The sequence below is a fragment of the Alnus glutinosa genome, chromosome 4 (genome assembly GCF_958979055.1).
Source record: "Alnus glutinosa chromosome 4, dhAlnGlut1.1, whole genome shotgun sequence".
NCBI classification, from domain to species: Eukaryota; Viridiplantae; Streptophyta; class Magnoliopsida; order Fagales; family Betulaceae; genus Alnus; species Alnus glutinosa.
The window spans coordinates 21,172,358-21,244,446 of NC_084889.1; the positions used below are offsets into that span (position 1 = coordinate 21,172,358).

Genomic DNA, 72,089 nt, shown 5'->3' on the forward strand with positions numbered 1-72,089 from the left:
CCGATATTTGAGTAAACCTTTATGACCAAAATACAGGAAGGTGTCCAGACGGCTTGACTGAGCGTCCAGACGGTGTTGCCCTAGCGTCCGGACGGTTACACTTCGGCTGCACGAAATTACCATAATAAGGCTTGGAGCGTCCGGACCTTGAAGGCTAACGTCCGGACGGTTGAACTAGTGCACACAATTTCCATATATGAAGCTTGATCGTCCGGACCATGAAGGCTGACGTCCGGACGGTTGAACTTGGTATGCGCGCTCTTGCCTTATAGAGGACATCGTCCGGACGGTAGCAGTTGTCTTCCCATAACTGTGTCTTGAGGCAGAAACCCTAATTCTTGTCAAACACTGAATGGCGTCCGGACGGTATAACCACGTCGTTCAGACAGATGCACTAAACCACTGGGATTTTCTCCAACTCTGAAAAGCGTCCGGACGATTTGCCATTACGTCCGGACGGATGCAATCTTGAACTGTTCGAAGCTTCTACACACTGATAGGCATCCAGACGGAAAGATCTCGTCGTCCGGACGGATGTTGCTGACTGATAAGCGTCCGGACGGAATACCACGTCATCCGAACGGCTGACAGGGAACCGAAATAAATCCTTGAAAACTTTCACAGAATCTTCTCGAAGAACATAGCAAAAGATCAGACTCTGGATAAAGCAGCATCCTTGTGAAAGCAGAAATATTACATAAAAGTGATTTTGCCCACCAGAATCCAGCCAACACAAAAACTAACAAACTCCCCCTTTGGCCATTCTGGGACAAAAATCACTTGACCGGTTAAAATACAATCCCGGTCCAAATCAAAAATTACTCCCCCTTTTTGTCACAAAGGGACAAAGGGTAAAACAGAGTAATGAGAAAAACCACACAACAATTACTCCCCCTCAATGTCTCAGAAGTACAGGGGTAAACAGAGTAATAATATCCACAGACAAAAACTTTCTAAAATCCAAAGCAATAGAGAATAGAGAAAAGTCTGCAAGTGGCCCAAAAAGGCCAAAAGAAAGGAACAAAAATCCTCCAAGTATCAAATCCCAAGACTTTTGGAAATTGAACATCCGACTTCAACAATAGTCAGTTTTCCAAAGGATGCATCTATCAAACATTGTGCTGGGTGCCGTTGGATGTCATATTCCTGAATCAAAACCAAACAGAAATACTTCCAAAAATACCATTAGATCCTGTTAGTTCCAAAAATAATGTGATTTAAGACGGCTATCAAATGGATGCCACAGAGAAATATAAGCAATGCAACTATTCATAAGGCATAAAAGATCAGCCCAGCACACAGACAGAAAAGGATTTTCATGCACAATATCTCAAGAAAATATCCCAACAAATATTCCAATATTCTAAAAGCACAAAGACTTAAAAGAATAACGGAAGACACAATGAAGATCATGGGATGAGAAGAGATGTGCACAGAAATCCACGAGAAAAACACACAACATGCCATGATAAATCAATAAAAATGCAAAGATGTGCGTATGGAAGAAAAAGAGACGCAAGTCTTGAACCTGTAGAGATCCCATCCGGATGTGTCACTTAACCATTCGGACGGCTACTGGATGATGTGGTATTCTGTCCGGACGCTAATCTATCAAGCATCATCCATCCGGATGATGATAACTTTCCTTCCAGACTCCCTTCTATGTCTATAAGCTTTGAACTGTTCCAGGTTGCATCCGTTCGGACGTCTCAACAACATGTCCGGATGCCCTTCAGTGTTCAACAAGTAAAATGATTTCCTTTCCAAACACAGATATGGGAAGACAGCTGCAACCATCCAGACGACGTGGCTATTCTCTTCGGACACAATCCTTGATAAGGCAAGTCATGCAGAAGACGTTCAACCGTCTGGACGTTAGTCTACGCTGTCTGGACGCTTAGACCTTATTATGGAAATTGTGTGCAGTATAAGTGCAACCGTCCGAACGCTAGGGCAATACCGTCCGGACGCGGCCCTATTCAGGAAAGAATCTCAGCGCTATTTTGGAAAGCTGGTTGCACTGTTGTCCATCTGGATGCCCTCAGCTACCATCCAGACACCACCTAGAGAAAACCGAATCAGTGTCGATTTAGGTCTTCTGTAGCCGATAAATAGAGGGCTTCTAGGCATGTAATTTGTAAGAATTCAATTGTGAATTCCATAGTGCTTAGAGAGAATATTTTAGGAGTCGTCGTACTAATCCGCTTACTCTCTAGTCGTTGCCAAGTGCCGTTGCTGTGTTCATGTGAAGTTTATCTTAGGGAGGAGCCCTAAGATAAAGGATTCCATTGAAGACCCCTTCAAGTAGGTGACTTGTTTGGGAAGCGTTCGTGTTGGGTTACATGTCAGAGTTCAAGGTACGACCACTGCATAAGGTTATGTGAGTGTTACTACTTTGTAACTGGCTTTGTCTTCTTAATAGTGGAATTCCTCAATTTGGCTGCCCCGGAGTGGTTTTTCTCTTAATTGAGTTTCCACTTCGTCAACAAAATATTGGTCTCTTTTAAATTCCACAATTTAAATATTTTGTTGCACACTATCACACACTTGGTAAATTAGAAGTCAATTTCATTTTTCAACATGCAATTAATTCCAATGATTTTGGGCTTAAAGCACACTTTGAGAATATAGAGAAGATGTCGTTAAGTTTAATCAAACCAAGGAAATGATTAAATTGAAATTTCCCCATTAAGAGTCAAAATCGGATTCGATTCAAATTTGGATTCTACACATGTCTCAGTGTTTTGATCTTAACTTTCTACTCAGATCTTGGATTGCAATTAAAATTGTGGCGTTGGAAAACTAATAAAAAATGAAACAAATATGTCAGAAATAAATTTTTCCTAATTCGAACGTTTTCTGTGCCAAATTGCTCCGCAATGAAAGACCACAAAATCTGGACGAATTTGGAATACATTTCCTACTTGGATTGAATTTTCAATCTGCTACATTGACTAAGAGACTAAGTTCCAATTTTTTCTTGGATTCCTAGGTCTTTTAAGCCTCTCCAAGTCTCTATAAATAGACCCCTAAGCAGGGGCGAAGCTACCCCTGGCCTTGGGGGGGGGTAGCTAATTACAAGTAAGAGAGATTTTAGTTCTGTTAGAGCTGAAAAGTAGTTAATTAGTCAAATTAGTTAGGATTTAAATTAAAATTAGAAGAGATAAAAGATATTTAGAAAAGACTAATGATGATTTTCTGTCCTTTGAAGCCTTTATCGGAACAGTTGAATTCTCCCTGTCCATGGATGATTATATTTGTGTTAATCTAAACCATTCAAGTTATCTATAACAATGAAGGTAAGCTTCCACTATTTTTTCGGAAAAACCAGAAACCAAAGCTCTCTTTCTTGTGAAAGAATTTCTGCAACACTCCATTTCTCTTTGTCAATACAGAAAATAAGAGAAGCAATCTTCCTTCTCTTATCTCACCGTCAAATAGAATTCGGAGATAACCCAGAAAAGCCACTCTCTTCACTTCACTATGTCTGACGGTTTACAATAGAAAAACAGGACATGAAGTTCAGTTTTAGTTTCCTTCCTTACTCATTCGGTCAGTAACTCTTAAAGACAGAAAAAGAACTCAATTTGAACTCTCTTCATCCAGCCTCTAAGTTTTGGACAGCAACACTTCACCAAAGAGAGAACAGCCCTGCTTTACACAATCTACAGTAAGTCTTCTCCTTGCTCAGTAGAACAGAGAAATTTTCTTCTTTTTTGCATCATAGAATCTTACTCTCATTCTCAGTAAACCACAGTTCATTTGATGCTCTTTGGTTTGAAAATGATAAACTCTCAATTTTTCTCTTTGATTCGGTCACTAGAATCTCTCAAATTCGTTGACAACAACAGTTATTCCATTCTAGAAGAAACCGGTAAGCTTCCTAAAGCAAAAAATTCAATATGATATATATATATATATATATATATATATATATATATATATATATGTAGATAAAAGTCTAGATGAAAGTGATATGTATGTTAGTTATAAATATATATATATATATATATATAGCAGATTTGGAAAAGATGTGATTGTGTGTGTTGTGCTTGATAGCAATGTGTAAGTGTGTGTGAGTTGGAAAGTGTTTTAGAGTGAAAGGTGTGTGTTGTGTTCAATGGACGTGTGTGCCGTGCTCAAATAGAAACGTGTGTGTGCTGTGATAAAAATAGGAACATGTGTGCTACACTAAAGCAGGAACGTGTGTGTGTGTATGACTTGAAAAGTGTGTGCTGTGTGATAAAAATAGACGTGCGTGTGTACATGTAAAGTGAACAAGTCGATCTGTTTTTAGGGGTGAACGTGTACTATTGGTGTTTGACATAATGATATGTGTGTGTGTTTGGTGTTTGACATAGAAACATGTGTGTGCTGTGAGTGTTTGGTAAAACATGTAAGTGTATAATAGTGTTGTGCACTTTGAAGTGGGAAACCGTGAGTGTGTGTGGGGTTATTGGTGCGGTGAACATATGTGTGTAGTGCTGCATGTGGGTTGAGAGATTAATGGGCTTTTGTAATAAAGACAAGTGTCTGTGTGTTGTAAAAACCGTGAGAGTAGTTGTGTAATACCAATGATGCCTAATTGTGTGTGTGCGCGGGTGAGGGGCAGTGATTGAGTGAGTGAGATTGTACAAAAAATGAGAGAGAATACAAAAAAGAAAGGGACGGTAAAGATTACTAAATATAGTAATTAAATGGGTAAGTTCAAATGTTATATGTTTAGGCACTAAAAATTGTATGTAGTTATATATGTATATATGCTACTGTTATGTATGTATCTAAATATATAAATATAATTGCTGCTGTTATAAATATATATGTATGAATATAGGTATGGTGAACTACATGAAATATATATATATGTACTTATTCATAGTAGTTCCGAATACAAGAAATGTAAAGGTCCAAAATGTAATGTTAGAAAGAAATGTATTTAGATAGAAAAGGTGTATATTATCTTATCTATTAGTGTAAAATATAAGGATGAAATTGTAATGATAAAATAAAGCTATTATAATATCCAAACAAATAATGATTCTATTTAACAAAGAACTAGAAGACATAGTACTAAATAATAATTTTCTTAGCACTATTTGCTAATCTAGTATTTCATGAATATAATCTTGTAGTTAATATTTCTGTGGACCCTGTTGAAGCAAAGGACTGTAAGTATAAATTGTTTACTGAGGAGTACTGGATTTCAATAGTGTTGTGTTTATGTTTTATTTTAATTGGATGCGTGTGAATGATTATTGCATACTGAAATAATAAATCTTTTAATATTGAGAAAGAACGACTCCCAAGGGTTCATGATAGAGATGTGCTTGAACTGGAAACCATAATAATCATATTGTTTGGAATGGCATTCAAAGTACTAGAGGAGGGAGGTCTCTGATAGTATGAAAATATATTAATAAAAAGTAATGAACGGGGGAACGTGCCTCGTGGATAGCCTCTAATCAGAGAACGGTCCATGTGAATGGAGTGAAAGAACTAAATTGAACTGTTTAAGACTCTGCATATAAAACTGTCATCCCATCATTATGTTATCTCTGTCCTTAAATAATGCATAATACATGATATTGTTGAATGTCAGTTAGCTCACTTATGTAAATATGGAGTTGTGATTATAACCACCGTCTCATAGATGATTGTGCAGGAACCGACACAGACGAGTATCTGGATTATTAGGATCCTTGTGATGATCTTGATTTCATAGATGAGACTGTCTAGTGTCCCCTATTTTGTGATGGACTTATTGAATAGTCTATCTTTTTATGTTTATGTCAGGACTACTTTATGCACTTTCTAGACTACCTATGTTTTATTTCATGGTTTGTAATATGGCAATAGTTATGTAGGATTTGTGCTGTATGTGGCACTTGTAATATCGTTTTTTGTATATTTATCTGTAAGACTCTTTTATAATGTTTAATGCATTTCGAGGTATTTCAGTCAAAGATCTAAACGTGTTAAAAGGGAACTGTCCCTGTTGGTAAAAAAAAAGATATTCATATTTTCTGCTGCAAGATTTATCATCTCTGAAGTAGTATTAACACGTAATTATCCAAATATAATTACTTACGCCTTTTTGTAAAAAGCGGGTCGTTACACAAGTAATAATGGTTTAATTGTATTTTAATTTGAGATTTTCTATATGCATGATGGTTGCATAACTGTGAGAATTGATCTTAATGTTTATATTCAATCATTATGAATTTTTTATCTTGTCTTAGAAGGTCATTTATATTGATTGAACTCAATCCTTCATATTTTCTCTGATTATGTGAATAATTGTTATATAACAGTTTTAATTAATATATGATAAAGAGGTGTTAGTTTGTAATTGGCCTTATTCTGCTGGACAAAATCACTTATTTGTAAAGATGTTTTATAACAGGGATTCCACTATTCAGAAGTGTTTCAGAAGATTCTGCACTGCGTGCAAGTCAGAAGATTTCCGGCTCCCTGTCAGCCGTTCGGACGACCGTGCCATCCCGTCCGGACGCTTATCTGTCCATACCTCCAGCCGTCCAGACGACGTGCCCTTCCGTCCGGACTCCAGATGTACGACCACTGCATCAGGGGTATGTGAGTGTTACTGCTTTGTATCTAGCTTTGTCTTCTGAATAGTGGATATCCTGAGTTTGGCTGCCCTGACGTGGTTTTTCTCATCTTGAGTTTCCACTTCGTTAATAAAAATTCTTGTGTTGTTTATTTTCCGCATTGTTATTTTTGTTAACACTTTAAGCACACACTTGCCTTTTATTTTTAGAAGTCAATTTCGTTTTTCAATTGGTATCAGAGCTTGGTACACTCTAAGAAGATTTATCTCTTAAGTGTTATTATTTTGACTTCTTTCTATTAAAATGTCTCAAACTCTTAATTCTGTTCCTGCCTTTGATGGTACGAACTATGGCTATTGGAAGGCACGTATGCGGTTCTTTCTGAAATCTATTGACTGTTGGAGTTTTGTTGAAACTGGTTGGACTAAACCAGAGGATCCAACACTCGAACTAGTCCCTCAGAAAACCGCTCGTCTTTCAAATGATAAAGCCCTCCTTGCTCTGTGCCAAGCACTTTGTCCATCGGAATTCGCAAAAATTTCAAATTGCAAATCAGCCAAAGAAGCATGGAAAATTTTGGAAACAACATATGAAGGCACGAAACTTGTAAAATCTGCCAAACTCCAAATGTTGATTTCAAAATTTGAAGAAATTAAGATGTTGGAAGATGAGACATTTGGAGAGTTTTACTCCAAGATGAGTGACCTGAGAAACTCCATGGTGAGTCCTGGGAAGCCTATCTCGGATGTAAAACTCATCCGAAAAATTCTCAGATCTTTGCCTGAGCATTTTAGGATCAAGGTAACGACAATTGAGGAAAGCAAGGATCTTGAAGAGATGAAGATTGAAGAGCTGGTGGGATCTCTTCAAACATATGAGCTGTCTCTGCCCCCGATCAAGAAGTTAAAGACCATTGCCCTAAAGGTTTCCAAGAAGAAGGTAGAAGCTTCATCTGAAGATGACTCTGAGGAGGAAGAAAAAGTTGTGGCTATGTTAGCCATGAATTTCAGAAGACTAATGAGAGATGATCGTTTTAAAAAGAAGTTTCCTAAAAAGGTGAAGAAAGCTCCCAGAGAAGCTGAACCTGAGGAAGAAGAAAAGAAGGATCCCAGAGGGCCTAGATGTTTTGAATGCTCAAGTTTTGGGCATATCCGAGCCGATTGCGGGAATCTTAAGAAGGGCAAAGGGAAAGCTTACAATGTGACTCTGAGTACCGAGTCAGAAGAAGAAGCTCTAGAGTCTGAGAAATTTCTAGCCTTTGTGGCTCCGCTAGTTGAAGAAGAGGACTCTTATTACTCTTAGCATAGTGACAATGGGGAAGGGCTTAAGGAGGCTTACAAGACACTTTACATAGAGTATGAGAAACTGAGGGAAGGTCGTAAGCAGCATCTTTATGATTTAAACAGTTTGCAGACTGAGAAGAATTCATTGCTGCTCAAAATACAGGAGCTCGAGGAAAAGCTACTAGAGACGCAACTCCAGTTAGAAAGAGTCACTGATGAGAAGCTGACTCGAATGCTGTCTATCCAGAAGAGCCCTGACAAGACCAGTCTCGGGCATGTAGCTCCCTCTTCTGATGCTCCCTCTACTTCAAAGACTATATTCGTGAAACCTACAGTCCCAGAGCCTTCTCCCACTATTGAAGATAAAGGGAAGGACAAGGTCAGCGATGATGTTCCAGGCACTCAGAAGCCCATTTCATCAGAAGACCTCCCATATGCCATCACTGCGGTCTAAGTGGGCATGTTCGTCCTTAGTGTTCCCTCCTGAAAGCTCAGAAAGCCAAGGCCAAGAAAGAAGTTCCCCGACAGGCTGATCATGGCACTAAACCTGGGGCCCAGTTCCAGACTCCATGGTATTAGGCCCCATACCATCAAGCACCAAGATATCAAGCTCCTTGGTCTCATGCACCACAATACTTGGCATCTCAGCATCAACGGCCTCAGCAACGATTTGTACCTGCCAAGCACAGTGGCAACTCCAAGAACAAATCCAAGCAATTTAGGAGGCCTCAGAAGCTGAAAAGAAGAGTAGTACCGCAGTGAGCCACCTATCTGGATGCAGAGTATGATGGAGTAGATGATGCAGTCCTGCCAGCAACCACCTACAGGAAGGCAGGCTTGGGTCAAGAAGGACAATCACCCCATGAGGGGGAACAGATGCACCTAGCAGGTTCAGGTGTTCATGCCTAGGATTTGGTTCCTAATCCTACGACATCAGGTTTGATTGCTTGCACTTCTACTTGTTATATTTGTGTGCTTACTATGCAATCTAGGAACCAGTTTGTTTTGCCCCCTATGTCTCGTGAGAGATCTTTCCAGGTACTTATTGGGGAAGACAAAAAAAGCAGGTCGAGCGACTGTTTTTCTGTATTGGCATCATCATGTTTGATCTTTCCTTGCATATGAGGTTAATTCCATATTGCTTTTTTTTTAATAAAAAAAAAAAAATTGGGGAGAATTTGCAGGATTTCTCTTTCTTGGCATATCAGATATTGCATGTGTTTTCACCTAATAACTCAATTCTGTGTGCATTAATCTACTCTGCTTAGATATAATTGAGAGTTTTATGATTATATTTGCCAAGTATTTTCCTGTTTATGTAAAAGTAGCATAGTTTCTTTCCTCATGCGATGAAAATGTGCACTATCCAAGACTCCCTTAAAGGTACATATTTCCATCTCTGACTTTTTGTTTCTAGAAATTTTGGATAAGAGAAGAGGTTTTGATAAGATGGCCAAACTGACCACATGCTAGTTGAACCTAGAACCTAAAAACTCTGGCATTCCCTTTAGATTACAGCACCATAAGAATGAAGCAGTTAATCATATGAATTCTGTGCTTTAAATTGTATATTCACTCCTTATGTGCTAAATTTTCCATATGCCTTGCCATCTATGTGCAAGTAAAATTTTTACTTTGTTCTTCATGGTAAGTAAAACAATTAGGTGCTGCATCACAGGGGGAGTGTATCAGATGAGGGTGGCTAGGCCCAAGTAAGTTATAAGGTTTGACTTTTGACTAATCTTTCACAGATTTTCTCTCTTGTCTAGGAAATCTAGTTGTCATTTGTCATGTCATTGAAAGCCATACCTTGTGGGTTAAGTGATGAGTGCCAAATATTGTATATTTGGACCCCTTAATTTGCATTAGTTAGACCTTTAGTTTTGTTATTTTCTAATATTTTTGGTTAGTTTTTGTATTTTGGTATTTTTCAGATCATGTTGAGAAAATGGTAGTTCTAAAGTGAAAAAAATGCAAATGTTGGGAGTCAAAATCGGATTGGATTAAATTTCAAGTTCTGCACAAGTCATAGTATTTTGATCATAACTTTCAGTTCAAGTATCGGATTGAAGTAAAATAAGTGGCGTTGGAAAGATAATTCAAAATACTACAAATAATTGTGAAATAAAATTTTCCTAATTCAAAAGTTTGCTATGTCATAAATGCCCCGCAATATAAGAGCGCAAATTTCCTTGTTCCTGGCGGCTGCAGACACTCCAAACCCTAGCATTCTTTTCTCTTATTAGGGTTTTTTAGGGGTAGAGGTGCCATTTTGAAAATATGGCCCTAAACCCTAGCATTCTTTTCTCCTATTAGGGTTTAAAGGGGTAGAGGTGCCATTTTGTAAAAGATTGGTTTAACCTAATCTTCTACTATAAATACCCCCTGCTAGGTACCACTTAGAGCATCAAATTTTCTTCAGAGCATTGTTTTAGCTCTCGTCTTATTCCTTCTTTTGTAAGTGTTACTTTCTTCTTATTTATTTTAATTAAAATTTATTTGTTTATTTTAGTTCTCCTTTTCTTTTATCACTTTATTTTTATGATATTTGAATTTTCAGTTCTTTTTCTTCTTCCTTATCATTTTAATTCATAGCACTTATATTTTATTGTTATTTAATTTTTTGATCTTTCTTTCTTTTCCATTATTTAGTTTGTTGTTGTCTGTTATTTCTATTCTTTTGTTCTTCCTTTTTCTTTTCGTTTTTTTTTTTATTATGATTTCATTTCAAGATCGCTCAGTGTTTTTAGTCATGAGAGGCTACAATCTTCAACTAAGGTTGAGGATGAAACCTCATCAATGATAACACCTCCGCTCTTGTCATGATATTCATAAATTCAATATTTATTCATATTCAAATTCCATATCAATCTCTTTAGATTGATGATTTTTTTTTTTATATGTATTTGTGTAACTCAATCGATGGATACGTTGGTTGATTTCTTTAAAATTGGGGTATCTATTATGATTTCCGGATACAATAGATGATTTCAATTAAAAAAAAATGGATAATCGTTGTGATTTGTTGAGTTGAGTTATTCAAATATTTTTCATGTTTTGAATTTGAATATCGGGCCTATTAAATTGAATTTATGAATAAAATGCAAGAGTAGGGTGTTTGATTTGGTTTGGTGAATTCCGATACCTTAGTGTTTATTTTATAAATTGTTCTTATTTTTTTTTTGTTTATCATTTTTTTTTCTTCTTTTTTTTACCAAAATTCCAAATCTTTGGCTCTAGGTTGAAATAGAATTAATCTAAATAGAAATTGATTTTCTCTTCTTTGCACACACCTCCCTGTGGATTCGACCTCGCATTTGCATGTACTATGCTACATACAATTCGTGCGCTTGCGAGTTATAAAGTTTTCACATCAAGTTTTTGGCGCCGTTGCCGGGTAAGTGTTGATTTGTAAGAAAGAAATCAAGTTTTGTTTATTTTAATTTTGTTTTTCTACTAGATTTTTTTTTCTCAATCTTTTTACTTTTATTTATAACAAAAAAAAAAACACAAAAGAAAAGAGCAAGGGTTTCTGTTCTGTGGTTGTTTCAGGTTGTGCGGAATTTTGCAAAGTCAATCGATCGAACCAACACAAGAGGCATAACCTAGAAAAGTTCAGTTGCAGAAAAGTTTTGCCAATTTTTTTTTTTTTGGTCCAAACTTGTAAGTTTCAATTCTTGCCTTTTCAGTGTCTTTGTTTGGTTATATGCATTTGTGTTAAGTCTTGATTTTTTTTCTTATTTATTTTGTTTGTGCTATTTTTCTTTTAATCTTCAAAAAAATAAATAAAAGAATAAAAAATAATAAAAGAAAAGAGAAGACTTTGCTAGTGTGGATCTACAGAACTATCTAAGGGCAAAAATCAAGGCAAATTCTGGCAAGGAAGGTCTTGGGATTTAAGTGTGTCCGGTGTGACCCCCCTCACCTTCCTGGGAACTAACCTAGGTTGCACCTTGGAGAATTTTGTTTACCCTACTTTCAATTTCTTTTCTTTATCTTGTTTATTTTTTTATTTGTTTCTATCTTGTTTGTTTTGTGATTAAATTTTGTTTGGAATTCTGTGTATGCTTGGTCGGAGATCTTTGAACTTCGAATTGTTACCCTTAGATCCTGATATAGATAGGGTGTTTAGGAAAAAGAGCATAACACCTGTCCGAGCAAAAGTTGAGCGGAGAACAACTTCTGAGATGGGAGACAACACGGAAGGAAATCCCAATATAAATGTGGAGCAGCCTGAGCAGCCAAGAGTGGAAAATGTGGACTACACTAGATCACTCAGGGATTTATTCTCACCCGTTGCGACGAACTCTGCATCATGTATAGTTTTGCCACCAACCAATGCCACCCACTTCGATCTAAAACCGCATGTCATCCAACTCTTGCCCTCATTCCATGGCTTGGACCTCGAAAATCCTTACAGCCATGTAAAGAAGTTCAAAGATATCTGTGCTACTTTCAAATTTCAGAACTTTTCTGAGGAATCTGTTCATTTTAGACTCTTTCCATTCTCTCTTCACGATAGAGCCAAGGCATGGCTAGATTCAAATATGCCTGGTTCTATCACATCTTGGGATAACTTGCTAAATAAGTTTTACAACAAATTTTTCCCAATGTCCAAGGTGAATGAATGTAGAAAGGAAATAAACTCTTTTACTCAGGAGGAGGATGAAAAATTTTCGGAGAGTTGGGAAAGATTTAATGAAATGTTGATCAAGTGCCCTCCTCATGGATACGAGAAATGGAGACTCGTGCAGTTCTTTTACCAAGGATTGACTCAATCCAGCCGCAGCATGATTGAGAGTCAATGAATGGAGGCGAATTTCTGAGTTTGACGGGAGAAGAAGCATATCGGACCTTGGATCAGTTGTTCGACAACTCCCAACAGTGGGATTTTTCAAGCTATCGGGATAGATCAGCTCGCATCCAAAAGAAGAGAGGCATCTACGAGGTGAAGGAAGATATGGAGCTAAAGATGAAGTTAGATGCCCTTACTAAGAAGGTCGATGCCCACGTCATAGGAATATCCATCAATGCAGCGAACCCATTCCACATGGATTGCTGTTCCATCTGTGCTAGCCCCATTCACTCAGCACAAACTTGTCCTTCTTTGCCAACCTTTGTCGAGTCATCAATGGAACAAGTTAATGCTTTCAATGACTTTAGGAAGCAATCCAATGGACCCTTCTCCGAGACTTACAATCCTGGGTGGCGAAACCATCCTAATTTTTCGTGGAAGTAGAGCCCACCAATGAATCAAGGGGGAGGACCTCATCAAGCCCATAATCAATATCCCCCTGGATTTCATCATCCTGTTCATCATCATAGTTGCCAAGCACCGCCAGCACTAGCATACCAACCCCCTACTCAAGCCCAAGCCTCTTCTTCACAATCCACGTTAGAGGACACTCTCAAGGCCTTCATGCAGCTTACAGGCCAGTCCATCAATGAAGTGAAGAATGCTACCATGGTGAACACCCAAGCGATTGCCAAGATAGAGGTTCAAATTGTTCAAATCGTAAATCACTTGGATGAGAGAGAGAAGGGAAAGCTTCCTAGCCAGCCCGTGCCCAATCCAAAGTTACAATGTACTAGTGAAAGTTCTTATGCACACAGGCAGGAGCATGTACAAGCTATTGTCACACTAAGGTCTGGGAGACAAGTGGACAACCAAGTGGTTCTTCATGAAGAGAACCCTGCTAAGCCTCATGGGCGAGATAGTGGCAACAATGAGGAGACAGAAGAGGAGCCATCTAAAGCCACACCCATTGTTGATGATCCTCCTAGGTCATTATTGCCTCAAGCGCCATACCCAGAAAGATTACTAGCGCCAAAGAAGGGAGGGAAGTTTGAGGACATTCTGGAGGTGTTCAAGCAATTTCAGATTAATATCCCATTTTTGGATGCCATCCAACAAGTGCCATCTTATGCCAAGTTCTTGAAGGACTTGATTAAGGTTAAGAGGATAACCAATGTCCCGAAGAGAGTTTGTCTGACCGAGCAGGTTAGCTCAATCCTTCAATGCAAGATGCCATTAAAGTACAAGGACCCTGGGTGTCCTACTATCTCTTGCATGATAGGACTCAGCCAAATTGAAAGGGCTTTATTAGATCTTGGAGCAAGTGTGAATCTCTTACCCTATTCGGTTTATCTGCAATTGGGGTTAGGGGAATTAAAGCCTACATCCATGACAATTCAATTGGCTAACAGGTCGGTGAAAAGACCACGAGGAATCATTGAGGATGTTTTGGTAAAAGTGGACAAATTTTATTTTCCCGTGGATTTTGTTGTGCTTGATACAGAACCGGTTCAGAATATTGGGATTCAAATACCAATAATTCTAGGGCGACCATTCTTAGCTATGGCTAATGCCCTGATTAATTGTAGGACAGGGGTAATGAAGATCTCTTTTGGCAACATGACAGTGGAGCTGAATATCTTTGATATCAGGAATCAGCCGTTAAAGTATGATGAGATCGAAAGTGTATGTTTGATTGAGGAGATCAAGGAGGACATTGAAGATAAATCAAGCATTAAGGACCCTCTGGAGGCATGTCTTGTTCAATTTGGAGAGGATTTGAATTTAGATAAGTTACTTGAGCAAGCTGATGTCCTTTTGGAGTCTACTCCTCTGGTGAGTAGTACGAATGAGGAGAACATAGATGAATCAAACACATAGGACCTCTTAGAGGCATGCTTCGCTCAATCTGGAAAAGATTTGGATAAGTTACTTGAGCAAGCTGATGCCATTTTGGAGTCTGCTCCTCTGGTGAGCAGTGAGAATGAAAAGGCAGCAATACATGAGCCTCCCAAGAAGGGACTTACACCTCTACAAGACATTGTTAAGTATAAGTTCCTAGGTCCAGAAGATGTTTTACCAGTGAGTAACGCTTTGGATTTGCTTGATGCTCCAGTGGAAAAGTTACCAGATGTTTTAAGAGAGCACATGAAAGATAACGGCTGGACTATTGATGATAGCAAGTGGCTGAGCCCGATTCATGACATGCCTAAGCGGGCTGGTTTGACTGTAGTAGAAAACAAGGATGACGAGTTTGTGCCAACTCGTATTCAATCAGGATGGAGAACACGGAAAGACTACCGCAAAGTGCATGTCGCCAAGAGGAAGGCTTATTTTTCACACCCATTCATTGATCCAATGGTAGAGTACTTGGCATGGCATGAGTGTTTGAGACGACCCTGTTGGAAGATTCTGGCTACTCAGAGTGATTATCTTCTTTTGTGGGAAGTCTGGCTGAAGACTAAAAACTTAGCGCTTGTGGGAGGCAACCCTCATTCTTTTACTTATCACTTGATCTTGTTTGTTTGTTTTGTTTTTCAGGAGTAGTGTCTGCCATTCAAGTTTGGGGGAAAGTTCTTCTATGGTACACCCGACTTACATCGCCCATTCGGTATTGTATTTCTGGACACATTGGGGACAATGTGTTATTTTAGTTTGGGGGTAGGGTAGACATTTCTGGATGTTAGTTTTATTGCTTTTGTGTGTCAAAAAAAAATAAAATTGCTATGTTGTTGATTGAGCATGATTACATCTTACTATGGTTTGCATATCATTGGTTTGCTTAGCATTCTGAACGTTGCATATCATTAGAAATTTGAATTTGTTGACTCATCTGCTGGATTTAAGAGACCTCACTTGTTTTAATTGAAATTCACAAGCACATCTGCATTGGTTTTGTGGGGCATGAAATTTGAATTGAGAAATGTGTATCATAAGATTTGTAGGATGATTTGTTGATGAAACCTTGGCTGTTTAAAAAAAAAAAAAATCATCAATTTGAGTTCTCATTGAGTAACCGAGCCTCTTGCCTCATTAAACATTGAGTGTTCACGTAAAAAGATGCGGAATTTAAATTTGATTGATTGTATAGCTAGTTTGGCTTCGTAGCCTTGTTGACTTGAGTAATTAAGCCCTTAGGGATGTTTCTACATCTAGTGTCCTAAAACCATCTGGTTTGCGAGTCATTGGCCCAACACTCGCTACATAGGTCAATTAGAAAGCTTAAGGAAGTCAAGCATTGCACAGCCTACATAAAAAAAAAAAAAGTTAAAAAAAAATAAATAATTACAGCCTTGGTTGTTTTCATCTAATAAAATTCCTATGAATTTTGGGTACACAAACTTTGAGAAAAATTGAAACCTCATGAGTCTATGTTAAATCTCACTTTGCACTTATTGGAACATGTGTTTTCTCAATTTTCCAGCTATGAATTAATTGATTTGTGATGTCTGATGTGATTGTGAGGTTCGCCTTGTTAAGCCTACTCATGATATAAGAACCATGTGTTTGTATGGAAGTTTTTGTCTTAACAACAACATAGTGCTTTAAAATGTTTGTGGGTATCATTCCTGGCAAACCCTCGACTTCACTCGTCCTCTAGGGAGTCCTAGAGGTTTAAAAGGCTTATTGCATATGCTAAATGCAATCGTCTCTCCCACGAAAGCGGGTTTATGTTTCTTGCTTTGATTTTATTTTATTTTATTCATTTTGTTTTGCTAAGGAACTAGCAAAATGTAAGTTTATGGGTATTTGATGAGTGCCAAATATTGTATATTTGGACCCCTTAATTTGCATTAGTTAGACCTTTAGTTTTGTTATTTTCTAATATTTTTGGTTAGTTTTTGTATTTTGGTTTTTTGCAGATCATGGAGAGAAAACGGTAGTTCTAAAGTGAAAAAAATGCAAATTTTGGAAGTCAAAATCGGATTGAATTAAATTTCAAGTTCTGCACAAGTCATAGTATTTTGATCATAACTTTCAGTTCAAGTATCGGATTGAAGTAAAATAAGCGGAGTTGGAAAGATAATTCAAAATGCTACAAATAATTGTGAAATATAATTTTCCTAATTCGAATGTCTGCTACGTCATAAATGCCCCGAAATATAAGAGCGCGAATTTCCTTGTTCCTGACTGCTGCAGACACTCCAAACCCTAGCATTCTTTTATCTTATTAGGGTTTTTTAGGGGTAGAGGTGCCATTTTGAAAATATGGCCCTAAACCCTAGCATTCTTTTCTCCTATTAGGGTTTAGAGGGGTAGAGGTGCCATTTTGTAAAAGATTGGTTTAACCTAATCTTCTGCTATAAATACCCCCTGCTAGGTACCACTTAGAGCATCAAATTTTCTTCAGAGCATTGTTTTAGCTCTCGTCTTGTTCCTTCTTTAGTAAGTGTTACTTTGTTCTTATTTATTTTAATTAAAAGTTATTTGTTTTTTTTAGTTCTCCTTTTCTTTTATCGCTTTATTTTTATGATATTTGAATTTTCAGTTCATTTTCTTCTTCCTTATCATTTTAATTCATAGCACTTATATTTTATTGTTATTTAATTTTTTGATCTTTCTTTCTTTTCCATTATTTAGTTTGTTGTTGTCTTTTATTTCTGTTCTTTTGATCTTCCTTTTTTTATTTTTTTTTATTTTTTTATTATGATTTCATTTCAAGATCGCTCAGTGTTTTTAGTCATAAGAGGCTAAAATCTTCAACTAAGGTTGAGGATGAAACCTCATCAATGATAACACCTCCGCTCTTGTCATGATATTCATAAATTCAATATTTATTCATATTCAAATTCCATATCAATCTCTTTAGATTGATGATTATTTTTTTATATGTATTTGTGTAACTCAATCCATGGATACATCGATTGATTTCTTTAAAATTAGGGTATCTATTGTGATTTCCGGATACAATAGATGATTTCAATTAAAAATGTAACGACCCGCTTTTTACAAAAAAACGTAAGTAATTATATCTGGATAATTTCGTGTCATTAACCATTCAGAGACGATAAATCTGGCAGCGGAAAATATGAATATCTTTTTTTTCTTTACAACCATCAGGGACAACTCGCTTACTATACATTTAGAGCTTTAACTGACATCCACTAGAAATACATTAAAAGTCTTTCACACTAATTACAAAGAAACATGTGTCACAAATGACACCACAACATACATGGAAAGTTTGCTAAATACAAATAAATCCTTAAACATGTTACATACAAGAGTACAAACATTGATAAGTATAAAGCACTAAATCCTAACTACAATGGCTTTAAATCTCTTAAACTAGCAGTTAATCCAATCCATAATCTTCAGAACCTGCGCAAACATCTATGAGAAGGTGGTTACAGCCACAATCCCATAGTTCCATAAGTGAGCTAACTGTCATTCAACAACATCATGATTTATGCGTTATTTAAGGAACAGAGATATGACATAATGATGTAGTGATAGTTTTCTATGCAAAGTTTAACAGTTTAATATAGTCATGACACTACACTCATATAAGGGCCGTACCCCCGGTCAGCGTATTCGAGACGTTCGACGACGTGTCCCCTGCATTACTTTTTATTAGCATGGTTTCTGCACTAGCAGAGTACGTCCCACGTCACTCCACTAGCACTTTGAGAGACAGTAGCAATCAATATAAATTATTGGGTTTTCGGTTCCAGGCACTATTCCCATCCTGAATCTTTGGGAGACGATAACACCCAATATTAATAGGTTAATTATTAAATGTATGCAATGATCAACCACACGCATCCAATTAAAATAAAACATAAACACAACACTATTGAAATCCAGTACTACCCTCAGTAAGTAATTTATACTTACAGCCCTTTTGTGCAGTCATAGTTCATCATCTGCATCAAAATATATATATATATATATATATATATATATATATATATATATATATATATATATATGCATAGAAGGTTAATATCATTTCTTTTAGAAATTCATGCCTAAACATGAACCCTAAAGTCACATATATGCATACATAGAAGCAATCATCTTTTCAATTGCAAAGTCATTTACATATATTAACACTTAACATCACATGGTTCATTCTCAATATTATTTTTCAACAATGGCACCTAAACCTATTTTCTGTAAAAATAATAACACTTCTAACAAGACCTAGTCATTTCTAGGGAACATCAATCAAATCACCAAACCAATTAACAAAACATCTATTTTAAAACATATTAACTCTAACAATTATTTCAACTAACATATATTAAAGAAATCACAGTAAAACAGCATGCTCAATTTCCATAACACTCAATCTTTAAAACAATGCATTACATGATTAAACTCATAAAATCATTCTTTAATTCTAGAGTTTTACAACTAATCAAGCACTTAGTTTAAACAACATCACTCATTAATTATCAATAATCAAACATAATCAATACCCTAAAATATTATACAATTCTAGATTTCACTAATACATATCAATCATCAATAATAAGACACAAGCCCATTTAATTACAATAAGGAATTCTTAATAAAAATTAGTTCAAACCAAACATAACAAGGCACAACAATTCATGCTTCACATAGATCGGGTCAACACATGATATATGACTTAACCTCAAATGGCCAAATAATAATAATACACATAAATATCTAGCCAATACATATCCAATTTAAACAACCTAAAAGAAATCTCCAAAACACCCATTTGGCCAGCATAGGAAATCTATTCTTTAAAATTCATCACTGCTCTGGTACTAAAATACCAATACACTCAAATATTCATTCAACAATAATTCTAGCTTCTAAAATTATCACAAGCCATCTAACCAAAACTCAAATCCACAACCCCCAATTCAATACCCATAGCCACTGCCGACACATAACCGGCCAGAACAGGAATACAAGACAGGGAATTCAACATCCAAAAATATCCCATCATTAATCCATAAAAAACCCCCAAAATCATCAAACCCTAATTCAACAATAATCAAATCAATCCTCAAAATAAATCATCATAGGTTATAAGAAATTACCCCAAGGATTTTCATAGCAAATCCACCAAAATTCGCCACTGATTCCGCCGGAAAACGCACAGGAAGAACCGGGTCTTCCCTCGGGTCTTCGGGTCACAGATTCGAGTTCTGGGTCACGGGGCTTCGGGGCTTCGGCTGGGTTGCACACACGGGTCACGGGCTTACCGAAAACCGCTACTGGGACCACCGGACATGGAGGATCGGACCTCCGGAAGGATCGGGTCACACGGGTTCTCCCGGATTCGTCGGGTTTGGCTCGCGGGTCGCGGGTCCAAGCTCCTGGGTTCGTCGGTTTCCGCGTCCTAGGCACCACCAGAGTCGACCCACCGGTAGCATCGGCCGGAAATCGAGTCACCGGCGTTCCTTGGGTTCCGGGTTTGGCTCCCTCTCTCCCGATCTCTGACTCTCCCTCTCCCGATCTCTCGGTCTCTCTGTCTCTCTCGACATCTCTCTCTCTCTATCCCTCAAGTCTCTCCCTCAATCTCCGGCTCTCACTCTCTCTGTCTCACTGTGTTCGTGCGAGAAGAAAGAAAGAAGAAGAAAGAAGAAAGAACGAAGAACAGAGAAGAAAGAAATAAAGAAGAGAGGTGTGTGGGATTTGATGAGAAAGGGGGATTTATTTTATAAAAATATAAGATATTATTTTTTTTGTAATCATTAAGTTTTAGTGAAACATCCACTGATATTTTGCACAAAACTTAATAGTTAAGTTTTTACAAAATATCTTCCATAAAAATATCTCTTATAAAAATATCTCTTGATATTTTATCTGTTGATATTTTTACATTGGTCTTTTACCATTATGTATAATTCCTTAAAATTATGAACTAAGTCCGTTTTGATTCTAGTTCGTTTCATTGTCAATATTATTATCTCAATAATATTTTAACACTATAAATATATACCAAATATATATTGCACAATAATATTACACGCAGTGAATATTACACATTAATATTATTTATCAATATTATTATGCCAATTAGTCCACTGAATAATTCGGTCAGTCTATTAAATAGCCCTGTAATATTATTAAACTTTATCAGAGTTTAATAATATTATTCTTTATTTATAAAATCATGGTTTATAAATAATAAGACCAATGAATATTTATTTTCATAAATATCCATGTATTCCTCATTATTTATCGGGGATTAAAATACCGTGTTTAAAGCCACGTATTTTATTAACTGATGGATATGAATATTGTTTCCAACAATATTAAGCCGTTCGAGTGTCAAGTCTTGAGAATCGAACGTCAATTCTTGACTTGTCTATTTTATTCAGTCTTAGATTCTAATTTAAGACATTTATTTTATTTCTTAAAATCTGGGGCGCTACAAAAAAAATGGATAATCGTTGTAATTTGTTGAGTTGAGTTATTCAAATATTTTTCATGTTTTGAATTTGAATATCAGGCCTATTAAATTGAATTTATGAATAAAATGCAAGAGTAGGGTGTTTGATTTGGTTTGGTGAATTCTGATACCTTAGTATTTGTTTTATAAATTGTTCTTACTTATTTTATTTTTGTTTATCATTTTTTTTTCTTCTTTTTTTTTTACCAAAATTCCAAATCTTTGGCTCTAGATTGAAATAGAATTAATCTAAATAGAAATTGATTTTCTCTTCTTTACACACACCTCCCTGCGGATTCGACCTCGCATTTGCATGTACTATGCTACATACGATTCGTGCGCTTGCGAGTTATAAAATTTTCACATCATTAAGTCTTCACACACACACACGCATTGCATGAGTTGAGTTGTCTATTTAAATTTTCTATGTCCAGGAAAATATTTGTGTTGATTGTACTCTCAACTCCCTTTTATATCTCTGCCTAGTTTTGAGATGCTCTCTGATTGTGTTATCTGTAGATTATACATGCGTGTTCTGAAACTGACTTGAGAAATTGATTTCTGTAAATTTTCCTCAGTTTTCTGATGTTTCAATGTGGAGCGTCCGGATGGTCCTTCTTGGCATCCGGACGGGGATGGAGCTTAGTCGTCCGGATCGGATCAGTTTACGTCCGGACGCCCGCGGCACTAAACAACCGGACGACCAGGATAGACGTCCGGACGCGCGTGACCTGTCCGCTCATTTCCGGGGCAATGCTCGTCCGGACGGCATTTATACACCTTCCGGACGGGGACCCCACAAACTTTATAGAAGGCCTCTGGTCGCTGTTTCTCCTCCCTACCTCACCAAAATCTCACTTTTTGGCTTGTTGTGAGTTATTTCTTGAATGTTTTTGGCTTTATCTCATCCCTCCTTGTCTTTTTGTGCATTAATCTCACATTCCAGGTATTCTTCTAGTCTTTTTCTCTTCAGTTTACTTTTAACTGTTAGAATATTGATTATTTAGGAATGTTTTTGAGATTATGAGATAAATTTTTGGCAAAATCTTGTTGGTTTCTTTTTGCAGAATCATGTTTGCAGGCAGTCCACAGCGCAGGGTCCACCAGAGGATTGTGGAAGATCGGGCTACACTTCAAGCCAAAACCATGGATTGCACAGTCATAGCCGAGCGGAATGTGATCCACTCTGACATCATGGTGCCACCTCTGGATAGCATCCACGACATTATCCATACATACCATTGGGGATATCTTCACACCTGCGCCTGTGTGGTGTACACCAGGCTAGTCCAACTCTTTTATGCCAACCCAGAGGTGGTGCAGGACAATGACCACAGGTTGGTGCTTCAGTACATCGTTGACGGCCATATCATCACTGTTGATCCCCAGATCATCAGTCACTTCATCGGAGTTCCTGTCCTCGAGATATCTCGCAGCCCGTACAATGAGGTTGTACTCCCTCCTTCCATGGATGATCTCCGGGAGTTTTTCCTAGCTATTCCACAGGGTGAGGAGCGCGCCACCACCATCAGGATCGGCGCTTTATCCCTCTCCCACTGTATGTTGGCCAAGATTGTCCAGCATAATCTTTGGCCAGTTGTCAGGCGCAGTGACCTGATTCTGAAGAAGGCCCAGTTCGTTTATGCCATCCACCTCCGCTTGCCTTTTTTTCTGTGCAAGCATATTTTGGGCGTGATTTTGGAAGCCTGTGATGAGGGCAATACCGGTCTCCCCTTTGGTTGCCTACTCACTCAGATCATTCTTCAGTCCGGCATCAATGTTATAGAAAACCTAAGATGAAGATTTCAGTAGCCCATCAGCAAGCAGACTTTGATGAAGTCTAATGCGCAACTGCGGAGAGATGACTCCAATGATGAGGTGCCCATACCTACTGCCATGCCTGTTGGTTTTCTGGACATGGCTTCATCCTCTCAGACCATCCCACCATCTGAGCCGAAGGTCAACTATTCTCAGATCATGGAGGCCCTAGATGCCATTCAGGGGAGGATGAGCACTATGCAGGTTTCTATGTCCTCCATGAAGCAATCCATCACCGCTATGCAGCTGGAAGTGCACTCCATCAACAAGCGTGTGGAGCAGAACCAGCTGGACCTCAAGGAGTGCCTCAAGTACCATCATCCTGACAGCAGTGATGATGAGGATGATGCACCTAGGACTGCACCTATGGCAAAGGACGCTTGAGTGTTTTTTTCCTTTGTCTAGTTTGTTCTGTCTGTATTTGAGACATTTAGTTTATCTTCTACTGTTTGTTAAACTTTTGAACTTATATTACTCTGTTTACCCTGGTCCTTCTGAGACCGTTAGGGGGAGTAATTTTTATTGTAGTTGATTTTTTTTACTCTGTTTTACCCTTTGTCCCTTTGTGAGAAAAATGGGGAGTAATTTTTATTGTTGGACCGAGAATGTATTTCCAAACCGGTCAAGTGATTTTTGTCCCAGAATGGACAAAGGGGGAGTTTGTTAGTTTGTAATTGGCCTTATTCTGTTGGACAAAATCACTTGTTTATAAAGATGCTTTATAACAAGGATTCCACTATTCAGAAGTGTTTCAGAAGATTTTGTACTGCTTTCAAGTCAGAAGATTTTCAGTTCCCTGTCAGCCGTCTGGACGCTCATCTGTCCATAGCTCCAGCCGTCCGGACGATCTGCCATACCGTCCGGACGCCAGACAGACCAAGCATCATCCGTCAGAACGATGTGGACTTCTATCCGGACCCTCCACTATATCGAGAAGCTTCTGTGCCAACTTGCATCTATCCAGACGTCTCAGCAGCCCGTCCGGACGACGTCCAGTGATCGGTCAGCTTCAGATTCTTTCCAAGTTCAAATAAGGGAAGATTGTTGCAACCGTTCGGACGATGTGGATTCCCGTCCAGACGCGCTTCTCCTTAAGGTAAGAATCACAATTCAAATACAATTGTCCACGTCTGTCAGCACGGTCCGAACGCGCGTGCATCTAATAAGGAAATTGTGTATTCAACTTCAACCGTTCGGACGCGTGCTAAACAGATATGGAAATTGCGTGTTCAAGATCAATCGTCCGGACGGCCATCCCCCTTGGTCTGGACGCGCGAAGCCTTATATGGAAATTACTTGCAGCAGACGTACGACCGTCCGGGCGACAGTGCCTCACCGTCCGGATGCGGCTCTCAAACAAGAAAGATTTTCAGCGAAAATCTCAGAAATTCTGGTCACACAGTTGTCCGTCCGGACGGCCCATGTCCACCGTCCGGACGACACCCGAGTATTTCACAGCAGTCGCCCATTTGAACCCTCAGCCTATAAATAGAGGCCCCTAGGCATTTAGAACTGCAAGAATTCGGTATTGAATTCCTCCAGAGCTTAGAGAGCATTTTGTGAGATTATTGGAGCTGATCTGTTCTCTCTATAGCCATTGTTGTGTGTTGTTGTTGAGCTGTAAACTGAAGTCTGATATTTGGGGTCGGCCCTAAGGAAAAGGATTCCATGGAAGACCCTTTCAGGTTGGAGACCTGGTTGGGAAACGTTCGTGTTGGGTTACACGTTAGAGAGCAACATACGACCACTGCATCAGGGGTATGTGAGTGTTACTGCTTTGTATCTAGCTTTGTCTTTTGAATAGTGAATATCTTGGGTTTGGCTACCCCAGAGTGGTTTTTCTCAACTTGAGTTTCCACTTCGTTAACAAAAATTATTGTGTTGTTTATTTTCCGCATTGTTATTTTTATTAACACTTTAAGCACACACTTGCCTTTTATTTTTAGAAGTCAATTTCATTTTTCAAGAGGGTTAGATAGGTCATGCATAAAGAAGACGGAATGTACTACACCCTAATTTAGAGTAATTTAGGTAGGCAATTTGTACTAACTGAAGATGTGTAATGTCCAGGACATTATTTAATAATTAAAGTATAAATAATTGGTTGAGGTTAATTTAGTGTCTTTAAAATGTAAAAGAATATTTTTAGGTCCAAAGGAAACATAAAAGAAAGAAAAAATAGAAAATGAATAGAAAAAATAATAAAAAAAATGAATAGAAAAAAAAATAAAAAAAATAATATATAATACATGTGGGGCGACTTGCGCCCCACATGTGTAAAAAAAATGAAGGGCCAGATGGCCCTTCACAAAAGAAAAAGAAAAATGATAATTATCTCGTAAATAGAAAAAAGAAAAAGAAAAGAGAGAGAGAGAGAGAGGCAGGCGCATCTTTAGATAAAAAAGGGGTCCCTTCTTCATTTTCACTTTGGGTTTTCTTAGAAAACTCTTGATTTATGAAAATCTAACCGTCCAAACTCAAATCCGATTTCGGAAACATGATCTAAGAAACCCGATCTACTTCTCTGCCGATCGTTTTGAGGTGAATCGTTAAACTTGTATTTTTGAGATTTTTTGTTAAATCTTGTAAAATATGAGTTTAATCTTGATTATTCTTTAGGCTTTGTGTTATTTGGAGCTTTCAAAGATTCCCCAAACACCGGGTATTATTTCGGTAAATTTTTGGGTAAGTTCATTTAATCCTTAATTTATCGGTATTTAGTTTAATTGATATTTTGTGGATTTAACCCTATGATTTCCTTATGGGTTAATGTTATTTTAAATATATTAGTGTATATGTTAGTGGGGTTAATATTTATTGTGATTAGGTTAGTGAAAATAAATTATGGAAAGTGTTTAATATTAAGGGTCTATGTTAGAATGTGGTTTTGGTGTCGAATCCTAAACAAATGTTTTGGATTAGTTGGATTGTGGTTAAATTAGTAAATAAGGTTTATTGGTGTGTGTTTGGGACCCTTAAAATATTATGGGTTTTCCAACTATATAGCCTTGAGCGATTCAAGTGCTAATTAGGATGTTAAATTATTTAGAGTATTAAATGGTGCAATGTGTTATTCCACAGTGACGCATTACAAGGTGGTGCCTAGGAAACCTAGTGCTTAAATCCGCGTAGCCAAGGTGAGTATTCTATACACTAAGAAAAAGATACTTATTACGTATTCATAAAAATGAAAATAATATGTGTTTTTCTTACCGAATCGACGATATGTTAAAGTATATGTTTTAGATGATTTGAATGCCTGCTGCGGTTGGGATTTAAATTATACAAATATTGGTTGATGAATTGATGTGTTAAACTATTCATGGATTTATATGGAAAGCATGTGCTAAAAGCATGATCATGAAATTAAATGTATAGTATTCAAGCATGAACATGAGCATGAAACATAAACAAGACCGGGCTTAGATTCCCTTGGCACCTAAACAAGACCGGTGTTAGATTCCCTTGGCACATAAACAAGACCGGGGTTAGATTCCCTTGGCACCTAAACAAGACCGGTGTTAGATTCCCTTGGCAAATAAACAAGACCGGGGTTAGATTTCCTTGGCAAATAAACAAGACCAGGGTCAGATTCCCTTGGCAAACAAGCAAGATCAGGGTTCAATTTCCTTCGCAAACGAGCAAGACCAGGGTTCAATTCCCTTGGCAAATGCAAAACAGCAAATAGAATAAGAAATAGAAGCAAGCAAGATGAATGACAAGCATGCATCGTATTGTTTTTATGAGTGCGATGTTTCCATGATTTGATATATAGTGTTTGCTTTTACAGGTTTCCTATAGTTGTTTCCATGATAATTTGCATAACTGATTTAAAAGCATTGAGCCTAGACATACATAGACATTCACATTGTCTAGACATGGGAATTCTTAGGTCTTTGTATAGTTAAGCAAGATGCCATTGTTTTATAGCTTAAGGCCTACGTGTATGCATGAGCCCGTAATGGAGCAATTGCATGCATGTATGTCTGTGTCACTGATTAAAAGTATTATCCTAGATGGGTCTATATGTAGATGCTTCCAAAAAGATTGGGACTTCTATATATATTCTCAGCTGCATAGTATGCTTCAACATTTTCTTAAAAATTGGTTCTTTGCGAAAACTCAATCAATTTAATATCACTGAGGTCTCGGTATGTTTTATACTGAGATGGTGAACTCATTCTTTCACTTGTGCGGATGCAGTCAACCCCCACAACCGTGCATACATTGATGTTTTGGTTGCAAGTTCTGCGGATATAGATATTGACTCATCTACCTAGTGTATGGGATGCTATGATTAAAGCACACCGTGACAGTCATAAGTCACAGACTCATGGGTAGTCCGCATTTTGGGCACTTTGATATGGCTTGTGTCCTACGTGACACATGTATTTGTTGAGCCTATATTTTGGTGAGTAATAATAGTAATATATTTTATAAGCCTTAAATAGATAGACTTCTAAATGGATCTTCTTGTTGTAATAAACTGTTATGTATTAGATGTATTTCCGCTTATGATATGTGTTCCGCTGGACATTGATTATTATATTTCGCTGTTAGATGTAACTCTTGAAAAAAATAGGACTTCTAATTTACCAAGTGTGTGCAATAGTGTGCAAAAAAATATCATTATGCGGAAATTAAAGAGAGATATTTTGTTGACGAAGTGGGAACTCAATTAAGAGAAAAACCACTCGGGGGCAGCTAAACCCAGGATATCCACTATTCAGAAGACAAAGCTAGTACATAGACAGTAACAATCACATACCCGATGTAACGATCGTATCTAGCACTCTGACGTATAACCCAACACGAATGCCTCCCAACCAAGTGACCTACTTGAAGGGGTCTTCAATGGAATCCTTTACCTTAGGGCCAACCCTTAAGATAGATTTCAGTTCAGCATAGCAACAACACTTGGCAATGGCTTGAGAGAGAGTGGAACAACACTAACTCCAAAAATAAACTCTCTAAGCACTATGGAATTCACTACCAAATTCCTACAAATTACATGCCTGCAGGTCTCTATTTATTGGCCACATAAACCTAAATCGTGTTTGATGCGATTTTGCTAGGCGGCGTCTAAACGGTGGCTGAGGGCGTCCGAACAGAAAACTGTGCAATCGGCTTTCCAAATTCGCTTGAAATTCTGTCCTAAATAGAGCCACGTCTGGACGGTGTTGCCCTAGCATCAAGATGGTTGCACTTCAGCTGCACGCAATTTTCATATTATGGCTTCAGCGTCCGGACCATGGAGTTTGTCGTCCGGATGGTTAAACTTTGGATGATCGTCTTACCTTATCAAGGATAGCATCTAAACGGGAACACACATCGTCCAGACGATTACAGTTTTTTCTTCCCATATCTGTGTTTTGGAACAAAGTTCTTTTCCTTGTCGAACATTGAAAGGCGTCCAGCCGTGTTGCTGAGACGTCTAAACGGATGCAACCGGGAATAGTTCGAAGGTTCTCGACTAGAGGAAGGTCCATATGGAAAGCTCTCGTCATCCGGACGAATGATGCATGGACAGTTGAGCGTCGGGACGAAATATCACGTCGTCCTGACAGATGCAAGGGATCCGATTTCTTTGACTTGGACTCTGTGCAGAATCTTCTAGAAGTATAACTCTGAATATGAAGACTCTGAAAATAACTGAATCCCTGTTTAAAAGCATCATTAAATGGAAGTGATTTTGTCCAACATAATGCAACCAATTACAAACCAACAAACTCCCCCTTTGGCCATTCTGGGACAAGAACGCTTGACCAGTAAAAAATACAATTCCAATCCAAATCAAAAAAAATACTCCCCCTTTTTGTCTCAAAAGGACAAAGAAAAAAACAGAGTATTAGAAAAAACACAAATAAATTACTCCCCCTAAATTTCTCAGCAAGACGAGGCTAAAGAGAGTAACAATTATACAAAAATAGTTCTGAAAACCAAAGAACCTGATAAAAAAAAAAATGAGAGAAACATCTTCCTGAAAAGGGAGAGAAAAAAACAACAAGGTTAGTTCCTTCATAATTAGAGCAGCATACACATGTATCCAATTCTGAGAAATCAGCCAAATAGCAATTCAGAATTACACAAACATAGAGTCAATAGACAAGCATTAGATTGGCAAAAAAAATTTTGCGAACATAATAATTAAAATAGCTTGCTCAACTCATGTAATGCGTGTGCGTGTAAAGGCTTCACACAGTTATTTAAGCAAGAATTTTCAGAACAAGCTGCATCTACTATCACAGGCTTAATATCAACAGAATCAGAAGTATGTGAAGTAGAAGTACTTAAATTAGCAATCAAACTAGGCTTGTTCGAAATATCTAAATGAATACACAGCATGCTTTTCAAATTATCACTTGAGAATTTTTTCAAGAGATTTTCAGATTCCTTTAATTTATTCTCAAGTGTATCAATAATGTCAAATAGCATGGTATTCTCAGATTTCAAAGAGTCAATCAAAGCATGTGATTTAGATAACTGAACAATCAAAGACTTTTTTTCTTACTTCACCTTTTTGAGCTCTTTTGGAGAAACAATTTTATCCAATTTAGCAAAAACTTTAGAGAGCTCAATATCATAATTTTCTTCAAATAACTGAGAGAAATCCATGATAAAAGGTGTAATAAAAAAAAATAGAAGTCACAAAGAGATAAGGATCGCACTCAAGAAATAAATCCTTTAAACAGAGTTTACCCGCTCTGATACCAATTGAAAAATAAAGAGACTTCTAATTAACTGCATGTGTGAACAATGTGCAACAAAATATTAAATGCGAAATTTAAAGGAGACAAATATTTTTTGACGAGGTGGAAACTCAATTAAGAGAAAAACCACTCCGGGGCTGATGCAAACCAAAGAGCTGGACATGTTGATCATACACGTAAGAATGGAGCTGAAGTTGCACAAGACCCTTTGTCACTTCCTAGTGGCCCAATTACAAGACTTAGAGCCAAACGTTTCAAGGAAGCACTAAATGGGCTAATCCAAGAGAATTGGGTTGATTCTAAAAAGACCAATATGGGCTCAAATAATAATCATGGCTTAGTCCATGTCATCAAAACAATTGAAGAGGCTAATTAGCATGCAAAAACGTGACCAGCATGGTTTGACCATTAAAGGGTGTGAACTTGTTGAGTTTCAAGGATATTAAATAAGGGAATGAACTTGGTCTTGGCTGGTTATGTTAAATACATTGAACTTAGTCATTTAGTTATTTTGTGGGGACTTGTTTATGTTGTTGTTTGTGTTGCTTTTAAAGCTGTAGTTATGAATTTTCCTATTCCTGGAGGGTTGTTCCAAGTATATAGATGGGCATTACGAATTTTGTAAGCCAGATATTGTTTTCCGAAAATTATCATTATTGTGAGGTCTTGTGTTCCTCTTTGTTCTTGAAAGAACTCTTTGAACTTATCAAGTTAATCTTGTGGCGTTCAAACAACCAAACTTATCACCTTGATTCTTGAGAGATTCTTAGGTTTCTTGGTGTGGTGTTTCAATCCTTCGTAGTCTTGGTTTCTCATCTAGTTAGGTGACGGGTCAAGGCTCAACAAATCTTGTCTACACGATCTTGGGGTTTCAAACCATTATTGTTATCGGGTTTCATCACAATTGTTGGTGGAGTCCATATCAGGGGTAGCCAAACCCAAGATATCCACTATTCAGAAGGCAAAGCTAGTTACGAAGCAGTAGCACTCACATACCCCTGATGCAGTGGTCGTACCTTGAACTTTGACGTGTAACCCAACACGAAAGCCTCCAAACCAGGTCTCCTACCAGAAAGGGTCTTCAATGGAATCCTTTACCATAGGGCCAACCTCTAAGATAGACTTCAGATCAGCTGATCAAATCACACACTGGCAAAAGCTAGAGAGCTAGAAAATCTTCAATATCTCCCTAAACACCCTCTCTAAGCTATAAGGAATTCACTACCGAATTCTGTACAAAATACATGCCTAGAGCCTCTTATTTATAAGCTTTAGTAGCCCTAATTCTAGTCAGAATCGGAGTCTCTAGCACATGCATCCTTACGGCAGCCATAGGCATCCAGACGGGAAACTGTTTCCGTGTCTGAAAAGCAATTCTGAAAAATTCTCGAATTTTGGCAGGGCCAACCAGACGCTACTATCTTTCCGTCCATATGGAGGGCCTTCTGGACATTTCTAGTCACCTTACAAACAATCAATTTGCATCATTTTTCGTTAGCTTTCTAATGACACCAATTTCGTCCCAATCCGATATTTGAGTAGAACGTTATGATCAAAATACTGGAGGATGTCCGAACGATGTTGCCCTACCATCCGACGGATGCACTTCCGCTGCACGCAATTTCCATAATAAGGTCTAAGCGTCCGAACCATGGAGTCTGACGTCTGGACGGTTGAACTTCTTCTGCAAGACTTGCCTTATCAAGAATAGCGTCCAGACGGGAACACACATCGTCCGAACGGTTGCAGTTGTCTTCCCATATCTGTGTCTAAGTCAGAAACCCTATTACTTGTCGAACACTGAATGGCGACTGGACGGTATTGCCACGTTGTCCGGACGGATGCACTTGAATACTGGATTCTTCTTGAACTCTGAATAGCGGCCAGACGATTTGCCATTACGTCTGGACGGATGCAACCTTGAACAGTTCGAAGCTTCTAGACATAGTGGGAGGTTCGGACGGAAAGTTCTCGTCGTCCGGACGGATGATGCTTGGACAGATGAGCGTCCGGATAGAATACCACGTCGTCCAAACGGATGCAAGGGAACTAAACTGACTGATTTGAATTTTGCACAGAGTCTTCTTGAAGCTCATATCTGAAGTGTAGACTCTGAATAAAATAGCATCCCTGTGAAAGCAGTAAAGTTACTTAGAAGTTATTTTGTCCAACAAAATGTAGACAACACAAAAACTAACATTAATCAAGTCCTTCAAGAACTTGGCTTAAGATGGCACTTGCTAGATGGTATCCAAAAATGGGATATTAATCTGAACTTGCTTGAACACCTCCAAAATGTCCTCAAACTTCCTTCCCTTCTTAGGCGCTAGTAATCTGTCTGGGTATGGCGCCTTAGGCACAAATGACCTAGGAGGATCATCGACAATAGGTGTGGCTTTAGATGGCTCCTCATCTCTCTCCTCCTTGTTGCCACTATCTTGCCCGTGAGGCATAGCAAGGTTCTCTTCAAGAAGAACCACTTGATTGTCCACTTTTTTCCCAAACCTCAGTGTGACAATAGCTTGCACATGCTCCTGGCCATGTGCATAATTTGAAGAACTTCCACCAGTAAATTGTAACTTCGGATTGGTAACGAGTTGACCAAGGAGCTTACCCTTCTCTCTCTCACTCAAGTGATTTGCCATTTGACCCATCTGAACCTCCATCTTGGCAATCGCTTGGCCTGTGATCTGCATGAAGGCCTTGAGAGTGTCTTCCAATGTTGACTGTGAAGATGAGGCTAGCACTTGCGTGGGTGCTTGGTGCGCCAGAGTTATTTGAGCCGAACGACCATGAAATCCAGCGGGGTATTGGCTTTAGGCATGATGAGGGGCTCTTCCCTTGCCCATGGGCTGGTTCTGCTTCCACCAAAAGTTTGGGTGGTTCTGCCACCCAGGGTTGTAGGACTCGAATAATGATTCATTTGCTTGCTTGCTATAGTTATTGAAAGCGTTCACTTGTTCCATCGGGCACTCGACAAAATTCGATGAAGATGGACAATTCTGCGCTAAGTGCATAGGACTAGCACAAATGGAACAGCTATCACTACTGAATGTATTAGAAGCATTGATGGACCGGCCTACAGTGAGAGCATCGACCTTTCTAGAGAGAGCCTCTACTTTCATCTTCAAATCACTATCCTCCTTAACCTCATAGATGCCTCTTTTCTTGGGAATTTGGGCAGATTTATCCCGACAACTCGAAAAATCCCACTACTGCGAATTGTTGGACAATTTATCCAAAGTCCTATATGCTTCATCCCCCGTCAAACTTAAAAATGCTCCTCCATTCATTAACTCGATCATACTACGGTTGGATTGGGTTAATCCTTGGTAGAAAAATTGAATGAGTCTCCACTTCTCATATCCATGTGGAGGGCATTTGATCAACATCTCTTGCAATCTCTCCCAACTTTCCGAAAACTTATCATCTTCCTCTTGAGTGAAAGAACTTATCTCCTTGCGGTACTCATTCACTTTAGACATTGGGAAGAATTTGCTGTAAAACTTGTTCAACAAATTTTCGCAAGATGTAATAGGCCCAAGCATGTTTGAATCCAACCATGCCATGTCTATGTCGTGAAGAGAAAAAGGGTAAAGTCTAAGATGAACCGACTCCTCCGAGAAGTTTTGGAATTTGAATGTGGCACAAATATCCTTAAACTTCTTCACATGGCTGTAAGGGTTTTCAAGCTCTAAGCCATGGAATGAAGGAAGGAGTTGGATGACGTGAGGCTTGAGATCGAAATGGGTGGCGTTGGTAGGTGGCAATACGATACACGATGAGGAATATATCGTAACTGGTGTGAACAAATCCCTAAGTGACCTATTGTGATCTACATTCTCCGCTCTATGTTGCTCATTCTCTGGTTGGTGAGGATTTCCAGCCATATTATTCTCCATCTCAGTAGTCGCTCTCCGTTCTTTCCTAAAAACCTTTTCTATGTCGGGATCTAAGGGTAACAACTCTAAATTTAAAAATCTCCAACCAAGCATAAACAAGATGCCAAAAACTAAAATACACTAAAATTTAACAAAAAAGAAAATGCAAGTAGGGTAAACAAAATTATCCAAGGTACAACCAGATTAATTTCTAGGAAAGTGAGGAGGGTCATAAGAACACACTTAAATCCCAAGACTTTCATAGCCAAAACTTGCTTAGACATTCCATTCTTGGATAGTGCCATAAGCCCACACTAGCAATTTTTTTTTTTTTACAAGATAAAATAAACAAAAAAATAATATAAAATAAAATAAAAATGAAAACTAACACAAAAGCATAAGACAAAACAAAGATAGCAAAAAGTAAAAACTAAAACCTAAAAACTCACAAAACTCACAAAACTGGACCAAAAATAAATTTTTGGCAAAAATTTCAGCTACTAAACTTCCTCAGGTGGTGGGCGTTGGTGCACTTGATCAACTTCTGAAATTCTACAGAACCTGAAATAGAAACAGAAACAGAACCAAAAATCTGAAACACAATTGAAAAAAAAAAATTAGAACAGAAACAAATCTAAACCGTAAGAGACAGAAACAAAATCTAGTAGAAAAATAAAATTAATTTAAGCAAAACATGAACTTTTTTTTTTCACAAATCAACACTTCCCCAACAACATCGCCAAAACTTGATGTGCAAATTTTAATACTCGCAAGCGCACGACTCGTATGTAGCAAAGTGTATGCAAGGGCGAGATCGTATCCATAGGGAAGTGTGTGCAAACAAAAAATCAATTCCTATTTAAATGAACCTTATTTTAAAATAGTTTTGCGTTTTGGATAAAAAAAAAAAAAGTAAAGATGAGTAAATAAAGAAAGAGAAAAGTACTATGGTTTTGGAATCCACCAAACCAAATCAAACACTACATTTGAAAATTGAAATTGACTTCTAAATAAAAGGCAAGTGTGTGTGCAAAGTGTCAACAAAAATAAGCACAGCGAAAAGTAAAAGACACAGAGATTTTTGTTGACGAAGTGGAAACTCAATCAAGAGAAAAACCACTTCGGGGCAGCCAAACCCAGGAATTTCACTATTCAGAAGACAAAGCCAGATACAAGATAGTAACACTCACATATACCCGATGCCAGTGGTTGTACCTTGCTCTCTGACGTGTAACCCAACACGAACGTTTCCCAACCAGGCCTCCTACCTGAAGGGGTCTTCAATGGAATCCTTTACCTTAGGGCCAACACCTAAGATAGACTTCAGATGTAGCGCAGCAACAAAACACTTGGAATGGCTTCAGAGGAAAAATCACGTCTCTGAGCAGTTGTGGAATTCAATACCGAATTCTTGCAGATCTCAATGCCCAGGGGCCTCTATTTATAGGCTAGGGGCTCAAATGAGCGTCAGGCGAAATATAGCTGGGCGCCGTCCGAACGGACAACTGTGCGACAGGATTTTCTGAAAATTTCGCTGAGAAATCTTTCCTGTTTAAGAGTAGCGTCCGGACGGGATGGCACATCATCTGGATGGTCGCACGTCCGCTGTAAGTAATTTCCTTATAAGGCTTCGCGCGTCTTGACCATGAGGAATGAGCATCCGGACGGCTGAACTTCAACACACAATTTCCATATCTGCTATGCGCGCGTCCGGACCATGATAGGCTGTCGTCCGGATGGTTGAAGTCGAATCGGCAATTTCCATATTAGTTGCACGCGCGTCCGGACCAAGGCTGACTAACGTCCGGACGGTGATATTTGAATTCTGATTCTTGCCTTATGGAGACGCGCATCCGGACGGGATACCACATTGAAAATTGAAATTGACTTCTAAAAATAAAGTGTGTTCAACAAGTGTCAACAAAAATTAAGCACAGCGGAAAATAAAAGACACACAATTTTTGTTGACGAAGTGGAAACTCAATCAAGAGAAAAACCACTCCAGCCAAACCCAGGAATTCCACTATTCAGAAGACGAAGCTAGATACAAGATAGTAACACTCACATGTACCGATGCAGTGGTCACACCTTGCTCTCTGACGTGTAACCTAACACGAATGCTTCCCAGCCAGGTCTCCTACTTGAAGGGGTCTTCAATAGAATTCTTTACCTTAGAGCCGACCTCTAAGATAGACTTCAGTTGTAGCGCAACACACTTGTAACGGCTTCAGAAGGATTTTGAACTTCTCTGAGCTCTTGTGGAATTCAATACCGAATTCTTGCAGTTCTCAATGCCAGGGGCCTTTTTTTATAGGCTGAGGTGCAGAATGGGCGACTGCTGTAATATGTACGGACGCCGTCTGGAAGGTGAACTTGGGCCATCCGGACAGACAACTCTGTGACAGGATTTTCCAAAAATTTCGCTGAAAATCTTTCCTGTTTAAGAGCCGCGTCTGGACGGTGAGACACTGACGTCCGGACGGTCACACGTCTGCATGTTCGAGCGTCCAGACCAAGGGGGATGAACGTCTGGAAGTCAATTCTTCAACACTCAATTTCCATATCTGCTATGCGTGCGTCCGGACCATGAGATGCAGACGTTCGGACGGTTGAAGTCGAATCGGCAATTTTCATATTAGTTGCACGCGCGTCCGGACCAAGGCTGACTGACGTCCGGACGATGATATTTGAATTGCGATTCTTGCCTTATTTATGAGTGCGTCCGGACTAGAAACCACATCTTCCAGACGCTGTATCAATCTTCCCATATCTGAACTTGGAAAGAATCTGAAGCTGATCGATCACTGATGGACGTCCGGACGGGCTGCTGAGATGTCCGGACAGATGCAAACTGGAACAGAAGCTTCTCGATACAGTGGAGGGTCCGGACGGAAAGATACGTAGTCCGAACGGATGATGCTGGTCTGTTTGGCGTCCGGTCGGGATGAACACGTCGTTCGGACGGATAGAACAGTGGACAGATGGACGTCCGGACGGGATGACATGTCGTCCGGACGACTGACAGGGAATCTGAAATCTTCTATCTTTTTCACAGTGCAGAGTCTTCTCAAAATGCTTTGACAAGTTGAATCCATGTTTACAGTATCTTTACACATAAGTGATTTTGTCCAAACACAGAATGAGGCCAAAATACTAACACACATCATTCGGACGGTTGATCGATCTTTCCTTTATTGGAACCTGGAAAGAATCTGAGACTGGTCGAGTACCGAGAGGCGTCCGGATGGGCTGCTGAGATGTCCGGACGGATGCAAGCTGGATAGAAACTTCTCGAGACAATGGAGGGTCCGGACAGAAATGCACGTCGTGCGGACGGATGATGCTTGGTCTGACTGGCGTCCGGACGGATGAAACAGTGGTCAGATGGGCGTCCGGAAGGGATGGCTCGATCGTCCGAACGGCTGACAGGGAACCGAAATCTTCGATGCTAAGTCTTATGATAGTGCTCTGAAAGTGGAATCCCTATTTACAACATCTTTATACATACAAGTGATTTTGTCCAAACACAGAATGAGGCCAAAATACTAACAACATTCCTGCACTCTATTCATAAATCCGATTCAAATGTGTTTGTTATTCAAGTTCTTTAACAATAAATCGTGAAATCATTTGATGAATTCAACTCAAAGATAAATCACAAAGATTACCCCTTTGATATCAAATCATCCATTGTGTCCGTTTGTCAAACAAATCACAATGGATATCCATTCTCAAAGAAATCAATCAATGTATCCATCAGTTGAAACACATAAAATATCCATTGACCAATAATAAAATTTTCAATCTAAAGACATGAATCAATAAGCTAAAATAGAACTTGAATATAATCTTATAAATATCGAATTTACAAATATCATGACAAGAATGTAGGTGTTATCAATGATGAGGTTTCATCCTCAACCTTAGTTGAGGATTTTAGCCTCTCATGACTAAAAACACCAAACACACTTGTAATGAAAACATAAAAAGAAAAGAAACTAAAGTAGAATAGAGAAGACAAAAAGAAAGAATTAATCTAAATCACAAAAGAAAGAAAAGAGCTAAAAACATGCTCTGAAAGAAAAAAATGTGAATCCTTAAGGTTCCTATCATGAGGTTTTAATAACAAAACATTATGTTAAACCCTATATTTTCAAAATGGCACCTCTACCCCTCAAAACCTGTAATGCCCAGTAATTTCAAGCTCTTAAGAAATAATTGATATTGTTGAGGAGGCAATATCCACATGTTTTTATAAGAAAACCTAAAGTTGTTTTGAAAAAATTAAAAGATCAAAACCGAAAAACCCTTAAAAATCTAAAAGTAACATTTAAGCTTTAAACTTTGATTAAACCGAAAACAGGTCAAACAGACTCAGGTTTAGATAATTCAAAAACCATTGTGCTTACAAAAGAAAGATCTATCATGTGGCAAAAATTATTAAAAAGTCCACCAGTTGACTTTTTGACCCGAGCCTATATAACCCAACTGTCGATATTAAACGAAAAACTGTCAAGAAAAATATCTCCATGCTTCTAGAAACATTTATGTATAAAAAACAAGAGTAATGATGAAAGGATAGGATATCTCAAGAGTAATCATGACAAGAAAGAAAAATCAATAAAGCAAGTGTGAACGCAGAAAGTGGATAAAAGATATTTTGGCTTTATAGACAGAAACTTTGACTTGATTGAAACTAAGTCAAAACGAACTCGAAATGGGACGAACCAAAAAAAGAAAATGTTTGTCATGAAGTCCTCTATCTACCCCAAAATTTCACGTCAATCGGAGTAGGTTTGACCATCGAAATAATTCTCGGAGTAGGCTGCCCTCTAGTTGGACGAAAATTCTAAAATCCAAATTTGCAAGACATTATCCAATAAGCTAATTCTTTTATTACATTTTGGACCTAAATACCCTTGTTTTCCTCCTATAAATAAGCATGCAAAGCCCTTTTTTTTTCCACACAAATCCTAGACAACTTTCAAGAAAGCTTTTGCTTTGGTTTTCTCTCTCTTTTTCTCTCCTTCTACCACCCAACCACTTTGGTGTTCTTGAAGTTATTTTTCTCTCCAAATCAAATTGGTGAGTAAATCTTGACACCTCTTCCTTACTATTTGATTTGATTTGTATTTATTTACTTGTTCATTTATTGCGTTACTACGGAGTGGTTTAAACCCCCGTATTTATTTTACCATTACTACGGAGTGGTTTGATCCCCCATATTTATTTTATCATTTATTGCGTTACACGGAGTGGTTTAAACCCCCGTATTTATTTTACCATTACTACGGAGTGGTTTAATCCCCCGTATTTATTTTATCATTTATTGCGTTACTACGGAGTGGTTTAATCCCCCGTATTTATTTTATAATTTATTGTATTCCTACAAAGTGGCAATGCCGCTAATTTCCCTATCACTTTACATAAAAATATTATCCTGTTAGGATTCATGTTTAAGTGTTATATTACCAAGAGCATTATGCTGTGTTTCGGTGCTTAAACATGAAAAGTTGTAATATTTTCTCATGAATCGTTGTAGGATTCATGTTGAAGTAATTACCTTTTTTAATTGATAACTAAAAATGATGAGTAAAGTGATGTAAAAATATACACATTTTTAATATTGGAAAAGGACTGATGTATATATCATCTTCTTTGTATATATTTGTTACAGAAAAGGAGCTAAGAAACTACACCAAGGAGTGTAAGTATGGATGTACTTACTGAGGAATGATTCTATGTTTCATTAGGACTGTGTGGTGTGTGTTTATTGCAGGTGGTTGTTCATGTATTGCATGTTGTGTCCAATTAATATAACGGCTGATGGATAGCCATCAACAAGCTGATGTAGTAGCAAGAGGAAGGAAGGCTAGTCAGTGGATCCAGGGGGTTCACAGTGACCCAAGGTGAGTCCAAAGTCCTAATATATAACTAATGCTGGGACCAGTAGGATTCCAGTGCAAACAGGTAAGACTTTAAGTGTGAGGCAAAGGACATGAACGGGTTTTGATACCTAAGAACGAGAGGTCTGAAGTAAGATGATCATAAAACACAAACTAAATGGTTACTACGATACATATTCATACAACTCTTGCATTTATATTATTTATGAACTGTTATTAATCTGATGGTAACTTAGTTATGAAAATGGATGACTCACTTGTTTGTCTATGTAAATATGATGACATCATATTTGCATAGTTACTGATACAGATCTGGAGAACGAAGGCATGGACCCATATGCCAGTTTTGATGGTTTTTGAAACCATCAACGAACTATCATGTGCTAGCTTAGAAATTACTAGTTAAGCTTATATGTGTTTTGCTTTATGTCATGTAAATATTTATAACAATGTCATGTTCGACATGTTTTATGTTATATGCTTATGTGCCGCCTGTGGCACTAATTTTGATGCACCTAGTGTGCATATAGGATGTAAAGATAAACCTAAGTAACTTTTAATAAATGTATCGAGGTATTTCAGTCAGCTCTAAATGTGTTATGCTATCAATTCCTAAGGCTTTAGAAGAAAAAAATATATTCCGCTGCGAGAGTTTATCTCTAATGTAGTAATGTCACGTGGAAACCGGAGGTTTCTGCTTGCGAATTTGCAGGCTCAAATTTGGGGCGTTACAATTTAGTCCTTTAGTGATCGTCTATTTCCGCAATGAATTGGTCACTGACTGTTTCAAGCAACTATTGGCTTGGCACCGTATGAAGCTTTGTATGGGCGCAAGTGTAGATCACCATTGTATTGGGATGAAGTTGGTGAAAGGCAACTATTAGGCCCGGAAATGATCCAAGACACAAAAGAGAAGGTAACACTCATCCGTAAGCGGATGCTCACCGCGCAAAGTAGACAAAAAAGTTATGTGAATAAGCATCGCTGCAAGCTTGAGTTCAAAGTTTATGACCTCGTGTACCGCAAGGTGTGACCTATGCGTGGAGTAGTTCATTTTGGCAAGAAAGGTAAGCTCAATCCAAGGTATGTTGGACCCTTCCAAGTTGAAAATCAAATTGACTTCTAATTTACCGTGTGTGTGTGCAACGTGTAACAAAATATCAAAAGTGCGGAATTAAAAGAGACATATATTTTGTTAATGAAGTGGAAACTCAATTAAGAGAAAAATCACTCCAGGGCAGCCAAACCCAGGAAATTCACTATCAAAAGACAAAGCTAGTACAAAGACAGTAACACTCACATACCCGATGCAGCGATCGTAACTTGCACTCTGACACGTAACCCAACATGAACGACTCCCAACCAAATCTCTTACTTGAAGGGGTCTTCTATGGATTCCTTCACCTTAGAGTTCCTCCCTAAGATAGACTTCAAACACGAGCATAGTAACAACACAATGGCAACAGCTTGAGAGCTAGCGAATCTTCACAATTTCTCCCTAAACACCCTCTCTAAGCTATAAAGAACTCAACACCGAATTCTGTAAAGAATACATGCCTAGAAGCCTCTATTTACGGGCTAAGAAGACCTAAAACGAGTCTGTCTCTGAATTCTCTAGGCGGCGTCTAGACGGAAGCATTGAGCGTTTGGACAGTCTTCTGTGCAACCGGCTTTCCATAACGCACTCCATGCGCTTCCATATTAAGGCCTCTTCCAGATGGTGTTTCCCTAGCGTCTGAATGGTTGCAACTCTGCTGCACGTAACTTCCATAATAAAGACCAAGTCCAAACGATGTTACCCTGACGTTCGGACGGTTGCAATTCTTCTCACGTCTTTCCTTATGAAGGACCTCGTCCAGACAGTGTTGCTCTGTCATCCAAACGGATGCAGCTATCTTCCCATATAAGTGTCTGTAAAGGAAAACCTAATTCTTCTCAAACTCTAATATGCATTCAGACGTGTTGCCATGACGTCCGGACGGATGCAACCTTGATCTTGTTCGGCTTCTTGACACTGATGGGCATCAGGATGCATGACTGGGCCGTCTGAATGAAAACTGTTAGTATTTTGGCCTCATTCTGTGTTTGGACAAAATCACTTATATGTGTCATACCGTCCGGACGCCAAACAGTCCAGCATCATTCGTCCGGACGACGTGCTTTTTCCATCCGGACACTTCACTGTATCGAGAAGTTTCTGTGCCAACTTGCTCCGTCCGGACGTTTCAGCAGCACGTCCGGACGTCTATCAGTTCTAGAACGGTTCACTGATTCTTTCCAAGTTCCAAGAAAGGGAAGATCAATCAACCGTCCGGACGATGTGGTATACCGTCCGGACGCATATCTCTGTAAGGCAAGCATCGCAGTTCAAAATGAACCGTCCGGATATCTGACAGCTGTGGTCCGGACGCTGGTGTATCATATATGGTAACTGACGATTCGACTTCAACTGTCCAGACGTCTCCCCCTTATGATCCGGACGCACACGCATCAGATATGGAAATTGCGTGTTGAAGTTTAGCCGTCCGGACGCTCCTGCCCCTTGGTCCGGACGCACGAAGCCTGTTATGGAAATTACTTGCAGCGGACGTGCGTCCGTCCGGACGATCGAGCCATCCCGTCCGGATGATGTTCTTATACAGGAAAGATTTCTCCTCGAAATTTTCAGAAAATCCTGTCGCACAATTGTCTGTCCGGACGGTCATGGTCCACCGTCCGGACGGCTCACAGGCTTATTTTGCCTGACGCCCATTCTGACCCCCAGACTATAAATAGGGGTCCTTGGGCACTTAGAGCTGCAAGAATTCGGTGTGAATTCCATTAGAGCTTAAAGACGTGTTGTTTCCTCTAGAGCCGTTTTTCAAGTGTGCTGCGCTATAAATCGAAGTCTATCTTAGAGATTGGCTCTAAGGTAAGGAGTTCCATTGAAGACCCCTTCAGGTAGGTGAACCTGGTTGGGAAGCGTTCGTGTTGGGTTACACGTCAGAGATCAAGGTACGACCACTGCATCGGTACATGTGAGTGTTACTATCTTGTATCTAGCTTTGTCTTCTGAATAGTGGAATTCCTGGGTTTAGCTGCCCCGGAGTGGTTTTTCTCTTAACTGCGTTTCCACTTCGTCAACAAAAATCTTTGTGTCATTTACTTTCCGCTGTGCCTTAATTTTTGTTGACACTTATGCACACACTTTATATTTGAAGTCAAATTTCAATTTTCAATTGGTATCAGAGCTTGGTACACTCTAAGAAGATTAATTTCTTGAGTGTTTTTATATTTGACTTCTATCTTTATTATGTCTCAAACTCTTAATTCTGTTCCTGCCTTTGATGGCTCAAACTATGGCTATTGGAAGGCACGTATGCGTTTCTTTTTGAAATCTATTGACTGTTGGGGTATTGTTGAGACTGGTTGGACTAAACCAGAGGATACAACACCTGAACAAGTCACTCAAAAGAACGCTCGTCTTTCAAATGACAAAGCCCTCCATGCTCTATGCCAAACACTTTCTCCATCTGAATTCGCCAAAATTTCAAATTGCGAATCAGCCAAAGCAGCATGGCAAATTTTGGAAACAACATATGAATGCACAAAACTTGTAAAATCTGCCAAACTTCAGATGTTGATTTCGAAATTTGAAGAAATTAAGATGTTAGAGGAAGAGACATTTGGAGAGTTTTACTCCAAAATAAGTGACCTAAGGAACTCCATGGTGAGTCTTGGGAAACCTATCTCGGATGTAAAACTCATCCGAAAATTTCTCAGATCTTTGCCCGAGCGTTTCAGGATTAAGGTAACGACTATTGAGGAAAGCAAGGATCTTGAAGAAATGAAGATTGAAGAGCTGGTTAGATCTCTTCAAACATACGAGCTGTCTCTGCCCCCGATCAAGAAATTATAGACCATTGCTCTTAAGGCTTCCAAGAAGAGGGTAGAAGCCTCCTCTGAAGAAGAATCTGACGATGAAGAAAAAGCTGTGGCAATGCTTGCCAAAAATTTCAGAAGACTAATGAAAGATGATCGGTTCAAGAAGAAGTTTTCTGAAAAAGCCAAGAAACCTCTCAGAGAAGCTGAACCAGAGCATGAGAAAGATCCTAGAGGACCGCGATGTTTTGAATGCTCAGGCTATGGGCATATCCGGGCCGATTGCAGGAATCTCAAGAAGGGCAAGGGGAAGGCTTACAATGTGACTCTCAGTGATGAGTCCGAAGAAAATGCTCCAGAGTCTGACAAATTTCTGGCTTTTGTGGCCCCTTATGTTGAAGAAGAAGACTCATATTATTCGGAGCATAGTGAGAATGAGGTAGAGCTCAAGGAAGCATACAAAACTCTCTACAAAGAGTTTGAGAAGCTGAGGGAAGGACGAAAGCAGCAAGTTAATGATCTGAACAGTCTGCATACTGAGAAGAGCTCACTGCTGCTCAAGATACAGGAGCTCGAGGAAAAGCTACTTGAGACACAGCTCCAGCTAGAAAAAGTCACTAATGAGAAGTTGACTTGTATGATGTCCATCCAGAAGAGCCCACATGACAAGACTGGTCTCGGGTATGTAGCTTCCTCTTCTGATATTCCTTCTTCCTCGAAGACTATGTTTGTGCCTCCTACAATCCCAGAGCTTCCTCCAGTTATTGAAGATAAACAGAAGGAAAAGGTCAATGATGATGTTCCAGGCACTCAGCAGCCTCGTTCCATCAGAAGACCTCCTACTTGCCATCACTACGGTATGGCACTGTACCTGCAGTTCAGCATCAGACTCCTTGGCATCAGGCACCATGGGGACAAGCACCAAGACATCAGTTCCAAGCCTCTTGGTCTTATGCTGCTCAGCATCAGCGGTCTCAACAGCGGTTTGTACCAGCCAATCAGAGTGGCACTTACAAGATCAAACCCAGGCATTTGAGAAGGCCTCAAGAGCAATACATTGGTGAGCCTCCTGTTTGGATGCAAAACATGATGAAGTGGATGACGCAGTCTTGTTAGCAACCACCCACTAGAAGGCAGACTTGGGCTGAGAAGGACAGTTACCCCAGAAGGGGGAATAGGCGCACCTAGCGGATTCAGGTGTTCATGCCTAGGATTTGGTTCCTAATCCTAAGGCATCAGGTTTGATTGCTAGCATATTTTCCTTGTCATATTTATGTGCTAGTTATCTAGGAACCAGTTGGATGTGCCCCCTTATGTTCTTCTTGAGAAAACTTTGTAGGTATTTTTGGGGAAGACAGAAAAAGTAGGTCGAGCGACTGTTTTTCTGTAGTGGCATCTTTGAGCACACACAGGTTTGATTGTACCTTAGCATATGATGTCTTTTTCCATATTGCTTGTTACGTTGGTTTATTTCTTTTATTAAAAAAAAAAAAAAAAAAAAATTGGGAGAATTTGCAGGATATTATTTCTCTTGGCTTATTAGATATTGCATGCATTCTTGCCTAATATCTCAATTCGGTATGCATTGATTAAATACGCTTAGATATAATTAAGAGTTTTGACTATGCTAGCCAAGTGTTTTTCCTATTTATGCAAAAAGTAGGATAGCTTCTTTCCTCATGCGATGATGCACTATCCCGGGCTCCCCTAAAGGTACATCTTTCCTTCTCTGACTCTTTGCTTTTGGAAATTTTGGATAAGAGAAGATGTCCTTGATAAGATGGCCAAATTGACCACAGGCTAGTTGAACCTAGCATCTATAAACTCTGGCACTCCCTACAGTTTGCAGTACCATAAGATTCGAGCAGTAATTCATAAAAAGTTATGTGCTTTAAATTTGTTTAATCATTGCTTATGTGCTTAAGCTTTCCTTGCCCTCTATGAGCAAGTAAAAAAATTATATGTGTTGTATCTTAGGGGGAGTGTATCAGATGAGGGTGTCTAGGCCCTAGCAAGCTATAAGGTTTGACTTTTGGCCAATCTGTCTTGGATTTTCTCTCATGTCTAGAAAATCTAGTTGCATTTTGTCATGTCTTGGATAGTCTTACCTTGTGGGAAAAGAGTCTCCACACACACACACGCATTGCTTGAGTTGAGTTGCCTATTTTTTATGATCAGGAAAAATTATATGTGCTAATTGAAATCTTAACTTCCTTTTATATCTCTGTAAATTTCTGAGATGCTCTCTGATTGTGTTATCAGTTGATTATGCATGCGTATTCTGACACTGACTTGAAAAAATTTGATCTCTGTAAATTCTTCTCAGCTTTTCTGGTGTTTCAGTTCGGAGCGTCCGGACGGTCTACATTGACGTCCAGACGGACTGGTGGTCCAGACGGAGATGGAGCCCACATGTCCGGACAGGACCTGACGAAGTCCGGACGCGCGCTGTCATCATCGTCCAAACGATCTCTTTATATCGTCTGGACGCGCGCGACCTTTCTTGTCCTTTCCGAGGCAGCGAGCGTCCAGACGTCATCAATCCACTGTCCGGACGGGGACCCCACAGCGGCTATAAAATGCCCAGATCGCCGAATTCTCTTCATACCCCACAAAATCAGAATTTTTGGCTGTTTGTGAGTAAGGTTGGCTTTAAGTTTTTGGCTTTTTGCATATATCTCTCATATTTCAGGTATTTTTCTAGTCTTTCTCTCTTCAGTTTTCTTTAAAGCTGTTAGAAAGTTATTTATTTTTGGAATATGAGATGCATATATCTGCCATGCTGAAATTTCTTGGACTTAGTTGATATTATTTTTGAAGTCCTTTTACTACTGTTATTCTGCCAAATTTGTGTTATCCTAACAGGAATATTTTTTTTGGAATAGTTTTCTCTGGAAATTCTTGTTGGATCTTGTGCAGAATCATGTCTGCCGGCAGTCCACCCCGCAGGGTCCGTCAGAAGCTTGTGGAAGATAGGGCTGCAATCCAGGCCAAAATTATGGACCGTTCCGTCATTGCTGAGCAGAACGTGCTTCGGGCTGATATCATGGTGCCACCACTGGACAACATACTTGACATCATTCAGACATACAACTGGGGATATCTCCACAGCTGTGCTTGTGTCATGTACACCAGATTGGTCAAGCTGTTCTACGCCAACCTGGAGGTGGTGCAGGATGATGATCATGGAGTAGTACTTCAGTCCTCCGTTGCAGGCCATCTCATCACTGTTGATCCTCAAGTCATCAGTCACATCATTCGAGTCCCAGTGCTCGAAATTTCAGCCAGCCCCTACAATGAGGTAGTGCTTCCTCCATCCCTGGATGATCTCAGGGAATTCTTCCGTGCTGTTCCCCCAGGTGAGGAGCGCTCTACTGCCATTAGGATTGGTGCCCTGTCATCCTCCCACCGCATGTTGGCCAAGATCGTTCAGCAGAATATTTGGCCGGTTGCCCGGCGCAGTGATCTAATCCTGAAACGGGCACAGCTTGTCTATGCTATCCACCTCCGCTTGCCTTTCTGCCTATGCAAGCACATTTTGGGGGTTATATTAGAAGCCCGTGATGAGAGCACTGCTGGTCTCCCTTGTGGCTACCTCCTTACTCAGATTATTCTTCAGTCGGGCATCAATGTCAATGGCGAACCGAAGAAGAAAATCCAGCAGCCCATCAGCAAGCAGACATTGATGAAGTCTAATGCGCAGCTGCGGAGAGATGACTCTGATGATGATGAGGCACCCCAACCAGCTGCTATGCCAGTCAGCTTTCCAGATATGACTTCATCCTCACATACTGTACTGCCATCTGAGCCAGAGGTCAATTATGCTCAGATTATGGAGGCTCTTGCTGCACTTCAGGGAGGGATGAGCATCTTGCAGGTGTCTATGTCCTCCATGCAGCAGTCTATGAGTTCCATGCAGCTTACTGTGCACTCCATCGACAGGCGCGTGGAGCAGAACCAAATGGACCTTCAGGAGTGCCTAAAGTATCATCACCCTAGCAGCAGTGATGATGAGGATGGTGCAGATGGGATTTTACCCTTGACCGAGGATGTTTGATTCCCTCTTATTTTTCTGTAGATTTTTTGTTATTTTTGAGACAATTTTTGTTTTTGGTTAAAACGCTTTGGATATATATTACTCTGTTTTCCCAGGTCCTTCTGAGACCGTTAGGGGGAGTAATTTTTATTATAGTTAGTTTTTATTACTCTATTTAACCTTTGTCCCTTTGTGACAAAAATGGGGAGTAATTTTTATTTTGGACCGGGAATGTATTTCCAAACCGGTCAAGTGATTTTTGTCCTAGAATGGCCAAAGGGGGAGTTTGTTAGTATTTTGGCCTCATTCTGTGTTTGGACAAAATCACTTATATGTAAGGATGCTGCAAACAGGGATTCCACTGTTCAGAGTGAAGTCAGAAGAATTTCAAAGTTCCCTATCATCCGTCCGGATGACGTGCTTCTTCCGTCTGGACACTTCACTGTATCGAGAATTTTTTGTGCCAGCTTGCTCCTTCCGGACGTTTCAGCAGCACGTCCGGACGCCTATCAGTTCTCGAACGGTTCACTGATTCTTTCCAAGTTCCAAGAAAGGGAAGATCAATCAACCGTCCGGACGGGTATCTCCGTAAGGCAAGAATCGCAGTTCAAAATGAATCGTCCGGACATCTGACAGCTGTGGTCCGGACGCTGGTGCATCGTATATGGTAACTGACGATTCGACTTCAACCGTCCAGACGTCTCCCCCTTATGGTCCGGACGCACACGCATCAGATATGGAAATTGTGTGTTGAAGTTTAGCCGTCCGGACGCTCCTGCACATTGGTCCGGACGCGCGAAGCCTGTTATGGAAATTACTTGCAGCGGACGGGCGTCCGTCCGGACGATCGAGCCATCCCGTCCGGACGATGTTCTTATACAGGAAAGATTTCTCTCGAGAATTTTCGGAAAATCCTGTCGCACAGTTGTCCGTCCGGACGGTCATGGTCCACCGTCCTGACGGCTCACAGGCTTATTTTGCCTGACGCCCATTCTAACCCTCAGACTATAAATAGGGGTCCTTGGGCACTTAGAGCTGCAAGAATTCGGTGTGAATTCCATTAGAGCTTAGAGACGTGTTATTTCCTCTAGAGCCGTTTTTCAAGTGTCCTGCGCTATAAATCGAAGTCTATCTTAGAGGTCGGCTCTAAGGTAAGGAGTTCCACTGAAGACCCCTTCAGGTAGGTGAACCTAGTTGGGAAGCGTTCGTGTTGGGTTACACGTCAGAGATTAAGGTACGACCACTACATCGGTACATGTGAGTGTTACTATCTTGTATCTAGCTTTGTCTTCTGAATAGTAGAATTCCTGGGTTTGGCTACCCCGGAGTTGTTTTTCTCTTAACTGAGTTTCCACTTCGTTAACAAAAATCTGTGTCATTTACTTTCTGCTGTGCCTTAATTTTTGTTGACACTTTTGCACACACTTTATATTTGAAGTCAAATTTCAATTTTCAAAAACTTGGGATCCAACTTCTCTGAGATGGAATCTACACATAATCTTCTTTGAACATCTTGAAACACTTTTCTGAAATGAAGACTCTGAAAAATAGGGCATCCCCAAATATAACAAAAACTTTACAAAATAGTGATTTTGTCAAATAGAATGCAGCCAACACAAACTAACAAATTTCCCCTTTGGCCGTTTTAGGTCAAAAATCACTTGATCGGTTTAAAAATACATTCCCGATCAAAAAACAAAAAATACTCCCCCTTTTTTGTCTCAAAAGGACAAAGGGTAAACATAGTATAGAAAAACCTATAAAATATTCCTCCTTGATGTCTCAAAAGGACAAGGGTAAACAAGGTATACAAAATCCATAGACAACAAGTTCTAAAATCCAAAAATAATAAGGATAATAGAGAAGTGTCTGCAAGTAGCCCAAAAAATCAGAAGTTTGTAAAACAACTGTTAGAGAGAGGAACTAAAATCCTCCAAGTACCAAATCCTGCCGATCCACTGAAAGCAAGTGACGGAGAGAGATCCATACATAAAGCTGGATTTATGCTACTTCGGCTTCTAGCTGTTGAAGCCGAGAGCCAAAGACTGAAAAACCTTTAGTAGCTTGATTTTGCAAAGCCTGAAACTGGTTATCCGCAGATTGACATTCTCTAAGCAACTAGTCTGCAAGATAAATGAGAAGATTCACCACTGAACCTCTAATTGATACAAATATGAGGAAGATGCTATGGAAGGAAAACAAGCTCATCTAAATCTTGAGACCTTTGGAAATTGAATATATGACTTCAACAATAGTCTATTTTCCAAAGGATCCATCTATCTGACACTTTGCTGAGAGCCGCTGGATGACATATTTCTGAAAAGATTTAGATAGATATATATCCAAAAATAACACCACCGAGAAATATTAGATCCTGTTAGTTCCAAAAAAAAATTTGGTATTATGACGTCTCTCAATTGGATGCTCCAAAAATTACAAAAGCAAATATAGCAATCCAAATGGCATAGATATATAAATATCAACCCAAGACATAGACAGAATAGGATTTTCATTCACAATATCTCAAGAAAATATTCCACTATTTTAACAAGCACAAAAACTTAAAAGAACAAAGGAAGACACAGAAAATATCATGGAATGAGAAAAGTTGTGCAGAGAATACCAAAATCTCGAGAGAAATATGCAAGAAAAACAAACAATATGACATGATAAATCAATAAAAATATAGTGGTGTGCAGCTAGCTGAGAAAGAAAACGGCGAAAAATACCTGTGAGGAATGCGTCCGAACGGAGTACCAATTCGTCTGGACGGTCCACTACTAGATTAACAATCGGCAGGGCCACTTGCGTCCAGACTGTAAGCCAAGTCCGTCCAGACGCATCACACTGAAAAATTGAAACTAGAGGAAAATTTGCAGAAAAAATATTTTTCCTAAAGTTAGCTTTAGAACACAAATGTATAATCAACTGATAAAGTAGTAGAATAGCATTTCAAAAATATGCAAAGATATAATGAAGAGTTAAATATTTCAATAAGCACAAATTTCCCTGCAGATAGAAATTTTAAATAGATTACTTAACTCATGCTATGCGTGTGTGTGTGTGTGTGTGTGAAAGCTTTCTCAGCAAGGTATGATGTTTGCTGATATGACTTAAACTAACTGAATTTTTCAAATGAGAGAGAAAATCAATATTAAATCAATCAAAAGTCAAACCTTATTTTACTAGGGCCTAGCCACCCTCATTTGATACACTCCCCCTAAGATGCATCACTTTTCTTTTATTTATGTAACGCCCAATAATTTTAAGCTCTTAAGAAATCATTGATATTGTTGAGGAGGCAATATCCACATGTTTTTATAAGCAAACCTAAAGTTGTTTTGAAAAAATTAAAAGATCAAAACCTAAAAACCCTTAAAAACTTAAAAGTAACATTTAAGCTTTAAACTTTGATTAAATCGAAAACAGGTCAAACAGACTCAGATTTAGATAATTCAAAAACCATTGTGCTTACAAAAGAAAAATCTATCATGTGGCAAAAGTTATTAAAAAGTCCACCAGTTGACTTTTTGACCCGAGCCTAAATAACCCAACTGTCGATATTAAACGAAAAAACTGTCAAGAAAAAATATCTCCATGCTTCTAGAAACATTTATGTATAAAAAACAAGAGTAATGATGAAAGGATAGGATATCTCAAGAGTAATCATGACAAGAAAGAAAAATCAATAAAGCAAGTGTGAACGCAGAAAGTGGATAAAAGATATTTTGGCTTTATAGACAGAAACTTTGACATGATTGAAACTAAGTCAAAACGAACTCGAAATGGGACGAACCAAAAAGAGAAAATGTTTGTCATGAAGTCCTCTATCTACCCTCAAAATTTCACGTCAATCGGAGTAGGTTTGACCATCGAAATAATTATCGGAGTAGGCTGCCCTCTAGTTGGACGAAAATTCTATAATCCAAATTTGCAAGACATTATCCAATAAGCTAATTATTTTATTACATTTTGGACCTAAATACCCCTGCTTTCTTCCTATAAATAAGCATGCAAGGCCCTTTGTTTTTCCACACAAATCCTAGACAACTTTCAAGAAAGCTTTTGCTTTGGTTTTCTCTCCCTTTTTCTCTCCTTCTACCACACAACCACTTTGGTGTTCTTGAAGTTATTTTTCTCTCCAAATCAAATTGGAGAGTAAATCTTGACACCTCTTCCTTACGATTTGATTTCATTTGTATTTATTACTACGGAGTTGGTTTAACAACCCCCGTATTTATTTACTTGTTTATTTATTGCGTTACTACGGAGTTGGTTTAACAACTCCCGTATTTATTTACTTGTTTATTTATTGCGTTACTACGGAGTTGGTTTAACAACCCCCGTATTTATTTACTTGTTTATTTATTTCATTACTACGGAGTTGGTTTAACAACCCCCGTATTTATTTACTTGTTTATTTATTGCGTTACTACGGAGTTGGTTTTACAACCCCCGTATTCATTTACTTTAAAATGCAATCCTACAAAGTGGCTGTGCCGCTAATTTCCCTATCCCTTTACATAAAAATATTATCCTGTTAGGATTCATGTTTAAGTATTATATTACCAAGAGCATTATGCTGTGTTTCGGTGCTTAAACATGAAACGTTGTAATATTTTCTCATGAATCGTTGTAGGATTCATGTTGAAGTAATTACCTTTTAATTGATAACTAAAAACAATGAGTAAAGTGATGTAAAAATATACACATTTTTAATATTGGAAAAGGACTGATGTATATATCATCTTCTTTGTATATATTTGTTACAGAAAAGGAGCTAAGAAACTACACCAAGGAGTGTAAGTATGGATGTACTTACTGAGGAATGATTCTTTGTTTCAATAGGACTGTGTGGTGTGTGTTTATTGCATGTGGTTGTTCATGCATTGCATGTTGTGTCCAATTAATATAACGGCTGAGTTGATAGCCATCAACAAGCTGATGTAGTAGCAAGTGGAAGGAAGGCTAGTCAGTGGATCCAGGGGGTTCATAGTGACCCAGGGTGAGTCCAAAGTCCTAATATATAACTAATGCTGGGACCGGTAGGATTCCAGTGCAAACAGGTAAGACTTTAAGTGTGAGGCAAAGGACGTGAACGGGTTTTGATACCTAAGAACGAGAGGTCTGAAGTAAGATGATCATAAAACACAAACTAAATGGTTACTACGAAGCATATTCATACAACTCTTGCATTTATATTATTTATGAACTGTTATTAATCTGATGGTAACTTAGTTATGAAAATGGATGACTCACTTGTTTATCTATGTAAATATGATGACGTCATATTTGCATAGTTACTGATGCAGATCTGGAGAATGAAGGCATGGACCCATATGCCAGTTTTGATGGTTTTTGAAACCATCAACGAACTATCATGTGCTAGCTTAGAAATTACTAGTTGCGCTTATATGTATTTTGTTTTATGGCATGTAAATATTTATAACAATGTCATGTTCGACATGTTTTATGTTATATGCTTATGTGCCGCCTGTGGCACTAATTTTGATGCACCTAGTGTGCATATAGAATGTAAAGATAAACCTAAGTAACTTTTAATAAACGTATCGAGGTATTTCAGTAAGCTCTAAATGTGTTATGCTATCAATGCCTAAGGCTTTAGAAGAAAAAAAATATATATTCCGCTGCGAGAGTTTATCTTTGATATAGTAATGTCACGTGGAAACCGGATGTTTCTGCTTACGAATTTGCAGGCTCAAATTCGGGGCGTTACAATTTAGTCCTTTAGTGATCGTCTATTTCCACAATGAATTGGTCACTGACTGTTTCTATAAGGACAAGTTTAAGAATAGATTTATAGCACAATAAGCATTGGATCTTTTTAATTATCCATAATTACTGAAATTTAAATGCTTTTTATCACTTGATGCTGCAACCTAGAAAGAATGCCAGAATTTATGGATTCTAGGTTCAACTACTGAGTTGGTAAATTTGACTATCTTAGCAAAAAAAATCTCTCTCATCAGAATTTTTAGAAGCTAAAAATCAAAGAGTAAAAAATGTACCTTAGGGAAGCTTTGGATTGTGCACAATTTTCATCACATGAGAAAAGTAACTATCTAGCATTAAGATGCACAGGAAAACTTAGCAGATATCAGGTATAAACTCTCAATCATATATAAGCATATTCAATCAATGCACAATGAACTGAGATATCAGGCAAAAAGACATGCAATATCTGAAACGCTGTTAAAAGAAAAAATAAAAATCTATGCATCTTCTCCCCTAATTTTTTTTTTTTAAAGTTGAAAAAAAAAAAACAAGAACAACAACAAAACATGCTTATGGAGAAAATAAATAATATCTAGTCTGAGCATGTAACGTAAGAGCAAATCTGACCTCAGGGAAAGAAGTTTGGAATTACCAAGACAGAAAAGTAGCCGCCCGACGTTCTTTTTTTGTCATCCCCAAATAGTACCTACAGAAGTTTATCAAGAAAACAAGAGAAAATATAGGGATAAAATAAATGGTTCCTCAACCAGAATGCAAGGCATGAATAAGATATGAAATGATAAATAATGCAATGCAAACGTACTTGACATGCATTAGGATTTAGGAACCAAAATCCTAAGCATGGTGAGACTGCACCTCTACTAGGTAAGTCCACTCTCCCTCAAGGGGTGAATAGTCTCATCCTTCCTTACCCATACCTTCTTTACCTGAGAGGTAGGGTTGTAAGCCATGTCCAATTTGTCAAAACTGACAAGGACATTCTTCATCATGTAGACAAGCCCTTCATAGATCTAAATTTTCTTGGGCTTGTAAGGCTTCTCTCTAAAGTATTTGGCCTTGGTGAGGCCATTCTTGCCACTGTGACGGCATAAGGGAGAATCCCTTTGAGGGTATTGCCACTTTTGCCGAGAAGCATGATGAGGCTTAGAAGGTTTAGAGCTAGACTTACCTGTCTTTGGCTCTAACTTCTTAATCCGAGGCTTCTGATGCCGGATCTGATGACAGTGTGGCTTGATGTCTCTTGTGACACCACAATGATGGCAGATAAGCTGTGTTTGTTTGCTGAAATGCTTCTTAATAGGCTCTGCAATTTTAAGGTTAGCATTCTTACACAAAACAAAGTTCTTACCTTCTTGTGGTAAATATCTCCTATGGGGCGGGACATATTTATCAGAAGAAGTATTCTCAATTTTGCCCTTTTTAGGACCAACCTGCTTAGTCCAAGGCCTGTGGGATTTCAACAAATAACAATTTGGTCTAATATGACCAACCTTCCCACAATTATGACAAGTATGAACAAACTTACCTTGTATTCCTGATTCCTTGGACTTAGGCTTCATACAGTTATTCAAGTAATAATTTTAAACAATTTATAAACAAGCTGTATCTACTATTATAGGCTTAATAACAATAGAATCTAATTCAGAATCAGAAGCATGTGAAGTAGAAGTACTCAAATCATCAACAATTGAGTCAGGCTTGTTAGAAATAACTGTATGAATACTAAGCATGCTTTTTAAATTATCACTCGAGAATTTTTTCAAAATATCTTCAGATTCTTTTAATTTATTCTCAAGTGTGTCAATAGTGTTAAACAACATGGTATTCTCAGATTTCAAAGAGTCAATCAAAGCATGTGATTTAAACAATTTAATGATTAAAGACTCTTTTTCTTGCTTAATCTTTTTGAGCTCTTTATTGGAATTTTTAGAAATTTTACATAGTTTAGGAAAATTCTCAAGGAGCTCATTATCATAATTCTCTTCAGATAACATAGAAGAATTCATGATAAAAGAAGTCAAAAATATGGATCACACTCAAGAATTTAATCTACACAAAGTGTACCAAGCTCTGATACCAATTGAAAATTAAATTGACTTCTAATTTACCGTGTGTGTGTATAACGTGTAACAAAGTATCAAAAGTGCGGAATTAAAAGAGATAGATATTTTGTTAACAAAGTGGAAACTCAATTAAGAGAAAAACCACTCCGGGGCAGCCAAACCTAGAAAATCCACTATTCAGAAGACAAAGTTAGTACAAAGATAGTAACACTCACATACCCGATGCAGTGATCGTATCTTGCACTCTGACACGTAACCCAACGTGAACGCCTCCCAACCAAGTCTCCTGCTTGAAGGGGTCTTCAATGGATTGATTTACCTTAGGGATCCTACATAAGATAGACTTCAAACACGAGCACAGCAACAGCTTAAGAGTTATCGGATCTTCACAATTTCTCCCCAAACACCCTCTCTAAGCTATAAAAAATTCAATACCAAATTCTGTAAAGAATACATGCCAAGAGGCCTCTATTTATAGGCTAAGAAGACCTAAAACAAGTTTATTTCTGAATTCTCTAGGAGGCGTCCGGACGGAAGCATTGAGCGTTCAAACAGTCTTCTGTGCAACCGGCTTTCCATAATGCACTCCACGCGTTTCCATATTAAGGTCGCATTAGGACGATGTTGCCCTAGCGGCCGGACGATTGCAACTCTACTGCACATAACTTCCATAATAAGAACCGCATCAGGACGATGTTGCCCTAACGTCAGGACGGTTGCAATTCTTCTCCACGTCTTGCCTTATCACCTCGTCCGGACGGCGTTGCCCTGTCGTCCTGACGGATACAGTTGTCTTCCCATATACGTGTCTATGAAGGAAAACCTAATTCTTCTTGAACACTGATGTGCGTCCGGACGTGTTGGTGTGTCGTCTAGACAGATGCAACCTTGATCTTGTTAGGCTCCTTGACATTGATGGGCGTCTGGACGCATGACTGGGCTGTCCGGAAGGAAACTTAGGATCCGACTTTTCTGAGTTGGAATCTACACATAATCTTCTTTGAACATCTTGAAACACTTTTTTGAAATGAAGACTCTGAAAATATGGTATCCCTAAATATGACAGCAACTTTACAAGATAGTGATTTTGTCAAACAGAATGCAGCCAACACAAACTAACACAAGTGTTGAAGCGTGTGAGCCCATTGGCGTACAAAGTGGAAATGCCTCCTAGCTTGACAGATATTCACGACGTTCCATGTTTCTCAGTTGTGGATGTATGTTCATGATCCATCACACGTCATTAGCTGCGAGCCTCTTGATATTCAAGCAAACTTGACATATGAAGAGCTCCTCCTGCAAGTGTTGGATTGTAAAGAACAGCAATTGAAGACCAAAACCATTTCACTCGTCAAAATTTTCTAGTGAAACCAAGGCGTTGAAGAAGCCTCATGGGAGCTTGAGCAAGAAATGTGGGATCGATACCCCATTTGTTTGAGTAAACCCAGGTATGAATGCTTTATCATACCATTTTCATTTTTTCCTTTAGATAAAATGCATGTTGGTGAACGCGTTTAGCGGTTTAGAATTTAAATTTCTATGATGAAATTCTTATAAGGAGGGAGGGATGTAATGTCCAAGATATTAATGAGGTGTTAAAAATATGAATTAGACTAATTAAGTGAATAATTAGATAAAATGAGGAAAAAGAACACTTAGAAAACATTTAGAATTGAGTTTGTGAGTTGAGCGGCCGAACAGACCATTTCTATGTCCGGACAGGTCAGTCAGAAGGCCCTGTTTGCTGCCGTATCTAGACGGCTTGCAGACAAATTAGTCAGTACGTTTAGGATTCAACGCGTGTCCGGACAAATCTACCCAAGAGCTGATTTCTGCAACTCTACATTCGCATGTCCAGACAAGCCGAGACTTAAGTTGTTGGTCCAGCTCACTTTGATGTGCAAATTTTAATACTCGCAAGCGCTCGAATCGTTTGCAATATAGTGTATGTGCAAGTGCGAGATCGTATCCACAGGGAATTGCGTTTTTACAAACAAAATTTAAATCTAAATTAATTTAATCCTAACCTAGTTCCAAAAATTAAGAGATTGTTTTTGTGAATAAAAATTAAAAGCATAAACAAAATTAACTAGAGTGAATGTAATCAAATAAAAAAGGAAATAAGGTATCGGAATCTGCACTCACAAACTCACAGCAACATATTCTCATGATCAATAATATTTTCCAAAGTTCTCACAATAAAATCTTCAGTATGTTTTACTTTTGCTTCAAATAATTAATCAAAACCATCCCATGTATCCATTATTTACACAAATCACAAAATAAATCCAATTTAAATTAAATCATCAAGTGTATCCGTAAATCACAGCAAGATATCCAATTTAAATCAAAACATCAATTGTATCCGTAGAATAAATCACAAGGGATATCCAATTTTTTTAAACAAAGAAAACCAAGCACAATCAATTCTATGGAACTATCCTAAATCATCAAATGTATCCTTGAATCACAAAAGATATCCAAGAATCATTCCACAAAATTGAATAGAAGTAGAACAATTGAAAATCAAACTCATTAAAATTGGAAAATATTACATCACATGAGAATATTGTTGCTAATCATAAATGAGGCTTCATCCTCAACCTTAGTTGAGGATTTAGCCTCTCATAGCTAAAAATAACATGCTAACTTGAATTGAAAACATTAAAAATTAAAAGAACTTACAAGAAAAATTGTTTCAAGAAGACACCAAAATTTTGCTCTCTAGCTTCACACACTTTTTTTTGAAGCTTAGAGGTCTATTTATAGGGAGAAAACAAACCCTAGAAGCCCTAGAATTTCTAGTAAAATCGGAGGTTAGCCTTCTAGTTTGAGTAGGAGACTCAAAACTCAATCCAAGAATGAAAAGGATTCCGTCCAGATTTTTGGTCTTTTATTGAGGGGTGATTTTGGCAAACCAAAGTTCAGAATTAGGGAAATCGTATTTCACAATGATTTGTAGTACTTTGAGTTAGCTTTCCAACGCCACTTGATTGACCATAATACAATATTTGAACTGAAAGTTATGGTTAAAATACTATGACGTATGCAGAATTTGAATTCTAATCCGATTTTGATTCCAATTAGAGAAATTCCGATTTAGTCATCTCCTTGATTTGGTTGAACATAACCACATCATCTAGGTCTTCTCAAAGTGTGCTTTCTTTCACTTTAAAGCTATTGTTTTCTCTCAATGACCTGCAAAATACTAAAATACCAAAACTAAGAAAAAACATTAGAAAATAACAAAATTAAAGGTTTAGTAAATGCAAATTAAGGGGTCTGTATATGCAATATTTGGCACTCATAAAATACCCCCAAACTTACATTTTGCTAGTCCCTTAGCAAAACAAAATCAAAGCATGAAACATAAATCTTCTGTCGTGGGAGAAACGATTGCATTTAGCATATGCAACAAGCCTTTTAAACCTCTAGGACTCCCTAGTGGACGAGTGAAATCTCGTGAGGGTTTGTCAGGAATGATACCCACAAACATTTTAAAGCACTATGTTGTTTTCAAACAATGAATTCCACACAAACACATGGTTCAGATATCATGAGCAAGTTTAACAAGATGAACATCACACTCACATTATTAGGACATTAAAAATCATTCAACTCATAGTTGGAAAATTGAGACAACTCATGCTCAAATGTGTGCAAAGTGAGACTAACATAGGCTCATGAGGTTTCAATTTTTCTCAAAGTTTGTGTACCCCAAATTTCATAGGAATCTCATCAGATGAAAATAACTAAGGCTTAAATCAAACTATGAATATATATATATATATATATATATATATATATATATATATATATATATATATATATATATATATATATATTTCTCTTTTTGTGTAGGTTGCGCAATGTCTGACTCCCTTAAGCTTTCTAATTGACCTACGTAATGAGTGTTGGGCCAGTGACTCCCAAACCAGATGGTTTTAGGGCACTAGATGTAGAAACATCTCTAAAGGCTTAATTACTCAAGTCAAAAAGGCTACGAAGTCAAACTAGCCATACAATCAACCAAATTGAATTTCTCATCTTTTGATGCGAACACTCAATGCTTAGTGAGGCAAGAGGCCCGGTTACTCAATGAGAACTCAAACTGATGATATTATTGTTTTTTATTTTTTTTTTTTTTATTTTTTATTTTTTATTTTTTTGAATTTAAACCAAGGTTTCATCAACAAATCTCAAGACACACATCCCTCAACTCGAATCTCATACCTCACTGAACCAATGCTAGTGTGTTTGTGATAATCAATTCAAACAAGTGATGTCTCTCAAATCCAACAGATGAGTAAAAAGATTCAGATTTCTAAATATATGCAGTGTTCAACATGTTAAACAAACCAATGATATGCAAACCACAGTTGAGATGTAATCATGCTCAAACAACAACATAACACAATTTTTATTTTTATTTTCAAAAGCAATAAAAATAACAACAAAAATAATAAAAATAACAAACAAAATTGTCTACCCCACCCCCAAACAAAAGTGACACATTGTCCCAAATGTGACCAGAAATACAATACCGAATGGGTGATGTAAGTCGGGTGTACCGTACAAGAACACTCCCCCCAAACTTGAATGGCAGACACTTGTCCTGAAAAACACAACAAAAGCAAAACAAACAAACAAACAAAAATAAAGTGACAATAAAATACAGGAAAAGATGGGTTGCTTCCCACAAGTGCTAAGTTTACCGTCTTTAGCCAAATGCACCACAGCATATGAGGATCAGTGAGGATAAGTTGGGTCATCCAAGGGCATTTCTTCAATCTCAGGGATCTTCAACTCCAGAAACGGTTTCAGCCGTTGACCATTTACCTTGAAAGTGTCTCCTTTCTTTGGATCTTCTATCTCAATGGCTCCATGAGTGAAAACTGTACGAACTAAGAATGGTCCAGTCCATCGAGATTTTAGCTTCCCTGGGAATAGATGCAGACGTGAATTGTAGAGGAGGACCTTCTGGCAGCATTCAAAACTCCATGGGCCTTCTTCATCTGAGTTTTGTACAGCTTGGCAGAGTCGTAAGCATCATTTCGCAGCTCCCCTAATTCATTGAGCTGGAGCTTCCTTTGAGAGCCGGCCTTGGTGAGATCAAAATTCAGCTGCTTGATGGCCCAATATGCTCGATGCTCCAATTCTACAGGTAGATGACAAGCCTTCCCATACACAAGTTGGTAGGGAGACATGCCAATCGGAGTTTTGAATGCTGTCCGTTATGCCCACAGTGCATCATTGAGTCGTAGAAACCAATCCTTTCTTGTCGAGTTCACCGTCTTCTCTAGTATCCTCTTGATTTCTCTGTTAGATAGCTCAACTTGACCACTTGTCTGAGGATGGTAGGGAGTTGCAACTTTATGAGTGATACCATACTTCTTCATGAGTTGCTCAAAAAATTTATTGCAGAAGTGATTCCCCCCATCACTGATAATAGCACATGGTGTCCAGAAACGTGCAAACACATTATCCTTCAAAAATTGCAGCACGACTTTATGATTATTGGTTTTGCAAGCAATAGCCTCCACCCACTTCGAAACATAGTCAACAGCCACAAGAATGTAGAGGTACCCATAAGAATTTTGGAAGGGTCCCATGAAGTCAATGCCCCAAACATCAAACAGCTCCACAATCAGGATTAGGTTCAACGGCATCATATTCCTTCTTCCAATACTCCTCAATTTCTAGCATCCCTCACAAGCTGAACAGTAGGCATGGGCATCACGAAAGATGGAGGGCCAATAGAATCCACTTTGAAAAATCTTCACTGCAGTCTTTTTAGAATTGAAGTGGCCTCCACACGCATGATCATGGTAGGCAGAGAGGACATTTTGCTGGTCACTCTCAGGAATACATCTCCTTATAATCTGATCTGGGCAATATTTAAACAGGTAAGGATCATCCCAAAAAAAATGTTTTACCTCAGCCAAGAATTTTGATCTGTCGTGCCTGGTCCAATGAGAGGGCATCTGGCTGGTGAGAAGGTAGTTCACAATATCTGCGAACAGTGATGCATGAGTCTAGGAGATGTGCATCAGTTGTTCATCAGGGAACGTCTCAGCAATGAGCACAGCATCTTCAGTGAAGTCTACAGCCAGCCTGGACAAATGGTCTGCTACCACATTCTCGGAACCCATCTTATCCCTAATCTCAATGTCAAATTCTTACAGCAACAGGATCCACCGGATGAGACGAGATTTAGCATCTTTCTCGGATAAAAGATACTTCAAAGCAGCGTGATCAAAGTAGACCAATACTTTGGACCCTAGCAAATAAGATCTAAACTTGTCCAAAGTAAAAACAGCAGCTAACAACTCCTTTTCAGTGGTAGAGTAGTTAAGCTATGCGTCATTCAAAGTCTTGCTGGCATAGTAGATGACATGGGGAAGCTTCTCCACTCTTTGCCCCAACACAGCTCCCACCGCATAATCAGAAGCATCATACATGATCTTGAATGGCACAGTCCAATTAGGTGGCTAGATGATTGGTATGGAAGTTAAGGCATTCTTCAGACTTTCAAAGGATGCATGGCACTCTTCATTGAAATCAAAAGGGGCATCTTTTGCAAGGAAATTCCACAAAGGTCTTGCTATCTTACTGAAGTCCTTGATGAATCTTTTATAGAACCCAGCATGGTCTAAAAAGGAGCGAATCTCCTTCACTGTTCGCGGGGGCGAAAGGTTGGAGATCAGATCTACCTTGGCTTTGTCAACCTCAATACCTTTGTGGGAAACAACATGCCCCAAAAAAATCCCTTGTTTTACCATGAAGTGGCATTTTTCCCAATTTAAAACCAAGTTCTTCTCCTTACATCGTACCAACACCAAGGTAAGATGGTGTAGGCACTCCTCAAATGAAGATCCAAAAACAGAGAAGTCATCCATAAATACCTCAAGGTGACGTTCCACCATATCTGAGAAAATGTTGATCATACATCGCTGAAAAGTAGCAGGTGCATTGCACAAACCAAAAGGCATACGACGATAGGCAAACGTACCGAAAGGACAAGTAAAAGTGGTCTTCTCTTGATCTTCTGGGTCCACCGGAACTTGATTGTAGCCAGAGTAGCCATCAAGGAAATAGTAAGAAGCATGGCCAGCCAGTCTCTCCACCATCTGATCTATGAAAGGCAAAGGAAAGTGGTATTTCCTTGTGGCAGAATTCAGCTTCCTGTAGTCAATGCACACCCGCCATCCCAACTGAACACGAGTTGGGACCAACTCATTCTCCTTGTTCTTGATTACTGTAATTCCAGCCTTCTTGGGCACCACATGAATTGGACTCACCCATTTGCTGTCAGATATTGGGTATATGATTCCTGCATCCAAAAGTTTGATCACCTCAGCTCGAACTACCTCTTGCATGGCTGGATTCAACCGTCTCTGTGGCTCACGAGAAGGTTTAGCATTTTCTTCCAGGTGAATCTTGTGCATCACCACTGCAAGGCTGATTCCTTTTATGTCTCCAATGGACCAACCGATGGCTTATTTATGTTCTTTCAACACATCCAGCAATTTCTGTTCTTGAGTCTCATTTAGGTCAGCAGCTATGATCACCGGTAGAGATTCAGACGGGTCAAGATATTTGTACCTCAAAGTGTCAAGCAGAGGCTTCAGTTCCCACTTGGCAGGCTCAGCTATTGATGGAGATGGATTAGGGGATGATGTCTCAGTGGTTTCCCCAGTGTCAGTTTCTGTCTCAGGAGTTGAGTCCAACAAGGTGTCAGCTTGCTCAAGTAATGTTTTCAGGTCCATGTCGCCTCCAAATGTAGTAAGGCACGTTCCCAACTAGTCTTCAACAATTGGCTCGTTGACAGTCTCTTCCACTATCTCTTCTATTGTGCATGCACTTCTGGCCCCTTCATAGTCAAATGGCTGCCTGCTGATATCAAAAATATTTAGCTCCACTGTCATGTTCCCGAAAGATAACTTCTTGACTCCAGTTCTACAGTTGATTAAGGCATTAGCCATAGCTAAAATGGGACGCCTTAGTATTACTGGAATCTGAATCTTCACATTTACAACCGGCTCTGTGTCTAAGACGATGAAGTCCACAGGGTAGTAGAACTTATCAACTTTGATAAGAACATCTTCAATTGTAGGACATCCAGGGTCTTTATACTTGACAAGAATCTTGTACTGGAGAATAGAGCTGACTTGCTCAGTAAGGAATGCTTTCTTGGGAACATTTTGTTAGTATTTTGGCCTCATTCTGTGTTTGGACAAAATCACTTAACTGTAAAGATGCTCTAAACAGGGATTCCACTATTCAGAGCCGGCAAGTCAGAAGAATTCAAGTTCCCTGTCAGCCGTCCGGACGATCGAGCCATCCTGTCCTAACACCCATCTGTCCACTGTGCCATTCGTTCGAACGACGTGTCTACCGTCTAGACCTCCAAGACAGATCAGTATCATCCATCCGGACGAAGTGTTCATTCCATCCGAGCCCATACTGTATCAAGAAGTTTATGTGCTAGCTTGCATCCGTCCGGACGTTTCAGCAGCACGTCCGGACGCCTCTCGGACGCCTCTCAGTACTCGATCAGTTTTCGATTTCTTTCCAAGTTCCAAGAAAGGGAAGATCAAGCAACCGTCCGGATGATGTGGTATCCCGTCCGGACACGTGTTTCCTTAAGGCAAGAATCGTAATTCAAATATAACCGTCCGGACGTCTGACAGCTATGGTCCGGACGCGCGTTCATCAAAGAACGAAATTGCCGATTCGACTTCTACCATCCGGACGACTGCTCCTCATGGTCCGGACGCGCGCATTGCAGATATGGAAATTGCGTGTTGAAGAATAGCCGTCCGGATGCTCATCCCCCATGGTCCGAACACGCGAAGCCTTATAAGGAAATTACTTGCAGCGGACATACGACCATCCAGACGATGTGCCATCCCGTCTGGACGAGGCTTTTAAACAGGAAAGATTTCCCCGTGAAATTTTCAAAAAATCTTGTCGCACAATTGTCCGTCCGGACGGCCCATGTCCACAGTCCGGACGGCACCCAGGTATATTTTGCCTGAAGCTCATTTGAGCCCCCAACCTATAAATAGAGGCCCCTGGGCATTGAGAACTACAAGAATTCGGTGTGAATTCCATTAGAGCTCAGAGAAGTCATCAATCCATCTGAAGCCGTTTTACAAGTGTGTTGTGCTATAAACCGAATTCTATCTTAAAGGTCGGCTCTAAGATAAAGGATTCCATTGAAGACCCCCTCAGGTAGGAGAACCTGGTTGGGAAGCGTTCGTGTTGGGTTACACGTCAGAGATCAAGGTACGACCACTGCATCGGTACATATGAGTGTTACTATCTAGTTTTGTCTTCTGAATAGTGGAATTCCTGGGTTTGGCTGCCCCGGAGTGGTTTTTCTCTTGATTGAGTTTCCACTTCGTCAACAAAAATATGTGTGTCATTTATTTTCCGCTGTGCTTTAATTTTTGTTGACACTTATGCACACATTATTTTTGAAGTCAATTTCATTTTTCAATTGGTATCAGAGCTTGGTACACTCTGAGAAGATTAATTTCTTGAGTGTAATTTTTGACTTCTATATTTTGATATGTCTCAAACTCTTAATTCTGTTCCTACCTTCGATGGTTCGAACTATGGTTATTGGAAAGCTCGGATGCGATTTTTTTTAAAATCTATTGACTGTTGGAATATTGTTGACTCTGGTTGGACTAAACCAGAGGATGCAACTCCCGAAACAGTCCCTCTGAAAAACTCCCGACTTTCCAATGATAAAGCCCTCCATGCTCTATGCCAAGCACTTTCTACCTCTGAATTCGCCAAAATTTCAAACTGCGAATCAGCCAAAGAAGCATGGCAAATCTTGGAAACAACATATGAAGGAACGAAATTAGTTAAATCTGCCAAACTTCAAATGTTGACTTCAAGATTTGAAGAAATTAAGATGTTGGAAGAAGAGACTTTTCGAGAGTTTTACTCCAAGATAAGTGACCTTAGAAACTCCATGGTGAGTCTTGGGAAATCTATCTCGGATGTAAAACTCATCCAAAAAATTCTAAGATCTTTGCCCGAGCGTTTCAGGATCAAGGTAAAGACAATCAAGGAAAGCAAGGATCTTGAAGAGATGAAGATTGAAGAGCTAGTGGGATCTCTTCAAACATATGACCTGTCTCTGCTCCCGGTCAAGAAGTTGAAGACCATTGCCCTAAAGGCTTCCAAGAAGAAGGTAGAAGCCTCCTCTGAAGATGACTCTGAGGATGAAGACAAAGTTATGGATATGTTAGCCAAAAATTTCAGAAGACTGATGAAAGATGATAGGTTCAAGAAGAAGTTTTCTGATAAAATAAAGAAACCTCTCAGAGAAGCTGAACCAGAGGAAGAGGAGAAGAGAGATCCCAGAGGACCCCGATGTTTTGAATGCTTAGGCTTTGGGCATATCCAGGTGGATTGTAGGAATCTTAAAAAGGGCAAGGGGAAGGCATACAATGTGACTCTCAGTGATGAGTCAGAAGAAGAAGCTCCAGAGTCTGAAAATTTTCTGGCCTTTGTCGCCCCACATGTTGAAGAAGAAGACTCATATTACTCGGAGCATAGTGAAAATGAGGAAGAGCTCAAGGAGGCCTACAAGACACTCTACATAGAGTATGAGAAACTGAGGGAAGGCCGAAAGTAGCACCTGAATGATCTGAACTATTTGCAGACCGAGAAGAGTTCATTGCTGCTTAAAGTACAAGAGCTCGAGGAAAGGCTACTAGAGACACAGCTCTAGCTAGAAAGAGTCACTGATGAGAAGTTGACTCGTATGTTGTCCATCCAGAAGAGCCCAAATGACAAGACTGGTCTAGGGTATGTAGCTTCCTCTTCTGATGTTCCTTCTTCCTCAAAGACTGTATTTGTGAAGCCTACAGTCCTAGAGCTTCCTCCCGCTGTTGAAGATAAACAGAAGGAAAATGTACATGATGATGTTCCAGGCACTCATCAGCCTCATTCCATCAGAAGACCTCATATTTGCCATCACTACGGTCTAAGTGGGCATGTTCGGCCTCAGTGCTCTCCCTCTTGAAAGCTCAAAAGGCCAAAGCCAAGAAAGAAGCGCCCAGACAAGCTCATTATGGCGCTAGACCTGCGGCTCAGCATCAGACTCCTTGGCATCAGGTATCCTATCAAGTACCATGGGGACAAGCATCAAGGCATCAGTATCAAGCCCCTTGGTCTCATGATCCTCAGCATCAGCGGCCTCAGCAGCAGTTTGTACCAGCCAATCATAGTGGCACCTACAAGAGCAAACCCAAGTAAGTGAGAAGGCCTCAGAAGATGCAATACTCCAGTGAGCCTCCTATCTGGATGCAGAATATGATGGAGTGGATGATGCAGTCTTGCCAGCAACCACCCACTGGAAGGCAGACTTGGATTGAGAAGGACAGTTACCCCATGAGGGGGAACCGACGCACCTAGCAGGTTTGGGTGTTTGTGCCTAGGATTTGGTTCCTAATCCTATGGCATCAGGTTAGATTGCTTATTTTACTTGATATATCTTTATATGCAATCTAGGAACCAGGTATGTTTGCCCCCTATGTCTCTTGAGAGAATTATGCAAGTATTTATTGGGGAAGACAGAAAAAGTAGGTCGAGCGACTGTTTTTTTTTGTGTTGGCATCATCGAGCGTTCACAGGTTTGATCTTGCCTTTTCATATGATGTCATTTCCATATTGCATGTTTTGTTTGTTTTAAATAAAAAATAAATAAATAAATTGGGGAGAATTTGCAGGATTTTTTTTCTTGGATGTTTAGATATTGTATGTATCTTTACCTGATATCTCAATTCTGTGAGCATTAATTTACTTTGCTTAGACATATTTGAGAGTTTATGACTATTTTGGCCAAGTTATTTTTCCTGATTGTGCAAAAGTAGGATAGCTCCTTTCCTCATGCGATGAAAAAGTGCACTATCCGAGACTCCCTAAAGGTATATCTTTCCTTCTCTGACTATTTGCTTCTAGAATTTCTGAATAAGAGAAGAGGTTTGTGATAAGATGGTCAAATTGACCACAGGCTAGTTGAACCTAGGATCTAAAAACTCTGGCATTTCCTCTAGCTTGCAGCACCATAAGAATTGAGCAGTTATTCGTATGAATTTTGTGCTTTAAAATTGTCTATTCACTGCTTCTGTACTGAATGTGCAATATTCCTTGCGCTCTATGAGCAAATAAAAAATTTATCTTGTCCTTCATCGTCCAGACATGACCTAATTGAGTCCGGACGCATGAGGCAACCACTGGGCTGACGGTGAGTAAAACCGTCCGGATGCGCGCGACCTGTCCGCATGTTCCCGATGCAGCGTGCATCCGAAACACGTTAATGCTCCGTCCGAACGGGGACCCCACAGTGTCTATAAATACCCCTGCTCGCTACATTCTCTTCATACACCACAAAATCTGAACTTTTGACTGCTTGTGAGTTATTTGTCTTTGAGTTCTTTGGCTTTTTGCATATTCCTCTCATATTTCAAAATCATGTCTGCCGGCAGTCCACCCCGCATGGTCCGTCAGAGGCTTGCGGAAGATAGGGCTGCAATTCAAGCCAAGATAATGGACCGCACTGTCATTGCTGAGCGGAACGTCCTTCGGGCTGATATCATGGTGCCCCCGCTGGACAACATTCTTGCCATTATCCAGACATACAATTGGGGATATCTCCACAGCTGTGCTTGTGTGGTGTACACCAGACTGGTCAAGCTGTTCTACGCCAACATGGAAGTGGTGCAGAACGTTGATCACAGAGCGGTGCTTCAATCCTCCGTTGCAGGCCATCTCATCACTGTTGATCCTCAAGTCATCAGTCACATCATCCGAGTCCCAGTGCTCGAGATTTCAGCCACCCCATACAATGAGGTGGTGCTTCCCCCATCCCTGGATGATCTCAAGGAATTATTCCATGCCATTCCCCAAGGCGAGGAGCGCTCTACTACCATCCGGATTGGGGCCCTGTCTTCCTCCCACCGCATGCTGGCCAAGATCATTCAGCAAAACATCTGGCCTGTTGGCACAGTGATTTGATCCTGAAACGGGCCCAGTTTGTCTATGCAGTCCACCTTCGCTTGCCTTTCTCCCTGTGCAAGTATATTTTAGGTGTTATGTTAGAGGCCCGTGATGAGGGAAATGATGGTCTTCTGTTTGGCTGCCTGCTCACTTAAATTATTCTTCAGTCGGGAGTCAATGTCAATGACGAACTGAAGATGAAAATCCAGCAGCCAATCAGCAAGCAGACACTGATGAAGTCCAACGCGCAGCTGCAGAGAGATGACTCCGATGATGAGGTACCCCCACCTGTTGCTATGCCAGTCGGCTTTCTGGATATGGCTTCATCCTCACAGACTGTTCCGCCATCTGAGCCGGAGGTCAACTATGCTCAAATTATGGAGGCTCTTGCTGTTCTTCAGGGGGGATGAGCAATATGCAGGTGTCTATGTCCACCATGCAGCAGATCATCACTTCCATGCAGCTAGAAGTGCACTCCATCAACAAGCGCATGGAGCAGAACCAGCTGGACTTTCAAGGAGTGCCTGAAGTATCATCATCCCAGCAGTAGTGATGATGAGGCTGATGCAGACGGGACTTTACCTCTGCCTGAGGATGTTTGATTCCCTCTTGTTTTTGTTGTCTTTTGTTATTTTGGAACATTTTATTACTTTTCTGTTGTTATAACACTTGGATTTATATTACTCTGTTTCCCGGGTCCTTCTGAGACCGTTAGGGGGAGTAATTTTTATTTCAGTTGGTTATTTTATTACTCTGTTTTACCCTTTGTCCCTTTGTGACAAAAAGGGGGAGTAATTTTTATTTTGGACCGGGAATGTATTTCCAAACCGGTCAAGTGATTTTTCTCCCAGAATGGCCAAAGGGGGAGTTTGTTAGTATTTTGACCTCATTCTATGTTTGGACAAAATCACTTAAGTGTAAAGATGCTGTAAACAGAGATTCCACTATTCAGAGCCTGCAAGGCAGAAGAATTCAAGTTCCCTGTCAGCCGTCCGGACGATCGAGCCATCCCGTCCGGACGCCCATTTGTCCACTGTGCCATTCGTCCAGACGACGTGTCTACCGTCCGGACCTCCAAGACAGATCAGCATCATCCGTCTGGACCCCATACTGTATCGAGAAGTTTCTGTGCCAGCTTGCATCCGTCCGAACGTTTCAGCAGCATGTCCGGAAGTCTCTCAGTACTCGATCAGTTTTCGATTTCTTTCCAAGTTCCAAGAAAGGGAAGATCAATCAACCATCCGGACGATGCGGCATCCCGTCCTAACGCGTGTCTCCTTAAGGCAAGAATCGCAATTCAAATATAACCATCCGGACGTCTGACAACTATGGTCCGGAAGCGCGTTCATCAAAGAAGGAAATTGCCGATTCGACTTCAACCGTCCGGACGACTGCTCCACATGGTCCAGACGCGCACATTGCAGATATGGAAATTGCGTGTTGAAGAATAGCCGTCCGGACGCTCATCCCCCATGGTCCGAACGCGTGAAGCCTAATAAGGAAATTACTTGTAGCGGACGTACAATCGTCCGGACGAGGTGCCATCCCGTCTGGACGAGGCTCTTAAACAGGAAAGATTTCCCCGTGAAATTTCAGACAATCTTGTCGTACAGTTGTCTGTCCGGACAGCCCATGTCTACCGTTCGGACGGCGCCCAGGTATATTTTGCCTAACGCTCATTTGAGCCCCCAGCCTATAAATAGAGGCCCCTAGGCATTGAGAACTGCAAGAATTCAGTTTGAATTCCATTAGAGCTCAGAGAAGTCACCAATCCCTCTGAAGCCGTTTTACAAGTGTGTTGTGCTATAAACTGAAGTCTATCTTAGTGGTCGGCTCTAAGATAAAGGATTCCATTGAAGACCCCTTCAGGTAGGTGAACCTGGTTGGGAAGCATTCGTGTTGGGTTACACGTCAGAGATCAAGGTACGACCACTACATCGGTACATGTGAGTGTTACAATCTTGTATCTAGCTTTGTCTTCTGAATAGTGGAATTCCTGGGTTTGCTGCCCCGGAGTGGTTTTTTTCTTGATTGAGTTTCTACTTCGTCAACAAAAATATGTGTGTCATTTATTTTCCGCTGTGCTTTAATTTTTGTTGACACTTATGCACACACTTTATTTTTGAAGTCAATTTCATTTTTCACATTTGTTCTTCTATTGATGGTGACCAAATCTTTCAGAAATTTGGCATATGAAGGCACTTGCTTGATGGCATCTAGGAATGGAATGTTGATTTGCACTTGTTTGAGCACTTCCAAAATGTCATCGAACTTTGAGCCTTTCTTGGGAGCCGTAAGTCTTTCTGGAAACGGAGCTTTGGGAACAAACTTCTAGGGACTCACTTTAGCAATTGGAATGACAGAGTCTGGTCCAAGTTCTCTTTCAGGTTTTTTATGGTTTTCTTCATCTTTAGCAGCCTCCGTGGCTTCTTCAGGCTTAGCCACTTGATTATCCACTTGCCTTCCAGACCTCAAAGTAGTGATGGCTTGCACATGCTCCTGTCCATAAGAAGGGGCGGATGTATTCCCAATAACGAATTGCCCTTTGGGTTGGGCACTGGTTGACTCGAGAACTTTCCTTTTTCTCTTTCCCCCATTTGATTGGCTAATTGGCCAATTTGCCCTTCCATCTTAGCAATAGCTTGATGCGTGAATTGCTTTGAATCCATGAGCTCATTTTTAAGTTCTTGTATAGTCTTACTATTGCTTATAGTGGCGGTCTTAAGCTCTTGTACAGTCTGGTTAAGCCCTTGTATGTTCTGGCTACTTGCTTGTATGAATGCTTTGACTGTGTCTTCAAATGATGATTGTGGTTCCGGTGGTGGCACTTGAGTGGTAGACTAAAAAGCAGGAGGTTGGGCTTGTGAAAGGAATCCAGAAGGATATTGATTATGAGCTTGAGTTGATGTTCCTCCTTGATTTTGTGGTTGATTTTGCTTTCAGGAGAAGTTGGGATGGTTCCGCCATCCTGGATTGTAAGTCTCAGCAAAAGGTCCACTTGTTGGTTTCCTATAATCATTGAAGGCATTGACCTGTTCCGGCGGATATTCAGCACTTATTGATAGAGATGGGCAGTTTTGAGTAAAGTGCATCGGGCTGGCGCATAAAGAACATACATCAGCTTGGTAAATATTTGCTGCAGTTACTGGCTTATTCAGAGCAAGGGCTTCAACTGTACGCATGAGATCCTTGAGTTGCCCCCTGATATCTTCATTGTCCCTCACCTCATAGAGTCCTTCCTTCTTGGTGGTAGTGGAACATTTACCCCGACGACTTGAAAAATCCCACCGTTGTGAATTATCGGACAGTTCATCCAGAGTCTTATAAGTTTCTTCCCCTGTAAGATTCAAGAAACCGCCACCATTCACGGACTCGATCATGTAACGCTCCGGTTGAGTTAACCCATTGTAGAAAAATTGAATGAGCCTCCAAGTCTCAAAACCATGGGGCGGACACTTCATAGTCAGCTCTTTAAACCTCTCCCAGCTATCACAGAATTTCTCGTCTTCCTCCTGACAGAAAGTGCTGATCTTTCGATGAAATTCATTAATCCTCAAGATTGGGAAGAATTTGTTGTAGAACTTGGTCAGTAGAATTTCCAGGAGGTGATGGACTCTGGCAGGTTGGAATGTAACCAGGCTTTTGCCTTACCATGTAGCGAAAAAGGAAATAGCCTTAGACGCACTAACTCATCTGAGACGTTTTGAAACTTGAAAGTATTGTACCTCTCCAAAAATTCCTTCACATGAGCATAAGGATCTTCATTCTCTAGACCATTGAAAGTAGGAAGGATTTGAATTACATTCGGCTTCAAATCAAAATGAGTAGCATTAGTAGCTGGCAACACTATGTAGGGTGGAGTGTTGGTAGTGATGGGTGCAAATAATTCCCTATTCCCAAGCAGTTCTCCCATCTCAACAGACTTTTCCGACTCAGACTCTGAATTTTTCAGCAAGCTTAGATTCTCTCGAGCTATTCTTTCGATCTCAGGATCAAAAGTGGTA

General features: G+C 39.5%; 1 protein-coding gene and 1 long non-coding RNA gene across 2 annotated transcripts; both read left to right on the forward strand.

The window, feature by feature from the left end:
* The first annotated feature begins 13,100 nt into the window (after positions 1-13,100).
* On the forward strand, positions 13,101-16,077 carry LOC133866209 (uncharacterized). Its single transcript, XM_062302748.1, has 4 exons — positions 13,101-13,715; positions 13,806-14,483; positions 14,529-15,008; positions 16,072-16,077. Exons 1-4 carry the CDS (start codon positions 13,101-13,103, stop codon positions 16,075-16,077), a joined length of 1,779 nt encoding a protein of 592 aa, XP_062158732.1.
* Positions 16,078-25,242: 9,165 nt separating this feature from the next.
* Positions 25,243-39,909, forward strand: LOC133865373 (uncharacterized). Its single transcript, XR_009899701.1, has 6 exons — positions 25,243-25,386; positions 25,465-25,530; positions 25,927-25,982; positions 39,114-39,143; positions 39,216-39,345; positions 39,641-39,909. It is a non-coding gene; the product is annotated as an uncharacterized LOC133865373 (long non-coding RNA).
* Positions 39,910-72,089: the final 32,180 nt, after the last annotated feature.

Excerpts from the sequence above, each read along its gene's own strand:
- LOC133866209 (XM_062302748.1), top strand. The coding sequence starts at position 13,101 with ATGAATCAAGGGGGAGGACCTCATCAAGCCCATAATCAATATCCCCCT. Across the intron at positions 13,716-13,805 it reads AGTTTGAGGACATTCTGGAG|GTTAAGAGGATAACCAATGT; the intron begins GTGTTCAAGCAA and ends GACTTGATTAAG. Across the intron at positions 14,484-14,528 it reads TTTTGGAGTCTACTCCTCTG|GACCTCTTAGAGGCATGCTT; the intron begins GTGAGTAGTACG and ends TCAAACACATAG.